The 61,058-nt window shown below is 41.1% G+C and overlaps 1 protein-coding gene across 3 annotated transcripts; it reads right to left on the reverse strand.

The window, feature by feature from the left end:
- Positions 1-2,819: 2,819 nt before the first annotated feature.
- Positions 2,820-55,717, reverse strand: homer1 (homer scaffold protein 1). 3 transcript variants are annotated; one of them, XM_012971377.3, is made up of 10 exons: positions 54,991-55,717; positions 53,135-53,706; positions 30,750-30,906; positions 27,107-27,238; positions 26,336-26,428; positions 23,726-23,868; positions 10,637-10,793; positions 8,979-9,089; positions 8,244-8,324; positions 2,820-7,259 (listed from the first exon to the last, which is right to left on the reverse strand). In XM_012971377.3, exons 2-10 carry the CDS (start codon positions 53,137-53,139, stop codon positions 7,071-7,073), a joined length of 1,068 nt encoding a protein of 355 aa, XP_012826831.1. In that variant the 5' UTR covers positions 53,140-53,706; positions 54,991-55,717; the 3' UTR covers positions 2,820-7,070. The 3 variants fall into 3 exon arrangements, with proteins under 3 accessions (XP_012826831.1, XP_012826856.1, NP_001106603.1); XM_012971402.3 differs by lacking the exons at positions 53,135-53,706; positions 54,991-55,717 and adding an exon at positions 31,128-31,147; NM_001113132.1 differs by lacking the exon at positions 54,991-55,717 and having other exon boundaries at positions 6,874-7,259; positions 53,135-53,526.
- Positions 55,718-61,058: the final 5,341 nt, after the last annotated feature.

A 61,058-nucleotide genomic window follows, 5' to 3' on the forward strand; every position in this document is an offset into this window, starting at 1 on the left:
ATGCACCCTCTCATATTCTGTATTTGTATTATGCTCTTCATTTATGGTTTGTAGATCATTGCTATGGGCTGAGATGTTATGAGGTATCATTGGCAGTGGTACATATGAGCTGGCAAATATTTCCTCAATATATGATGTGTTTCTCTCCCATATAAGTTTCCATAGTAAGTGAGATCGAAAATGGTTTTTATTACACAATGGAAGAAAAATCATTTTAAGTAACTTTTCAATACACTATAATATATTAATTTAAGATTTTCATTCACTTTAAAAATCCATTTCTGATTGCTGTATCTGTCTGTCTATATTCTCTAAACATCTGGTTCTGACTGCTGAAACAATGTGGCTACAGGAGAACCAACCTCTGCTGTATTGTTTCAAGAGTCAGACCCAGGGAAGAAAAGGGGTGAGAAAAACATTGCTTGTACCTGAAAATAATGTAATGACTGTGTATTAGAAATTTGCTAAGAATTCTCTTCTTTGGGTTGAGTTCCCCTTTAAGTGTTGATTTCTTTATGGACACTGGCCTGATGTGTTCTGTGTATGGAGGGAAGGTGACCTCCTGACTGACCGTTCACTTGCTGGGGGGGGGGGGGGGGGGGTAGATTTTACCATTCACTTGCTGGGGGGGGGGGTTTAGATTTTACCATTCACTTGCTGGGGGGGGGGGTTAGATTTTACCATTCACTTGCTGGTGGGGGCGGGGTTAGAATTTACCATTCACTTGCTGGGCGGGGGTTAGATTTTACCATTCACTTGCTCGGGTGTGGGGGTAGATAATACCTTGAAATCACTTACCCTAAAATGTATACGCAAGTATACGCAATTCCCATCCCAACTGTGCTCAGTTACTCGGAAGTATTTATTAAGTGACAAAAGTATAATTTTCTAAGCAAGCCTTTATATATAATTATATATACATATATATATATATACAGATGTATAGCTCTAGCAATACAACAAACCTATTCTAATCTGCCTTCCTGCCTCCTCCCCTGGGGTATTAGCTCCGCCTCTGTTATTGCATCACTTTTATGTTGGTTTTCTGTGTTTTTTTTTTTTACTCTTATGAGCGGAAATACTTTGTACTGAACTCACGTTTCTCATGTAAACCTATGTAACCCCATACTCAGAGTTTTTGGTGCTTGAGTCATTCATTTGGTTTCTTTAATAAAGGTTATTTATTTCCAGCAGTCTCTTTGCTCTCGTGTTTGTCACCTCCCGATGGCGTTTCCGTGCAAATAACAACACGTAATGTGCGCATCTTACATTCCTGCAGGATAAACGCCAGCTCTTTCATCTTTATGGTGCTTTATGGTTTGTAATAAGTGTTCATGAGTCGCATCAGTCACTGCTCCAGTGGAGCCTCCGGTCACGGGACCCGACCAGTCACACACACACGTACTATGGGCACTGTCGCCAAGAGCCTTAGCACCTGTCTGTGTTTTTTGGGCTGTAGGAAGAAATCCAGATAAACACAGGGGGCAGGGATAACCTATGTACAGATACCAGGTCCCTGCTCAGAATGGAACCCAGTTGCTATAGGCAATATCACTGGTGATGTTTGCTTACACACTATAAAAAATATGCCCTTGAGTGTCATACAACAGACTCCCGATTTCCGGCTGCTCATCTTGCCGATAATATTTGTTTATTTGTGCATCATTAGTGCACACGCTTCCTCTTGTGAGCTGAACACTAAGGGGCGTATTTATTAACACTGGGGGCAACCAACAACGGTGATGTTTCCCATAGCAACCAAATAGCAAGTAGGTATGAACAGTCACCTATAAGTTAGAAAACAAAGCAAGGATTTGATTGGTTGCTATGGATAACGGCACCGGTGATGTTTGTCCCCAGTGTTATACAATACACCCCTATGTGCTTCTCTATAGGCACCAACTGACTTGCCCTTGGCCTGCCCTAAACTGAAGGTCTGAAAAAAGCCAATCGTTGATTGGTAGCTCTACTTGTGTGCAAATTTGCCCAGTGTTTATAAATGAACCCCAGTGAGAAGGAGGGGAAACTTTAGCCCCAAATACATTAAATACAATGAAAGGCAACAATTTCTGACCCCTCCAAAAAGAGGGTTTCCTAAAGGCTGGACCAGTTTTTAACATTGTAGAGATCAAATTAATTATGAAATCATTTGCCACCCAAGAAGAAGAAACCTGTTTTGCTATTATGGGACTTGGGTCATATTGACAGTACAGTGAGTAGGAGAAACAATAGGTTAGCTGAAAGCCGTTCCAATGTGTAGCGCTGGCTCCTTCTGAAAGCTCAGACTCAGGCACAATGCACTGAGATGGCGCCTACACACCAATATTACAGCTAAAAGAAATACATTTGTTGGTTCAAGAACAACATTTTATATGGTAGAGTCAGCCAATGGGAGGGGCAGGGTCATTGATTTAGGGGGGTTTTGCTGCCCAGAAAATATGGAGAACCCAAAATTCACTCCATGTTATTAGCTTACAAAAAGGTGTAATTGCAGCTGATGTATTAAGATTAGTGCAATTGTGCTAAAAATTTTCTACTTGATCTCATTGGCTCATTTAGCCAATGTGGATAACCCCCAGATGCAGACAGCCAACTAAATGCCCTGGGTGCTGTAGCATCATGCTGCGGAGGGGGGCATCTTGTTAGAAGGTGCGTACTTCAGTCAGCAACAAATCTCCCTTGTCGCGGGCGACTAATCTCCCGTCTGCCATGGCCCTAATGGTGCCCCTGCTCATCATTTAACCATATTATGGCAGTCTTCTGCAAGAATGTCTTGCTTGCCCTTTAACAATGACAAACCAGAAAACACTTCAACACAGTGGAAAGAAAAACATTTGGGTTTATTTTGTAAAAAGATGGCAAACATGGGTTCTAATTAAAATGCAGCAAATGCCACTAAAATACAGGTTAAAATTGATGTCAGATTCAGATTTGCGCCTGTAGAAAACAAAGCAAGGTGAGATTCAGGTTTCAGAACTTCTAATTGTAAAGCTATATTTATGGAAACGGAATTCAATGTGGATTGGGTTCCACAGAGCAGCAATCTACAACCTTATGCCCTCCAGCGGCTGCTGGGGGATGATGGGAGTTGTAGTTGAATTACAGCCGGGCAGTCATAGGTTGCAGATCCCCGCTAGAGATTCAGCATTAGAGCAATGTGACATTAGCCGGCCTTACGGTCAGTGCTTCCATGGGATGGGTTAGACTTTATAGTCCCAGTGTCATTGGCAAGTATACAAATGGCAGTAGGGCCAAATATACTCACATTTGGCCTTTTTACTTTGCACGCAGTTGACGGTTTCGCCATAAAGATGAAGGGCACGCTGGTGCTCATTTATTAACATGATACAGTCACTTGTTGTGTCTATACTAGTCCCTGTACCAAGCTGTTGTGTATGTGACGGGGCCACATACGCCATCCTGCTATTCTGCACTGGGCTGGTGGTGCTTCTCCGATGGCCTTTATTTGGCTTTGCTCCCTGACTCCCCTTGTTGTATTCGTGCCCAGTTTGCACTACCTGTGCCTGGCCGGTGACACTTTTTTTGCATGGGCTATTGGGCTGCAGATCCTGAGGCTACAAGAGTGCCAAACTGTATCTATAACATGAGATGTGGGCAAAATGTATGGCATCTGGTGAGCAGTGCAAAGCAAGGTATGCTGCCGTGGCGCTTTATTCTAACTGGGAGCCAAGGATTCCTGAAATTCCCACCTATAATGATTCCCTGGTCGTATATAGAGGCGGCTCTGTCTGAAGAAGCAGATTCCGTGATGCTGACCCAGTAGGAGGTGATTTGGAACAACTGGAATTTGAGATTAGCTTGGATATATTTTGCCTTCATTTGGTGTTTTTCTTTTTGGACAGGAGGAACTAAAAACCCTGGAAGAGCAGAACTGTCCGGACCGGTGCTGTCCAACTATGCGGTCCTCCAGCTGTAGCTGAATTCTAGTCCTCAAAACTTTACTTACAGGAGAAATAAAGCTTAACAATGAGAGTACAAACGCTAGAGCTTATGTTTTGTACCTCTGTACCAGCCCAAGGCAACCCCAGCCCTTTAGCAGGGAAGGTCTGTGCCCCCAAAGATGCCCCAGTAGCCCCCCATCTTCTTTTCTGCTGATTCCCTGCACATGCTCTGGGCTGCTGTCACTTACCTGAGCTTAGGGATCGACAATAAACGCTCTACAAATATAAAAAAAGTCATAAAGCTGATGAGTAATTAAATTCACATTACAGAAACCAATACATTCTGCATCAGCATCAGCCTCTATGTCACAAACCCCACTTTCTGCTAATAAGTTGATTTCTGATGACCCCTAAAGCTCAGCTTCCTGACAGCAGCCCAAACCCACTGAGCATGTGTGGTGCCACTGACACTCAACAGATGCCCTAATAAGATCCAAGATGGGGAGCTCCTGTGGATGACTTTGAAGGCCTGGATTATTCCTGTTACTCTGATGGCTAACCTGTAGCCTGGTACAGTAAGTTCAGTATATAAAATACAGCATTACTGGCCATGTTATATTTAAGCCTTTCTTTCTCAGACTCGCAGCAAAGGACCTAAATCCGTTAGTGCTGTGCCACTTGGGTACATAGATTTGTCTCTCCTCCGGTAACTGCACTTGGGAGTGATTCCGACACCCACTCGAGCACTATGTATGATTCCCTTGAACTCAGTTGTTACTTCAAAGAATACTTAAAGGGGGGGGAAATTTATTAAAATTAAAGATTGTATTCTTTTATCATTCAAGAAAATCCTAGGAATAAAAAAAATCAAATTCAATTTTTCCATTCAAGTTTTTTCATAAATATCTTGCATTTAAGATAAAATTCTGCAAAAAAACTCAATCGCAGTTCAGAAAAAACTTGAATTCAATAACTGATCCATCGGCCTCGAAGGGGCCCAGGCAATATCTGTGCAAGTGAGCTCTTCCCTGTAGTGATGTGTGGACCGGCCTGAAACCTGTGGGATCCACGGATTTACCCACGGATTGGGCTGGTTCGGCCTGTCCGTCACACATAACTTGCGGGTCACTGGTTGGATTGGGTTGAGCCCTCCCTTCCATCCTCCCTGACCACAACCTTACTTTGCCCAGCTCTTGGCTCTGGCAGCCTATATTTATAGGCCCCGCCTGTTCCCTGCCCTCCGCCCCTTCATGACATCAGAGACGGGGCAGGGCAAAAGCAAGTCTATAAATACAAGTGCTTTCTGGGTCAGGTTGGGAGCGGGCAGGGTCGGGCTGACTTTTTGTCGACTTGCACATCACTACATCCCACAGAATGGGCAGGACTTTCCCCCCTGGCAAGGAGCGCAGGGGTGTGGCTTAGTTCTGACAGACAGGAAGTATTGCTATCTAAACACAGCAATGCCTTCTGGCATTCACATCTTGGTCAGATGCTTCTTTGAGGCCAAAAATAGAGTTTTACTTTTTAAAACCGGAATCAAAATCCAAGCTTGCCTGCAGGTGCCGGTATCACTTTGATCCAAACAAAAACACAAATGGGATTGCTGGGATAAACTTTCCCCGACTTCAGCGGCCCTACATTCCCCACCCTATTTGTATAAGCAATCTCTCGCGGCATAGAAAAGGTACAAGTCGAACATTACATTAAATCATGGCACAGGATTTCCTAGAGGATGAAGGGGCTCAACATTAAACCGCAGTTCCCCGTTTCCTAGCAACAGCCCCATCAGTCAAGTCCAAGTCAGACCGTTCAGAAAACAGTATCGTCTTTAAATCAAACCGAGGACAAATAGGGCTTCTAATATCTCCCACTACAGACACTGAGATGCATGGGACGTCTGGAAATGAGGTCTCCCCAAAACAGAAGTAAACATTTTGCATTCATTTCAAAACATACTCATATCTCATATGCAGATTAAAGTCCATATAGTAAACGTGTTTTTCTTTTATATATTTATATATATATATATATATACTCTTCAGATATATCTTAAATAACAACCTAAATCTGCCCCCGGACCCAGCTGCCTTTGGAATTGGGTTTACAGTATATTAGTAACTGAGATCCTAGCGTTAAATAAATGGCATTAAAATCATGGAGAAAATAATGGAAACGCCGGGCGCAAGAAGAGCAGGGTGAACTCCATAGAGAAATCTCTTCCGGTAGAAAAAGGAAGAACTTTATACAAGCGGTTGGAGAAGTGGAGGAACGGTGAGCGGCTAAAGATGCAATTTCTCTCCCTCCTGGCAAGGTTAGTAATGCACTTTATTTATTTTGTTTTTTCTTCCAACAGTGCAAAAAGATCCTGAGAAAAATGTTCCGATTGCAACGAAAATACAGAGGGCGCCTCCCGTTTCAGCACAAAACACTGCAAGAATAGATTTTAGTACTAAAAAGAAAAAAAAAATCAAATAAAACCCCTTTTAAAAAATAAATATGACCTTTAAATGGTGCCGGGGCCGAAGAGGGGCCTGGGGCGGTGCAGCAGGACTAGCACTAAGGAAAGACAATTATGGGAATCAGGGAGGGCAGCCTGCACCCCTCCAGCTGGCAGTTACGGCTGGAGGGGTGCAACTTGGACACCCCTGATGTATTTTAAAAACATTTGATAGTTTTACACATCTATTTTGTGTCACATTCCCCCCAACCCATGGTACTGGGGAGCCGGGCAAATGCCCAATCTGCTCTGCCCTAAAACTGACCCAGAATACTGTGTCTAACACAATCCACTAATGGCTACTTTCTATGCTGTCTGCAAACCCAAAAGACGGATTGCTTTATACTACTGTCAACTGCGGAATACGAATAACCAGAAACATTTGGCGCTAGAGCTTATCTGGCACCGAATGTGTTAAAGTTCATTATGGCCAATAATGGAATAGGAGGTAATTTGTATTTCAAGTTTTATTTGTTTTTTTTTTTTTGTTGTTTTTAAATTTCCCCTCTTTTTTTAACTAGTTCAGTCTTAATTTTATACTTCACCCGACTAAAAATTTTGCAACCCATTCTGGTTTTGTGCAACTTGGAGGCAGAGCCCATCTTGGTGCTGTCACGAGAGACAGTGCATCTTTAAGAAGAGGGTAAGCCATTGGCGCTGCTGGTCTCTTTCTAGCTGCACTCTATCAGTTTGGCCAGGTTGTCTCGCAGTTCGGTGAGTTCAAAGATTTTTCCATCCAGGATTTCTAAAAGTGTCTTCAAGTTATTGCGGAAAGCGTCCTGCTCGTTCTGACTTTTCTCCAACCGTTGCTCTAAGTCACTTAACTGTCCTTCCATGTCTTTGTTATGGGTTTCTACCTCCTGTAAAGAAAGAAATATCTGCTCACAACAATCCATTTACAGGGCACATTGATGGCAGAGCGGTGCTCCATAGAAGGGTTGATTGCCCTTGGTGTTCATCCCTGGTTTCTAATCACAGAGCTGGTTTTATTTCCCTGAGAAATTTGACTAAATCATTTGGTTCTGAAAGAGGAGAGTCTGCTTCATTTCTCTTGCCAGCTCCTTGTATAACATGAAAGCTGTGACAACTTTTGCCAGGTTTCCAAGACAACGGATGTTACCCCTCTATAGCAGCAAAGGCAAGAGCTGCCCACCACTATTGGGACTGAAGTAAAAATATAAATGCTGTGGGCATCCTTAGTCTCCTGTGCCTGAAACTCAAGGGACCTGCAGCACAACAGTTTCCCAGTGGGTCCCCATAGCCCAGTGCTACATTTCCCCCTCCATAGCATTCTTTCATACACTGGCCCCAGTTGGCACTATGTGGAAATTGGCATGTTCCAGGCAAAAGCTGACCAACCAGAAACTACTATGCCTTCTTGCCTTTGTCTCTACAAACATTTTCCTACCCAGTGAGTAACTACTCACTACTCATCACTCACTGCTTAGTGATCCCTTGGTGCCTGATTATTACATACCATTGGTGCTTTGTAGTGCACCTGATTCAAATATATGGTGCAATGTTTTTCTCTCAGTGATTACATTTTTCCACCAACTGCAAGTATAACAGTGAAAGTCAAGTTCTGATTGGTTATCGTGGGTTACGAAAATTTGTCCAGTGTATATATCAGCCTGTACACCTGGAATATATGAGTATTTAGCCCTTCCTGTGTATGGCCAGAAACCTAAACCTTTGGCCTATGGGTGAACAGGGGGATTCCATAACGTGTTGGTCACTGTACTTACTGTATATCATTAATGTAACACATATTCCATGTTCCCCTCACGTACTGGCCCCCTGAGCAATAACTGATTAGGAAGACACGAGATACAAAGAGAAAGTACCTGTAATTTTTGGCTCAAAGAATCTTTCTGGTCTTGCAACTCTTTAGCATGTTCAACCTCTTCTTTCAATCTTTCTATCTCCTGGATTTACAAAGAATGAGTAAGAAAATCACACATGGAAACAATAACATACTGACATTTTATGAAAAGTAAAATGGCTACAAGCCCACAACTGGTGCCTGATCTCTGCGTCTGACTGACTGTGAGCCCCATTGGTTCTCGCAATCATTCAAAGATGTACATAAAGCTGAATCTATGCATGAAATACCAATAACCATGATGACTAAGGTGGGTTTAGACTTAAATTATCAGTCCAACAAGCCATGGGGAGGGGTTTGGCGGATGCCTTTTTATGCAAGGGGCTTGGGCAAGTTGGAAAGTGATCATAGTTGTCACTGGCAACAGTGGGAGGTTTAGTCAATTTCTGCACTAGAGGACTATTTTATATTATGGCTATAGAGTCGTGGTCCAGAAAACAAATTCAAGCTGATAGCTGCATGTTATTTTGTGGATCAGATGAGGCTCCATAGCTAACATTAACTAGGCGACTTCCATTATCCCATCCCATCTAAGAATGTTGGAAATTAAAAGGAAAAGAGCAAAGGAAACATCCTATCTATAGCAATAACTTTTGCTTTATTGTTATTGCCTCTAATTATCTCCCATTAAAAGAACCCCTTCCTGCAAAGCCAAGATAAATACATATAATGAAATAAATATGATTAAAAGAATCACCTCTTCTTTCTTCTTCAGCGTGGTTTCTAATTCTTGTATCTTCTGGTTCAGTTCTGTCTTGTGAGACTGCACAGCATTAGCTTGATTGCTCAGACATTCTAATTCGCTCACCTATATGTAAAAATATGTAAAAAAAGATGAAAGGGATTTTTTAATGAGAACATGATATACTAGTAGGCTTGTTAAAGAGAATGGGCAGCGTTAGATGTTTCACTCTGCACTCATTTGGTAAATGATTCAGCACCAGAGATAAAGTGGTTGTTACTAATATATATATATATGCTCAGGAGCAGTAACCCACAGTAACCAATAAAATGTTTGCTTTTAAACAGGTGACCAGTAAATACTACCTGCTAATTGGTTGCTACGTATTTAGCCCCTTAAGAAGTGTGAGAATAGACAGGACTGTAATGTGCATGTTACTGGGCACATGGAGTGGATTTAGGGCCAGGAAATGCAACATGTGCCATCGGCCCAAGGGGCAGTGTAATCAGCGGCAGGATTAGGGCATTACTGGTGTCTGCAGGGGTCATTTACTTTTGGTCCTTCCCCCTGTAGCAGGGGCTTGCTGCACTCTGCACCTTCCACCTCTGTTCTTACACCATAGAGCACCCCTAAGTTGTGGGCAAGTTAGGGGCAGTATGGGGACGCCTACTTGCACACAGGCAGCACTGTGTTCATAGGGCAGGCACAGCTCTTTGTGTTACATTTTGGTACATAGGGTAGGGTGCAAAAGTGCAAAAATATGCTGGTTTGTAAATGGGGCCTTTCATCTTAGATCAACAAAAATAAAAACTGTTCTACAATGTCAAATCCCTTAGAGATTTATAGATATGATCATGTTTCTTTGTTTTTTTTTTCTACTGAATTCAATAAATATCAATATTCAGTACCATTATCAGTTCAGAAATATTTGCTATTTTAAATAATAAATACCAAAATTGCTATAGGTCCATAATGAAATTCATAATTCAGCCCCTAAAATGTTTCTGCTTCATTATGCTTATAACCGGGACACATCAGAGCTTGCAGAATTATAGCCCTGTTTTTTAACCTTGAGTCCTTAGATGTTGCAAAATGTCAACTCCCAGCATGCCCTGGTGCTTGATTATATGTTAATGGATGCTGGGAATTGTATTTCAGCAACATCTGGGCTGTTAAGAAACAGTGTTCTATAGGTTATAAGCCAGCTTTATGGATTCTTACTGCTACTGATATGCCTGGAGTATTCTATTGCTGTCCCCTGCCCTGATGCTATCAGGCCATATTCCTTCTCATTATAACACAGTCGAAGGGCTATGGCAAGAGAGAAGGAAGGCTGATTCTGATAGTATAAGAACAATGGAGGCACAGGCAAGCCTGACACTGCAAGCTAAACAAGAAACAGCTCCACAATCTAGGAAAAACAAAGCAAATGATACCTTTATCTTTAATACACCAGCTAGACAAACATACATAAAAGGATATTGGAAGGTACTATTTAGGGGTTAAAAGAATAAACTATCTTCATTTAGGTCTGTTCATTCAGTTTCTCACTGCCATAGAATGTGATGGAAGAGGTAGATTTTGCGAGTACAACAATAGCGGAGAGCCATCGGCTGGTTAATGGGCAGCCCTCGCTGGGATCCCCCGTCTCCATACAAGATGTCAGTACCAACCCGCTTGTGTAGACGCTCTGCTTCCTCTTGATAGGCCGCAAGCTGTTGCTTCCATTGTTTCACATTGGCAGTAGACTCCAGCAAGGCTGCTGTGAGTTTGGCATTATTTCCTTTAAGTGTAGCCAGTTCTGCTTCCCAATGCTTGTTGATTGCAGAACTGCAAAAAAAACAGAAGGAGCATTTGGTAAAAAAAAGAACTTATTCAGTCCATCTGATATCCCGGAAACAGATATTCTCAGCCCTATGCTTATGGCTGGCAAAATATTTGTTTTTTCAAATATATCAACTAGAAAATATGGGGAAATTTGTTGCCCGCAATAAATCTATGCTACCGCGGGCAACTAAGCTCCCTGAAAAGCCTTTACACCGGCAATAAGTTGATTTACCAGTGGAAAGGCCTATGTATCAGTCACACAAAATTTCTCCCTGCAGGCAAGCGATGTGGGCCTTTCTACCAGCAATTCCCTATATTGACAGTAGAAGGGCTTTTCGGGGAGAGTAGTTGCAGGGATTTATTGCAGGCAACTAGTCTCCCTCTGGGTCGGACTGGGCTACCGGGAAAAACCTGGCGCTGCCCCACCCGCAGGTGTCCCTCCCTGGCACAATTCACTTACGCACGATCAGGGGAGGACATCGGGCAGTGGCCCCTGTTGGCGGGGTTAGGGGGCGCAGAAGGGGATGCAGCCGGCGGGGGAACCTAGAGGGGTGCAGGACCCTGGGGCGGCAGTCCCGTTGGGCCCTTCACCCCCCAGCCCAACCCTTCCTATGGGACATTACCCTAAAAGGTGGCCATACAAACAAAGTGTAGTTTGGCCCCCGGGCAAATGTCCGGCTATCTGTACGATTTGCAGCCAGATATGTATCAGGAAGGGACCATACTAGGGCAGATAAGCTGCCAACTCTGTCTGAAGGGGATAAATTGTCTTAAATCTGCCTGTGTATGACCAGTTCAGCTTTTCGCTCTACTGTGCTTGCAAACCCAGACTGGACTGTAGAGAGGATCCAGGAGAAAGATATGGTGAGCGGTACCCCCAGGTTGGTGCAGTTTTCAGTGAACAAGAGTGCCAGTCTGGGGGTCTCAAATAAGTATATTATTATACAGATCCAATAAATTATGCTTCAAAGAATACATTATAGTTATTATACACGAGCATGGAGTATAAAGACTCAGAGAAAGGAAGAAAAGAAATACATTGTGTGACACAAGCCCTCCATCTGAAAGAGGCTAATGAGCTCTGTATAATGAGCTCCTACTCTGAGCAGCTTACCCATAATGAGCAAGGAGTTTATAAGGCTTCATACACAAAGGGGGTCCACTTTGCCTTTTCCTCCGGTAGAGAAATCCACCTCAGGGGAACATTACATAGTTATATAGTTAAGCTGGGTTGAAAAAAGACCAAAGTCCATCAAGTTCAACCCTTTTAAATGAACCCCAGCACAAGCATAAACCCATACTGACCTATCCACTCACATACAGACCCATACTGACCTATCTATCCACTCACATACAGACCCACACTGACCTATCTATCCACTCACATACAGACCCATACTGACCTATCTATCCACTCACATACAGACCCATACTGACCTATCTATCCACTCACATACAGACCCATACTGACCTATCTATCCACTCACATACAGACCCATACTGACCTATCTATCCACTCACATACAGACCCATACTGACCTATCTATCCACTCACATACAGACCCACACTGACCTATCTATCCACTCACATACAGACCCATACTGACCTATCTATCCACTCACATACAGACCCATACTGACCTATCTATCCACTCACATACAGACCCATACTGACCTATCTATCCACTCACATACAGACCCATACTGACCTATCTATCCACTCACATACAGACCCATACTGACCTATCTATCCACTCACATACAGACCCATACTGACCTATCTATCCACTCACATACAGACCCATACTGACCTATCTATCCACTCACATACAGACCCACACTGACCTATCTATCCACTCACATACAGACCCATACTGACCTATCTATCCACTCACATACAGACCCATACTGACCTATCTATCCACTCACATACAGACCCATACTGACCTATCTATCCACTCACATACAGACCCATACTGACCTATCTATCCCCTCACACACAGACCCACACTGACCTATCTATCCACTCCCATACAGACCCACACTGACCTATCTATCCCCTCACATACAGACCCACACTGACCTATCTATCCCCTCACATACAGACCCATACTGACCTATCTATCCCCTCACATACAGACCCATACTGACCTATCTATCCCCTCACATACAGACCCATACTGACCTATCTATACACTCACATACAGACCCACACTGACCTATCTATCCCCTCACATACAGACCCATACTGACCTATCTATACACTCACATACAGACCCACACTGACCTATCTATCCCCTCACATACAGACCCACACTGACCTATCTATCCCCTCACATACAGACCCATACTGACCTATCTATCCCCTCACATACAGACCCATACTGACCTATCTATCCACTCACATACAGACCCACACTGACCTATCTATACACTCACATACAGACCCACACTGACCTATCTATACACTCACATACAGACCCATACTGACCTATCTATCCACTCACATACAGACCCATACTGACCTATCTATCCACTCACATACAGACCCATACTGACCTATCTATCCACTCACATACAGACCCATACTGACCTATCTATACACTCACATACAGACCCATACTGACCTATCTATCCACTCACATACAGACCCACACTGACCTATCTATATACTCACATACAGACCCATACTGACCTATCTATCCACTCACATACAGACCCATACTGACCTATCTATCCACTCACATACAGACCCATACTGACCTATCTATCCACTCACATACAGACCTATACTGACCTATCTATCCACTCACATACAGACCCACACTGACCTATCTATCCCCTCACATACAGACCCATACTGACCTATCTATACACTCACATACAGACCCACACTGACCTATCTATCCCCTCACATACAGACCCACACTGACCTATCTATCCCCTCACATACAGACCCATACTGACCTATCTATCCACTCACATACAGACCCATACTGACCTATCTATCCACTCACATACAGACCCACACTGACCTATCTATACACTCACATACAGACCCATACTGACCTATCTATCCACTCACATACAGACCCATACTGACCTATCTATACACTCACATACAGACCCATACTGACCTATCTATCCACTCACATACAGACCCATACTGACCTATCTATACACTCACATACAGACCCATACTGACCTATCTATCCACTCACATACAGACCCACACTGACCTATCTATATACTCACATACAGACCCATACTGACCTATCTATCCACTCACATACAGACCCATACTGACCTATCTATCCACTCACATACAGACCTATACTGACCTATCTATCCACTCACATACAGACCCACACTGACCTATCTATACACTCACATACATAGACTGTTTATACTAACATCAATACTAACTGTAGTTATAGTTATAAGTAAATAATTTGCTGTGACCCTACAGTAAAAGTAGCAGCGTAAAAGGGATGGTCACATTGTCCTGGTGTATTATTCACTTCGAAAAGTATCAAAACCACAGATATTTGTGATTTTACTAATAGTTTAGTTACATTAGGTGCTCTGGCATGTTATTAATAAATATTAATAACAAACAAAAAAACTAATTAAAAAATGAACCCCCATATGTAACACCAGACACTACGTTTGCTCAAGTGCAGTAACCCACAGCAACCAATAAAAGGGTTGCTTCTAAAAAGGTGATTAGTGAATTATACCATCTGATTGGTTGCTACTGCGCCTGGGCAACCCTAATGCCTTTGTTACATAACCCTAAATGGTTACAGAATAAAACAGTGGGATTAATGCTCTTACTGAATACAGGTGTATAACCTTCTCCCCCTCCTGACCCCTAAACTGCCTTGTACCCTCTAATGACCTTGTTGGAGAAGCACAAAGGGGAACAGAGACTGAGAGTAATTTACAGATACATGATGACTCTGCAGCACTAAGCCGAGCCCTTTCTCTATCTACATGGCTGCTTTTTTTCTTCTGTGCCAAAATATTCTAAATAATATATGAAGGACAAGTAAGCTAGATAGACAAGAAAGGGCTTGCACTTGTGGCACAATAATCACGGGTATTTTGGCTGTAGGTTTGCATGGGCCGGGGACACTGTGGGATAGGAATAAGCAGACAGGGGAGATACAATAGCTATGGGGCATGGTGCAAGGCAATGGAGATTCCTTTTACATTCAGGCTCATGGTTGAACAGCATTGCAGAGAAGGATTACATTATCAATAAAATTAGGATATAATTAGTATAACAAAATGTACATTTCTATTTAGCCGACATTTAATTGCTAGGAAGAAATATAGTATTAAATCTATTTAACTATGACAAAGAAAGAACGTGTTAGCGCTAGGAAAGGCCTAATGTTTGAAACTGCAACATAATTACCACACAATTAGGCAAAGCACTGCCATGTCTTGCTCTGTCTTTTGCCTTTTTCTCACAGAGAATGTTTTTAGAACTCAGAAATCAGCACTTATATTCATAAATATATATTAGATTGTAAGCTTTTTTTGTATCAGTTATTAGTAATATATCAGTTATTGGTTTACTGTATAAACCCATTTTTTGTACAGTGCTGCAGAATATGTTTGGTGCTTTATAACTCATTGTTAATAATAATATATAATGTATACAGATCTATACAGTGTATAGGTCTTATATTTTGAATTGTGCTAGACATGCGGTTTCTATTGTGCAAACTGGGTTGCAGAGCACTAGCCACAAAGTAATTACTGCCACCTATTTTCAGTATGGGATACCTTAGCCAGAAATAATATATGAATAATATATGGTACTGGTTTCTCTCAAGGCTAAACATTATAATTACCGTATCTATAAAAATGCCCTCTTTATTGAAGCTCCATATAGATCTGCTATGGTCCCTGTCACAAATGAGTGGTAGGTGAGTTCTAATGGTCCCTGCCAGAGGCAAAGGAGTGGAGAGATAGCCAATCACAGCCCTGCAGTCAAACAAGCAAAACAGGCTCCAGTTCCCTATCAGGTCAGCCTAGCTGCTGATTGGTTCCTATCCTACAGTGCAGTGAGCTGAGTGCCGCCGGCCCCCCTGCACAGTCTGTGTATATGGCCTCTCGACTGATACAAGGCCAAAAATTGACCAGATGTTGATCAGATAGGTTTGATTTTTTTTTTTGTGTCATATTTTTATATCCCCTTCATTGCAATGCAATCATCACTATCATCACCTTGCCAAACAAGAATCTTACCGTGTATGGCCACCTTTACGCTGCTTTGAGCTGGGTGCATTAACAGAACAGGAAGCTTTAAAAAAGTACTATACAGTGTATGTTCCTCTACATGGGTGAGTGATTTTAATATACATGCATATATAAAATATTAAGTAAGCCAGCTTCTATAGCTTCCCAATCCCTTTAGTTGAGTTATGGTATAAACACAAGTAAATGGATGTTGCTAAACTTGACCCCTCTCTCGGGTTGCTCTTTCACATGGCTCCTGTTTCATTTTGCTCCTCATGTCAGCTTCCATCGCTGCTGACAATAATCTTTTCAATTAATGTCGTATATTATAGAAGAGGCTTTGCTATCTGAATCTCTGATCACCATTTGCAGCCACAGGCTATGAAAGCAGTTTTATTCTATGGAAAGTAGGTCACTAGTGAAAAATAAACTCCACTAGTTTCGCCATATGGAGTTTTATTTGCCATGGCAGATACATGCAGATCTGTGATCTCACCAAAAATAAAGAACAACAGATTTACAGAAGGGCAGTTAGTATAGATACTAATATTGTGCTCACACCAGCACTCAGGCAATCCTCTTTTCACTCCTGTTCATATGTTACAAAGAGTTTATATCTGAGAATTATTACTGCAAAATAACTAAACAATTCCAACTACCACAGTTACAATGATAAAAAGGGAAAATATTGTGAAGTTTCTTGCATAACTATTAGTGCAATCAGGGGCGCTGCTACCATGACACAGGGGGAGAATCTCGGCTCAGGCAGCAGCAGCACTGTGCAAGAAAGCAGGGGTGGCAAAAAGCCATTCCTGGTGAAGTTAAGAGGCAAAATTTTAGTTATTTGGCACTTCACTTGTGCCCCTCAAGCTGTTCCGGCACTGAATTTCTGAGCACAGCAGTTTGATAGGGGCGGCATTGGGAAGACCGCCTCAGGACAGCCAGGGCCCCAGAAACTACCATCTCTCCAACCTATTCTCTTCCAAGATATACATTAGTTACATAGTTATATAGTTACATAGTTACATAGGGTTGAAAAAAGACCATTGTCCATCAAGTTCAACCCATCCGAGTAAACCCAGCACACAACCTATACTAACCAATCTATACACTCACATACATAAACTATATATATACAACCAGTAATACTAACTGTAGATATTAGTATCACAATAGCCTTGGATATTCTGCTTGTTCAAAAACTCATCCAGGCCCCTCTTAAAGGCATTAACAGAGTCTGCCATTACCACATCTCTAGGAAGGGCATTCCATAACCTCACTGCCCTCACCGTGAAAAACCCCCTACGCTGCTTCAAATGGAAGCTCTGTTCCTCTAATCTAAAGGGGTGACCTCTGGTGCGCTGATTGTTTTTATGGGAAAAAAGAACATCCCCCATCTGCCTATAATCCCCTCTAATGTACTTGTACAGAGTAATCATGTCCCCTCACAAGCACCTCTTTTCCAGAGAAAACAACCCCAACCTCGACAGTCTCACCTCATAGCTTAAATCTTCCATCCCCTTTACCAGTTTAGTTGCAGTCTCTGCACTCTCTCCAGCTCATTAATATCCTTCTTAAGGACTGGACCTTACCAGGGACCTATAAAGGGGCAAAATTATGTTTTCATCCCTTGAGTCAATGCCCTTTTTTATACAAGACAGCACTTTATTTGCTTTAGTAGCCACAGAATGACACTGCCTGGAATTAGACAACTTGTGATCTACAAAAAAACCTAGATCCTTCTCCATTAAGGAAACCCCCAACACACTACCATTCAGTAGATAGTTCGCGTTTATATTATTTCTACCAAAGTGCATAACTTTGCAGTTTTCAACATTGAACCTCATTTTCCAGTTTGCTGCCCAGTTTTCCAATTTTGTCAAATCGCTCTGCAAAGCGGCAGCATCCTGCATGGAACTTATAGTTTTGCACAATTTAGTGTCATCAGCAAAAATAGAAACATTACTCTCTATGCCCACCTCCAGGTCATTAATAAACAAGTTAAAAAGCAAAGGCCCAAGGACTGACCCCTGCGGTACTCCACTAACCACACTGGCCCAATTAGAAAATGTTCCATTTACAACCACTCTTTGTACTCTATCCTTCAGCCAGTTCTCTATCCAATTACAAATATTATGTTCTAGGCCAATATTTCTCAATTTGATCATTAACCTTCTGTGAGGTACTGTATCAAACGCTTTAGCAAAATCTAAGTAGATGACATCAACTGCCATTCCAGCATCAAGGTTCCTGCTCACCTCCTCATAAAAGGCAACTAAATTAGTCTGGCAAGATCTGTTACGCATAAAACCATGCTGGCACAAACTAATAGTATTGTGAACTGCAATGTATTCAACTATCCTATCCCTTATTACCCCTTCCAGAAGCTTTCCTACTACTGATGTCAGACTAACAGGCCTATAGTTTTCAGGCTGAGAACGAGATCCCTTTTTAAATGACGGCACCACATTAGCAATCCGCCAGTCTCTCGGCACCATGCCAAACCTCAACGAATCCTGAAAAATTATGTGAAGAGGCTTGGCAATCACAGCGCTCAGCTCATTTAATACCTTGGGATGAATCCCATCAGGTCCTGGACCATTGTTTACCTTTACATGTTCAAGTCTCTTTTGAATTTCCTCCCGAGTGACCCACGCGTCAGTAGCTAAATTACTAGAACTGAGCATATTAAAAGGAAAGCCTTCATTAGCTGGCTCCTCAGATGTATAGACAGATGAAAAATAAGAGTTCAAAATTTCAGCTTTTTCCCCGTTCTCATCAACCAACGTACCCCCCGTGATAATAAAGTTCCCACCCCTTCTTGCTTCATTTTTTTTTACTATTCACATAATTAAAAAATAATTTTGGATTCTTTTTACTCCTAGCTGCAATATCCCTTTCCATTTCTATTTTAGCTTGCTTGATAGCTATTTTGCATGCTTTATTTGCTCCCTTGTACCTGATGAAAGTTTCCGCGGTCCCAGCTAACTTGAATGCTTTAAAAGCACGTTTTTTATTACCAACCTCGACCCTAACTCTTTTATTCAGCCATAAAGGTTTTGCTTTGCGCTGCCTCTCCTTGCTTACAAGGGGGATATACTGTTGTGTATACCTGCAAAGCAATGTTTTAAAGATGTTCCATTTTCCTTCTGTGTCTAACCCCATGAAAAGCCTTTCCCAGTTGACACATTGCAGAGATGCCCTTATACTGGCAAAGTCTGCACGTCTAAAATTGAGCGTTTTAGTGACTCCCTTATAGAGCTGTCTCTGTAGTGTAGTAATATGTTTGTAATATACTACATCTACACTATACACAACATGTAGCATTATCTCAAAGGAGACCATGTTGTGATCACTGTTCCCCAAAGGCTCACCCACACAAATGTTAGAGATAAGTTCAGTATTATTAGATATTACCAGGTCCAAAATAGAATCAGGGAGATGCTTTGTCACCCTCCTCTCAAAAATTTCTGCTGTAGACAAGACTTCCAAATGCAATATTCAGCAGGAATATCTCCCCAGCTTTGCTATTTATATGGAGTGCAAGGCTCTGTTTCTAAAAGCAGCCACACATGTCACAAACAATTCTCCCATTAACTGCCATTAGTATTAATCGCACATGATGGGAAAACCAATTGGGCCACTGATTGCTGACTTGACCTAAGGTACACACAGTAGCCAGACAGTCTGCCTGGTTGTTAGATTACATACGTAAAGGTTGAAGGAATAACATGTTTATAAATAATACAAGTGTCTGATTAAACTGACCACACATTTCATTTGATACAGCCAAAATTAATATAAATGTACCTATAGGGATGCTAAAGGCAATGTCTGTAAGTCTGGCGATAGGCTGACTAGTCATAAGACATGACATTTACCTTTGTGAAAAAAACACACGTTAAAATAACCCACCTCTTCTATCCGTAGAGCAAAATTCCATCCATCCACTTTGCTCCTCTAAAGCCATAACATGACTTAATCACATTGGCACTGAGCAATTGCTTTTAAGCTACATACAAATTAGAGCTTTTGTGAAGGTTATTAAGGTCCAGTCATTCAGCACTAGGTAAGGCTAAAATTGGATGAGAGTCACAGAAAGAACATTCCTTTCAAAAGGCCAATTGTAAATGTAAAAAGCATCTTCGGCTCTAGAGTTGCCTGTGTAGGACACTGAAGAGCAATTCCCTTTTTAGCTGTCTGTGCCTTTTTGGCTATAAGAAGCCCTTGTACCGAAGTGCATCTGCCAGGGGCTTTGGCATTGGAAAAGTGCTGCCAAGGAGGAACACTGGATGGAAGTGTACACTATAATACTGCCCTAAATAAACACTGACGTCAGGTAACCTTGCAAAGACTTTTTGAATTTAGTAAGCTTCCAAAGAGACATTTTATTTCACACAGTTTAGAACTGTGATTGTCTGTTTTAGTCCTTATTGATAGTCAATTGCAATCGCTTTAAAACTAACTGCTGTTTTATAAGAGCCAGGTCACAATGGCAAAGTATGTTTATGTTTCTCAATGGGCCTTCTCGGGACATTGTTAAAATAGTTCAATATGAAATTTCTGTGTATAGTTCAACCACAACAACTATAAATACAGTCACCTCTGTGCTGCTCAATCCCATACTAAACTCCTCCATTTGCAAGTGTTAGGGTCACTTTATATAACAATTGCTTATAAACAAACATGTGGTTTGATGCCCACTTGCTCTCCCCAAATGATTCCCACCTGACATGCCAATGGGTCTGCTATAGGCAGGGTAAATTCCAGTGCCCACAGCTAGCCAACACGTTTTTATGACAAGACCTGAAAACACTGTATGTGAGAGAAGTCTCAATATAAAGGTCGTTCAAGATAAAAGTACTTTAGTCTACTACAAATTCATTTAAACATTAAATAAACCCAATAGGATTGTTTTGCCTCCAATAAAGATTAATTATGTTTTAGTTGAGAATTATGGGAAGGCCATCTCCCATAGACTCCATTATAAGCAAATAATTCTAATTTTTTAAAATTATTTCCTTTTTCTCTGTAATAATAAAACAGTACCTGTACTTGATCCCAACTAAGATATAATTACCCCTTATTGGGGCAGAACAGCCCTATTGGGTTTATTTAATGGTTAAATGATTCCCTTTTCTCTGTAATAATAAAACAGTACCTGTACTTGATCCCAACTAAGATATAATTACCCCTTATTGGGGCAGAACAGCCCTATTGGGTTTATTTCATGGTTAAATGATCCCCTTTTCTCTGTAATAATAAAACAGTACCTGTACTTGATCCCAACTAAGATATAATTAATCCTTATTGGAGCCAAAACAATCCTATTGGGTTTAATTACAGTTTTCAATAATTTTTTAGTAGACTTAAGGTAGGAGATCCGAATTACAGAAAGACCCCTTATCCGGAAAACCCCAATAAATAATTCGTAAAAATTTGAATTATTTGCTCATAATGGAGTCTATGGGACATGGCCGTCCTCTAATTTGGCGCTTTCTGGGTAATGGGTTTCTGAATAAGGGATCCGATACCTGTATATATACATATATATCACAATATAGAGTAATTTCCTACAAAGAAGTCTATGGAGCCAAGCAAACTAGGAGTCATAAAAAGTCTTGAAGGATCAATCTAATCTATGGGCTTCCAATAGGACATCTTTGTATAGTGGAAAATTGCAAGCACCAAAATAATAAAACCCCTCACGTGTCTGTATGTTTATATGTGCAGGGTAGGACTGGGGGGTGCTCCAGGGGCCCTGCAGGTGCCCATGCCCCCCCCCCTCGCAGGGCCCCCCTCCCGACGTCTTCCCCTGAGCGCATAAATTTAATGCATCAGGGCAGGAGCGGTCGGGCAGGGGGAGTGCCAGCAACGGTCGGGTCTGGGTCGCCGGGGCACACCAGGATTTTTCCCGGTGTCCCGGCGGCCCAGTCCGACCCTGCATATGTGTGTGTATGTCTATAAGTAGTTTGGGTGGAATCAGTAAGTTTCCCTTTCATTTTACTTGGGCATAACATTCTGTCTTGCACTGCCAAACAGGTTATCATCTTACTGCTCATAATGTTTATTCTGTGTTATTTACTGGATTCATGCCGGGTGCAATGCAGTAACTGAGGAGTCTATATCATGAATAAAGAGAAATAATCAGTAAACATGCCTTCTTAGACATCTGGAAAAGCGTTGGTGGTGTCAAGTGTCTGCCGAGACTAGTATGAAATAACAGAATAAATAAAAAAAAAAAAAATAACTATATACCCTGCTGTTTATCAAATCTGAGATAATGTGGATCACATAACATTCTTTATTTCTAAAAGCAGTAAATATGACATTGCAAGACCTAATGATGAACCAAACCCTGTGTAATGGCTGCAGTCAGTGCCTACGTGTAGCTAGGGGACCACAGCAGGATTCACCATGCATGGGAAGGTGCCAGACACAGCCAAACGGGGCAAAAAGAGACATTAAAATGAGGATGGAAAAGAAAAAAGATTTGGGGCGTGAGGGGTCCGGCGTATTTCCTCCTGTGACATCACCGGAAGTGACGTTGTGCATCTGTGTGTGTGACATCATGTTGGGAGCTATGGCCTAAGGCCGTACCGGGCCTAAATACTTCCCTGATTAGTCTGAAATGGCAAATATTTTAGACCACTAAAAAATAAACATTAATGTAGCTTTCAAAAGTGCTCTGAGAAGCACTCTTGGTATGTTTCCATCATTTTGTATTTAATAATTATTTACTGGGGTGTCTAAAATCAACAGGGACATTATCAGAGTCACCTAATAAGACACTTACCCCCATATGTAGTAAAGAGCACAAAGTTTGCCCAAGAGCAGTAACCCATAGCAACCAATAATATGTTTGCTTTTAAAAAGGTGACCAGCAAATTTTACCTGCTGATTGGTTGTTATGGGTTACTGCTCCTGGGAAAACTTAGTGCCTTTAATTACATAACCCCCTTAGTACCCAGTCTCAAACCAGGCTTCCCGATTCCTCTATAGGAATTAAATACCCATCCTTTGCCTGACCCTGTCTCAAGCGCCACCCTGTTACCCTAGTCCTCCACAGTCCTACGTGTTACCATGCTCTACACACAAAGATAATATGGTCAAAATTCCTCTAGTCATTGGCATTTAACAGACACAGAGCAATAATGAGCTCTAATCTCACACTTTAATAAATCTGCCAGTTTGATTGTATAAATGGAGGCCACTGACAGTTGCAATACACCCCTTACACATGTGTATGTGGGGTATATATAACTTTAAATCTGTATTGCTCAGATAGATTGCTATAGAAACAACAGGAGATGAAAGTGTATGAATCATTTTAATGCAGTGAAGTTGTAATGAATGCACAGAAGGGAAGGCCAGCACCGGTAGATGACATTTTTGTGTTATAAGGCAGCTACAGCAGCCCTACGACATTTTACAACATACAGTATGTGCCTCTCAATATTCACTGGGTTAGTGTCCATTAAAGATATCTCAGGAGAAGATTCCCTTTTATGCTAGATGTAGAAAATCTGCCTAAATCACCATATAAGTCACAAAAACAGTAAAATGAAGGTCTACTGAGCAGGCTCTGCTTTACCTCCTGTATCTAACAGGACGTGTATATTATCTGCATGCTTTATATATACACCCTACTGTACAGTGCTGCCAAATAAGTGCCTCAATACCTGTGTGTAAATGGCAATGCGTTCTGCGTAGGTTCAGCCCTTGGTTCGGAGTTTGGCGTCACATCTGGAGTTGTCCTTTCATCGTCCGTTCCATTGATGCTTTCTGGTGTTAACGGTGATTGGAGGTCTCCTCCAGCAGACTCCTGCAACCCAGAATGTGTGTGTAATTGACAAAACTTATTTCTAGCCAAATTTTCTCATGAATTTAGCGATTTGCTGATCCTTTTATGCAAGTAAATATACTAATATACCCTTTATTTTCATTAGGGATAGTATTAGAATGATACAAAGCAAGAAACACCGCAACAAAATACAACAAGATCATACATCTACATACGATTCGATATTGTGCAGAAGCCGTATTTACCCTAAGCTCTGTGTGTGCCATACTCTGCCTGCCCCATGCCCCTGTGTGTGCCATACTCCTGCCTGCCCCATGCCCCTGTGTGTGCCATACCCCACCCTACCAGTAGTTCTGGTTTGGAAATGGTTGCTATTTGCTGCACTATGCAAAAAACATGTTTTATTAAAGGTTATGTAATATGCAGCGTTCACATACGAACGAACCCTGCAATAAGCAAATTAAGGTTCCACAAAGAACATTTGTGTACTTCAGTATATGTTCATTGACTTCTGCTGGCAATCATGACATGGCAATCATGAAATGTCTGGCATTCACATCAACTGGCAGATTTCATCGCTGAACGACAACATTTTTTTTTGGCCAATAATGTTGGCCCGATTAGTGGCCCAACGATCCACCATCAACTATACAATAAGTTAACAATATTATCGGATCGTTCTGGAATCGGTTGTTTTAAAAGTAAAAAATCGGCTTGTGTATGGCCACCATTACTGGTTCATGCAACTCACACAGACAGGTGTTACATGTGAGAGTTGCATAAATGGATGTGGGAAGTCTTTTGAAACCATTGGGGTACAGATGTTAGAACAGCATTGTATGTAGCAGACAGGTGGTGTTGAAGGCCCCCGTCTCTGTTTAGGGATGGTTTCTGCACCTTAACATGAATTGGCTATGAAATGAAAAGGCTATTGAGACTGGGGATGGTCAAAAGGAACTTAAATCGACTGTCAGTACTTGAAAATCATCTTGCTATAGACACTATTCTCTAAGTTACTGGGAACATTTTTATATTTATTCTTCTAGAATTCCATAACTCATGTCCCTTGGATGGGGCATATTCTTAAGCAACAGAATCTGCAGGAATATATAAAGCCTTCTCCACTCTACAAAGGGTGTGTGTGTGTAATAAATGGGCCAGCAGGTTAGAGGCAGCAGGTTTTTAAATTTCTTGTAGCTTGAAGGACTGGCTTTGCTAAGCCAACTGTTATTATTTTCCAGCCAATTTGGACACCTGTGTACTGGGCACTGGACCATAACCAATTTCTTACTATGTAGGAGACAGATGTCACATGCAAATAGACCTCAGTAAAAAGCCCCAAATCATTAGAAGACAAATAGTGGCTAAACTATAGAAATAAAGTACATGCCTCTGCTTTGACTTATTAGCACTGAATATATTGTTGATCAAAATCAGATGTAAAATAGTGGGTGCTATATATATATATATATATATATATATATATATATATATGTACCCAGTCCAGTGAGATGTGTGTATACATTTATTATTCCTTTTTGAATGGGTTTAATTTTTTTGCAAACATAATTGCTATTGTTTTTATATCTTTCTTTTCTTTTCTCGCTGGACTGACTCTCCAAACAATGTAGCAGAAGCAGGGTCAGACTGGGGTGTGGAGGGCCCACCGGGGCCCATAGCCTCCCCCCCGGAGGGCCCCCCTAACCCCCATCGCAGGGCCCCCCACCCGACTTCCTTCCCCGAGTGCGTAAATTTAACGCGTCGGGGCAGGAGCAGTCAGGCAGGGGGAGCGCCGCAAGGGTCAGGTCCAACCCTGAGCAGAAGTCAGGTTTTTTCCAGGTCTGTTAATCAGCTGGCTTTAGGGTTGCCACCTGACTAGTAAAATACCAGCCAGGCAGGTATTGCAAGTTTACTTTAATGTAATTACCGGTAAATTTGTAATATCCATTGGTTCCGCCCCCAGTCTGTCCCAATTCACTCACAATCTAACTCTCCCTGCTCTTCTTTAAACCACCCAACAGCTCTATAAGCCTAGCTAGGCACCTAATATTAACCTGGGCTAAATCTCATCCCTGCCCCATTTTGCTCCACAGCCCCACCCCCTCTATCCAGACCCCTCCCTTTTCATCATTGCCCAGACATTTCTATGTAAAGGCCGGTAGTGCCACCTCCAAAAGATGGCAACTCTAGCTGACTCCTGCCATATCACTTTAGGAGTCAGAACAAACCAAATGCTGCTTTCAAAAGCAATTACTAATAACTTTAAACCTGAATTCATAATTTTGTTGTCACATTACAAGCACAGATTTCATGTTTTCATGCATTTCTAAAGTTTGTTCTGCCTCAGCCCCAGCTCTTATCTCTTTTACTCTCAGAAGTAAATTAGACGAAGGCTAACGTCAGACAAAGGGACGTGTTACACAGACAAGTACATTTCTGATATTTGTACAGGAAGAATGAACATTTCTTGCTGTTTCATAGAAAGTACCTGGGAAGGCGTACTAGTTAATTCCATCTTTTCCTGGGATTTCTCCTTTGCTAATCGAGCTGCTTCTTTAAATTCCTGAAATTTTTCTGCAAACTGAATAAGTAAAATCTGTATTAAAATCAGTAGAGACAAATATAGATTGCAAGCGATAATAATCAGGACCCTCTGTGTTGGTTAGTATTTACGGTAGGATTTATACACCCATCATACTCAAGAGTATGTTGCTGCTTTATACTGAAAAATATACTATATTTATGTTATATAAAACATGTTAATATATGTGGAAATCTAACAGTAGGGGCTTTTCTGAAAATGCTGCTTCAGCAATAACAGAAAAACTGACAAAAAATATATCAGCGACAATATAATTCTTATGTTATGAATCAAGTATTCATTAGTCAGTTACATCAATGAATGCTTGGGACCAGAATGCTTAGGACCTGGAGTTTTCTGGATAAGAGGTCTTTTCATAATTTGGATCACCATACATTGTCTTCTAAAAAATAATTTAAACATTAAATAGACCCAATAAGATTGTTTTGCCTCCAATAAGGATTCATTATATCTTAGTTAGTACAAGGTGCAGCTTTATTATTACAGACAAAAAGAGAATTATTTTTAAAAAATCAAAAAATATTTGATTAAAATGGAGAGAATCTATGGGAGATGGTCTTCCTGTAGTTCGGAGCTTTCTTGATAATGGGTTTTCGGATAAGGGATTGCATATCTGTACTATAAAGAATGTCTAGACAATATAATCAAGTCACTTACTTTAGTGAGATGATGTTCAGAGGAGAATCCCAGGCCATAGACTGTATTAGCCCGGCTGTCTGCCCACTGCCCAAACTTCTGGGATGTCTTTGTGAATGTCATGTTTGGACTGATGGTGCTGTTTATTATTGCCTGGAAACAAAATAAATAGGCATATTAACCTGACTGCTGAGCTAAATAGTTTCAGGACTGAGTGGACAAGCATGTGTCCAGGTACAGAACCTGGTGTTCCAGGATTATATTCACAGAAAATATTTTGCCTCTTGGTGTGCACTTCCCCTCTCAACATAGGTCCAAGGGGTATATTTAGAAATACCGATGGTTGGTTGCTGGTTAGGCTTATGTTCTCTGGTACAAATTATTACTAGTAATACTTGTGTTAAAACCACCAGAATGAAAATATGCATCCTGTGCAAAGTGCAATTTCTGCAAAAAATTGCTATAATTTTGCTCACAATACAAGTTTTTTTCCCGCATAATTTCAGTGTAACTGAAGTTGCCAGGGGGAGTTTTGCCTGACTCAATTGTGACTGAATTGTCAAACTGTATAATTTCCTTGTAAGGAATTCACTGTTCTAAGCAACCATTTCACATTTTTATTCCAAGAGACAAGAGAGGAAGAGACTTCATTCAGGGAAGGGATTCTGTAAATAAAACCAAAGCGCTGGACTCATAGCAAGAAAATCTCCTAATAAGAGCCCAGCTGAGAATTTAGGGGGTAGAGCAATGCCTTCCACTGCGTTCATATCAAAAGGCAAGGCTGATAACACAGCAGCTGCTCAGCTTTATATTCTTCGTTGTTCTGGGTTGATTTGTTACATCTACAGTATATGATCCCTGCCAAGACACAGCTCGAAGTGCTTATAGGGGTCCTACACCCAGAAACATTATATATATTTTTTGTTTGTTTGTTTGTTTGCAAGGTAACAAAAAAATTTAATTTTAGGCAACTTTTCAATATACATTTATGGCAAATTTTCAATGGTTATTCTTTCACTTTACAGAGCGCTGGTAAGGCCCCATCTAGAATATGCCGTGCAGTTTTGGTCTCCAGAGCTCGAACGGGACATTACTGAATTACAGAGGGTCCAAAGAAGCTAGTAAATGGTATGGAAAGTCTCTGTTATGAAGATAGACCAAGTTGGGGTTGTCTATATTGGAGAAGAGGCACTTAAGGTTGGATATAAGGAACATTTATGTCGGCAAGCACAGTGGGCAACTTGCACTTTTCCCCACAGTCAGTTGCACTTCTGCTCAGTCTCTCCTGCCTTCTGTTCTGAATTAGGCATCGCTACACCTACTGACACATGAGAACCCCAGAGCTACTGTTGCCTTCTATCCCAGTGGTATCTCCAGGGTTCCCTCAGGGACCCCGTGTCAATAGGTGCAGCAGGTTGTACTAAAATAATAGTGCCACTGAAATGCCAAACACAGGAAATGATGCCAGTTTGAAAACATCCATTACAAATGCACCTATATAGATGCAATTTTAATGGGTGCAGTGCAATTTTGTGAAAAGAATCACCTGTTTGCATCTGCGATGACACCTGAATTCTGGGAAAAAATGCTGCATTGTATAAAAAAAAAAAAGTAAAGGCCATACATGCTAAGATCCGCTCGCCTGGTGTCGTTGCGTGTGTCGTCACACACTACGCATGACATCAATTCCATCAATTCCATCCATTCCGTCACGGGCACTGTGCCCATGATGTCACACACATGACTTAGGGGTGTATTTCGGTCCATTGCCTTAGGCAGTAAAGTTAATTTGAAGGTGAACCACCCCTTTAAAGGGATACTGTCGTGATTTTTATGGTGTACTTTTTATTTCTAAATTACAATGTTTACATAGCAAACAATTCACTCTGCCATTTATAATTTTTTTCTTGAACCAACAAATTTTTTTTATTTTTAATTATAATATTGGTGTGTAGGGGCCATCTCACTGCATTGTGCCTAAAGGTCCCCATACACGAGCAGATCCGCTCGCTTGGCGATGTCGCCAAGCAAGCGGATCTTCACCCGATATCCCCACCTACGGGTGGGCGATATCGGGGAGCATTTAGGTAAAAAAAAAATAATTCTGTGGGATTATGTGGGCGGCAATGGGGCAGTCGGTTCGGGGACCGCATCAACGAGCCGATGCGGTCCCCAATCCGACTGAATTTTCTAACCTGGCCGATTGATATCTGGCCAATTTCAGACCAGATATAGGTCGGCCAGGCCCCTCGGTTCTGCCCCTACACGGGCCGATAAGCTGCCGACTTGGTCCAAGGGACCAATATCGGCAGCTACTATTGGCCCGTGTATGGGGACCTTTAGTCTGAGCTTTAGGGTGTAGACACACAGAGCTACTAGTAGCAGCTACTTGTCACAGCTACAATAATAGACAATGCTGATCATTTACTGATAACTGTCTCTACGTGTGTTTTAGCAGAGGCAATTCTCAGTATTGTCTATGGCAGGGTATTTTCTGGTGTTTAGTAGCCATGACAAGAAGCTGCTACTAAGTAGCTCCATGTGTCTTCACCCTACAAAGAAGCCAGCGCTACACATTAGAACTGCTTTCAAGTAACCTATTGTTTCTCCTACTCCCATGTAACTGAAGGAGTCCCAAGTCGGACTTGGATTTCTTACTATTGAGTGCTATTCTGATATCTACTGGGTGCTGCTATCTTGCTCCCTTCCCATTGTACTGCTGATTGGCTGCTGGGGGGAAGGGAGGGGAAGATATCACTCCAAGTTGCAGCACAGCAGTAAAGTGTAACTGAAGTTTATCAGAGCACAGGTCACATGGCTGTGGCACCCTGGGAAATGAAGAATATGGCTAGCCCCATGTGAAATTTCAGAATTAAATATTTAGAAAATCTGTTTGTGTTTTTGCAAATCGGATTTCAATGCAGGATTCTGCTGGAGAAGCTCTATTAACTGATGCATTTTGAAAAAAAAACTTGTTTTCCCATGACAGTATTCCTTTAAGGACAGGGTTATGTTTCAAAACAAAGGATCAGCCCGTCAGAGACGAACTCTTTGGTGTTTAAATGGGCACCAGCAAAAGACAATTGTAGTGGATGGAATTCCAAAGTATCCATCTTGCTGCTGAGTATTCCTATGTAATGCACAGGTACAGTAAATACAGTGCACTCATCAATGGATGAGCATATACTATGCAACAAAAATCCAAAATCCATACGCAGATGTATAATTGGCAAGGGGCATCACTGCAAGTGGTTGGTTTGGCTCAGGGGTGGCCCTTATCCCAGTCTGAAATGTGAAGAACACTGAAAAATCAACAGATGCTTGGGAAATATCTCCTAGCTGTAGCCTAAACAATGCCAGTAATGTTACTGGAATATACCAGCAATACCGTGTCTCACATGATACATATCTAAAACATATGGACCAATTATTTTGCATTTCAGTTAAACAATAAAGGTAACTAAAGCACTTTTCACATTGTTTTGAAATTGTGCAACCAGATCCATTCGGATTAACAGACACATGGATGGATATACCCGCTCTCAGCATGCCCAGTAACAGGGAAGTGGGTTGTGCTAGACTTGTATCTGATGCCAGCTGATACTGCTCGGCACTAATTAACTCCATCTTGCCAATGATAACCAATGAAAAAGCACCTTCTTACCTTTGATCCATCCAGACTTATTATCCTGTAGACATTTCTTGTGCTATCATAAAAATAGGACACTGTGACGGCATGCTTGCTGGTTGGAACCCAGTTCTTCTTAGTGTTGGGGTCTATCTGGAAGACATGGGCTCTGGTGCTAAAGATGGGTTGCTCGCTGTAGGGGAGAAAGCAGAAGAACTGAATCTCATTTGGTCTCAGGATAGTTGTCCAAGATGAAGACAGAGGCTCTCCCCAACAGGAAGCTTCAGTCATGTCACTTTCCATGCTTGTCCCCAGCTAGAGAGGCATAATGGCTGCAATATTAAATCATGGCTGTCTGATGGTCCAGCAGGGTGATACACAAAACCTAATTATAGGCCTGTTACGGAGCCTTACCTCCACCCCTATTCCATCTGCCGGCACTAGTAAAACAGCTTGTCACAATCACACCAAACACTGCTCTAACACAGGTCCTGTCTTATTTTGCCAGGAGTTGGAAGCACTTTAAAACTATGCGGTAATCCCGAGCCTTAATAGCTTGCATGTGTTAATTAAATCACAGCTGCTCCACTGAACCGCACAAGGTATGTAACATTTCCAGATGTAATCACACCACATTTACCCTTAAGTGCAGAATGCAGAAGGGGTTATCCCACCGATTCCCCCCATCTCTCTCTCATAGCAGGGAAGGTAAAAAAAGACAGAAAAACACAAGTGTAGCGCACTGGCTGTCAAGGCATTCTGGGAGCTGTAGTTATAGTTGGTAGGCATCATAAATAAGAGTATAATGAAATACCTGTACAGTGGTTTATATATTAAAGGGGTTGTTCACCTCGGAGTTAACTTTGAGAATGATGTAGAGAATAATATTCTGAGACAATTTGCAATTGGTCTTCGTCTTTTATTATTTGTAGTTTTTTAGTTATTTAGTGCAGGAGCTCTCCATTGTGGAGTTTCCCCAGCTATTTGGTTGCTAGGGTCCAAGTTACCTTAGCAACCAGGGAGTGGTTGGGAGCTGCTGGGGTTAGTGACCCCCATTTAAAAACTGCAAAGAGTTCGAAGAAGAAGGCAAATAATTAAAAAACTATAACAAATAAATAATGAAGACCAATTGAAAAGAATAGGACATTCTATAACATACTAAGAGTTAACTTAAAGGAGAACCACCCGTTTAATGCACAAAATTTTAGGGATGCACCGAACCCAGTTTTTTGGGTTCAGCCGAACCTCCAAATCCATCCCCGATGGATTCGGCTGAATACCGAACTGAATCCGAATCCTAATTATCCGGAAGGGGTAAAAATTGCCGCTTCCAAATCCTCATTAGCATATGCTAATTCATGCTAATTAGGATTCAGTTCGACCAGGACCGTGGATTCGGGGGAATCCGAACCCTGCCGAAAAGTGGGGTAAGCACTTACAGTATATTTCATGGGGTCTGGGTAAGATCAGGGGGCTCATTTATAGAAGTGCAGGAGCTTTAAGAGGTCTACAATTGCCCCCCCTTAGTGCTAATGAACAGAGTAGTTGCACTGGGTAATGGCAGCGCTTTGCGCCTTGTGCTAGATATGATGGTCTGCAAAGTGCGACACTGTCGAGCACAAGTCAGTTTTGTATTTAACTATTACTCCCTCACCTGCATGTCTAAACCACATGGACTTTGTGCATCCCATGGTGCAATGTATAAGGAATAAGGTATTTCTTGCCCTTATGATCCCACAGTGGGAGGGGCCAGTTTCAACGTACAGGAAGGAAAATGGGACAATAGCCCAGGACCCATTTTTTTTAAGGGGGGCCCAGCGCCAGGTAAAGGGCAGTGATGGGATGGATTGGGGCAGAGTCAGAATGCAGCCCAGGGCCAAAGGAATAATTAATCATCCCATGAGTAGGACAAGCAGAGCTAGAACATTGTCATGGAGCCTTACATATGGGTCTTTAGAGGGTCATTAACATCAACAACTTCAGTCTTTGTGCCTGAAAACAATACATAACAATACCAAATGGTCAGCAATACAGAGTCGTTTTGGTTTGTTATTAATTATGAAAAAAATCAGAAATCATATCCAAAATCCATCATTTCTATCACAGTAGAGTAACTGATATGCCTTATGCATTGCGGTATGGCTGATGGGATGGCTACACCCATATCCCTAATCCTAATGTGAGGTTATAAGGAGGACTTATATAAATGCATGTTTATTTGTTGCCATTACTGGTTTTTATTTACCCTTTATGTATCAGTAATACAACATGAACTAATTCATAGGTTTTAATCAGTGCAATATTTTTTTAAACTTTTTCTCTGCAACCCTGTAGTTTGACATTTATACTACTCACTATCCCCAACACTGACTCCAGGCAGATGTCAGACAAACCGGAGAAGCTTGAACAGAAAGAGAAACAAGAATGGCAATAATAATAATAACAGAGACCTGGCACCAGGATGAGCCTGTTTTCTGATTTTCAGGGTCACTGACCCTAATAACCATATTCTAGTTTAAAAGACAGGAGGCTATGGGAGATGGCCTTCCCGTAATTCGGAACTTTCTGGATAAAGGGTTTGGGATCAAGTACGAGGTACTGTTATACTATTACACAGAAAAAGAAAATCATTTTTAAAAATTGGAATTATTTGCTGAAAATGTACTTGGCCTTCCTGTAATTCAGATCTTATGGGTTTCCAGAATAAGAGATCATGTATTTGTGTTAATTTTACATTGCCAATGCTTTAACTGTGGGCTCTCAGTGTATAGGTTGTCACCAGGCTAGTATTTTACTGGCCCGGACAGTGAATATGATGCTCAGTGTACAGTCCTACACAAGCAAGTCCTGCAGTCCCAGGCCCACTTAGTCCCACTGATTGGCAACCTGACCTTGCTGTAACTATACAGTACAACTCTATAACATTCAGGGACCTACTAAAGATCCTTGGTGACAGATTCTGGCACAGAGTGCTGTAGTTCCACACAATTCTTTGGAAGAGATGCCTATAAGAACTGTTATTTACACAGGAATATGCCGCTTCAGAGACAGGCACACACATACTCTCATAGCTAGAGGAAACTATAGTTCAGAAGCAGCTCAGAACCAATAAGCAATCACTTATATCACACACAGAAAATGACATTCAAACATGGAGCATATGAATTCTAGGAACTGTATTGTTCTACATCAGTGATCCCCAACCAGTGGCTCAGGGGCAACATGTTGCTCACCAGCCCCTTGGATGTTGCTCTCAGTGGCCTCAAAGCAGGTGCTCATTTTTGAATTTTTGGTAAGGAGGCAGAAGGTTGCATAAAAACCAAGTACAATGCCAAACAGAGTCTCCTGTAAGCTGTCAGTCCACATAGGGGCTATTAAGTAGCAAATTATAGCCATTATTTGCACCCCTAGGAACATTTTTCATGCTTGTGTTGCTCCCCAACACTTTTTCCATTTAAATGTGGCTCACTGGTATAAAAGGTTGGGGATCCCTCTTCTACATACATAACATAACTAACATATACAGGAAAAGCACCTGTTATTCAGAATGCTCGGGACCTTGGGTTTTCCAGATAATGGGTCTTTCTGCAATTTGGATCTCCATACCTTAAGTACACAGAAAAATCATTTTAAAATTAATTAAACCCAATAGAATAGTTTTGCCTCCAGTAGCGATTAATTATATCTTAGTTGGGATCAAGTACAAGGTACTGTTTTATTATTACAGAGAGAGAAAGGAAATCATTTTTTAAAAAAATTATTATTTGCTTATAATGGAGTCTATGGGAGATGGCCTTCCCTTTATTTGGAACTAAATGGATAATGGGTTTCCAGATAATGAAACCCATACCTGTATATGGAATCTGTAATAAAGATGTCTTGGGCACATCTGTCTGATTTGCCCTGACCCAGGCCTGCAAACTGACCTTACAGACAAGGGTAACATTTAATGCAGACCTGAGAACCAGGTAATCCGTATTGGATCAACGAGGCTACAAAGAAGATATTTTTATAGAGGGTGGGCAACCAGGGCTGAATACTAAGAATACATCCTAGCATTCAGGGGTTATATAATTTAAATAATCTTAAATCAGTATATACAGTATTGTATAGTGGTGTATGAGAGCTATTATCCAGAAACCCATTATGCAGAATGTTCTGAAATATGGCAAGTAATCAGGGGGTAAGAATGGGCATAAACATGTACACACTGGCAATTCAATAAACAAACTAAAGTTCATAGTTCTAATTCAAAACCAGTGAGGTAAATCAACTATTCTGGCTGCGTGACTTAGCTGATATATAATATTACGGCTTGGATCTCAGAGCTCTGCAAGCCACATGTCCCTCGCACACATTGTGGCCTATAAAGACGCTTTTAGCTTGGAAAGGTAGAATGTAATGGCAAATAAAGGCCAATCAGCAAATCCCAGATTGTAGGACCTGCTCCCACTAATCACTGACATTATTACAGCAACAACAAAAAAATAACCTTATTTTGAGATATATTGGATTTTTTTTTTTATATTAAAAGGGAAACCAACTACTTATAATTAAAAGCTGCTTTGATTCATATAATTCTAGCTACAATGGTTTGTTATACACATTGTATTATATTAGACTGCACTCAGAGACTTATATGTCTAAATATTTGGTTGTATAAACAGATGGGGGTGCTGCCAAACTGCTTGTATGATGAGATAGAATTAGATAGAGAGATAGATAATTGATAGATATAAATAGATACATTGATAAATCTGCTGTATCTGTCTATTTTGATGATAGTTCTGAGTGCCATTAATCCACCTGACAGTGAAAAAAAATTGTTCTGCTGGAGGCAACTGACTCATACTGCCTGCCTGTCATGGGGGTACCTACATTTAATAAGGAAACAGAACACAAATGCACACTTGCCAAACTGAGAATTTATACAAAATGTAGATTATTGATGAGCAAATCTGTCCTGTTTCGCTGAAAATTGTCGTGCAACAATTCTTTTGACGCGAGAGACAATTCTTTTGATGAGAGACAATTCTTTTTTATGCAAGAGACAATTCTTTTTGACAGCCTTTTAGCGAAAAAATCCACCAATAGCGAAACACGGGAATTTGCCGCAAATCTATGCCTGCCAATTTTTTTTCACCCATCACTAATGTAGATTAGCAACTACTTCTTGCAGCTGGCTGAGAAAACGGGTTTCCAGATAACAGATCCCATACCTGTACAATGTTTTTCTAAGCAAATCACACTACAAGCATACTTTAGATGTCAAGGCCAAAATATGTGCTGCATAACAAAACCTGTCCCCACAAGTTATATTTATATATAACATTACAGAAAAGGCCTTTCTACAAATAATTGCCAGCTTTTTGCAGAATATAGTGGGTTTTTTCACAAACATCCAAAAACTAACACCAAGCCAAATAAAAGGCGCTCTATATCTAATATACCGTTGGGTACTAACACAAAATAAAAGAACATGAGAACCAGACTGGGGTGTTGTGCATTGATACCACAGCCAAACCACATCAAGTGGGCATATAAGGCAAAGTGACGTCACTTTACTGCAGTAAGCAGTTGCTTAGCAACAACAGTCAGCAACAATCAGTTCTTGCAACTGATACTGGCTATATGCTAAAGATGTTATCCCTTGTGCAGATGCATTGCTTAAAGGACAAGGAAAGTCAAAGGAACATATAGTCTTATAAAATAAGCATTACTTTGATACCTTATGTAGGGACCCATGGGGTTAAATGGCCCCTATGGCTTTAAATCCCTACAAGTTCACTTAGTTGTTGGAGCGGAAGGGAATGTATCTAAGTGAGTTCATTAACATATGTGTGCTATTGGTTAGAAGGTATGGTGACCACTTCCTGCCTCACTTTGGTATAGTGCTGGGAAAGGAGTGGCACCTTCCTCTTCGCCTCCACCTGAGTAACAGGGTGGATGTAGCCGTCAGCCTGGGGCATGGGCCCAGTTGAAGTCAGGGAACAGGGCCCCGTGAATAAGGCATTAGATAGGGGCAGGTGTAGCTCCCTTTATAGTACACTCTAGGGGTTTAAGGCAGTTAGGGTTGAGCTAGAAAGAGCAGTTCTGAACTCCCACATAGGGCTTGCAGTTTTGGAGGTATCTCTCCCAGGCCATATTGCCTGTAGTGTAGGGATCCAAGTGATTAGTGAATCAGGATAGAGAATTCCCTGAGGGATCCACTACAGGGTGTGTCACAGAGGTAAAGTGAGATTCCTGCCAGTCTGCCCGCAGGGGAGTGTCAGTCTGTATATACACTCGGTATGTTTTGCCTGTACTACTGCCACTAATTATTTTGTTGTTTGCAAGAACCTCTGGCGCCCTCTGTTTTATTTTTCTGCATAGCAGCAATAGAGGTGTAGTTGCACAACACCCTCCCCTCCCTCTTCCACTTAGCCAAGGCCCATTCTGGGTGAGAGAGTACAGTGTAACCCATGTTCTACTGGTACTAGTCCGGGAAGGCAGCTATTGAGCTGAAGTAGAGTTTACACTTAGTAGCACTGTCTAATTAACGCTAAACTCAGACATTTGTCTGCAGCACTACCTTGAAAAAATGCTGACTTCTCCTTACAAGTCTCCCATAATCCAGCAGTCTCTGAGAAAGACCAAGACCATGTGCATTACCAACTATCAGGGCCGCGGAACATACACAGAAGAGCACCTGGAGAACTTGTTCATTAAAGTGCACGTCACTGTTGACTTCCGGAATCCCCTCCCTGTGTAAATCATCAGCAAATAACAACTTTTTCACATGGTTGCTATAGCAACACCCCAATTACAGAATGTTGCCAATCATTTTCTCCAGCACAGATCTGTGATAGTTCTGCCTTCTCCTGCTTCCCCAGCTGCCTGCACTACCGCGTGCGTGTTATAATGCAGTAAGAGGGACGGAGTTCAGTACTTTTCGTGCATGCGCAGATATAGCTAAGCGGCCATCTTTAATATGTATTGGAAGACAATATGGCGGCTGCAATTTCATAATTAATAATTTAAAACCCAAACAGGGATAAAGTATGTGTTATATTATGTAAAAAAAAAACTAGAGGAAAAAGGAGATAAAAAGAAAGAGGGTTGCTTTGTCCTTTAAATGCTTATTTAAGGTTTACATTGTTTGAGCACCCCTTGAACAGCCTATTATCAAGCAAAGAAGAGCTGATACATACTGATGGTAACAGGAGTGGTTCGAAGTGGAGGAAGTGCTCTCCACGTTGTTAGATATGCCAGAATGATCACCAATATAATAAATGTATATTTTTTGTTAATATTTGTGTATGTTAAATTCCTTAACTCCAAGTGCCAAGCTCAGTTTAGCAATAAGACTGCTGGAAAGCCATTTTTGGTGTCAAACATTTTACAGTCTGTGGCACCTACTAGGGGTACAATCTATTCGCACACTAATAGCCAATTTTTTATCTGTATCCACAAGACACCTCCATTATCTTTTTTAAATATCTGTGGATGAAAGTCAAGTTTTGTTTGTTAGCATGCCTACAGTTCTTTTGCACATTCATATTACCCACATTACTATTTAGGTTACAAACATTTCCAATTGCCCCTGAAAAAACATTTCTTTGAAGAATGTTCAAGCCCTAATTTTCTTGGATACAAGAAACACGTTTGTCTCCTAACTTCCTGCCCTGAGCTAAGCTTAACCATTACAGTGCTTAGTCCAAGCAGGACTTTTTATAAAACTAAGTTCTGCCTTTGTAAGCCTGCATTCTTCATTGCATGAACTTTACAGTGCACATGTGCTTTTGCAGATGTAAATGCCACTGAAAAAGTGTGAGAGGGAAAAAGGCACCAGTTGAAAGCTGCTATTTGTTTTAGATAAATGTGATGGTGCTGGCCAATGGAGGTGTTATATGCAGTACAAATGGTGTGGTTTGGGTGGGGGGAGATGTGTCTAACTTTTATAAATTGTAGGAAAATGTATTGTTTACATATATTTATGACCATTAGGATCCTGGGAATAATTATGTATGTATGTATGTATAACTTTATTTATAAAGCACCACAAGGGTACGCAGTGCTGTACAGTCTTACAGAATACAAAATTACACACAGGGAGGACAAGTGATATAATAAATAAATACAATAAATACATATATGTATATATATATATATATATATATATATATATATATATATAAGTGCCATGTGGTATGAGACACAGTAGGAAGGAGAACAAATAAGTATTTGCCCCATATTTTATACTAATCAACCTTCACACTTCCTTCACCAGTGCAATGCTGTAAAGCCCCACAGCTGGACCAGCCATACATTTTGTAAACCTCTACCATAAATCCATGTTAGACCATTCATGTCTTTAAAGCATAAGGAAAGATGTTTTGGCATTTTACTGCCAATAGATTTGCCACATCAGTGCCACCTGAAACGCTATACTTAATCTGTAGAAAGCTTTACCATACCGCAGTAAACAGCCCCATCAATGATCAGTACAGTAAATGAGACAGCCCAATGTGACACCATGCAGAGAGAGCTTGGGGGAGTTTAAAGTTCATCCCTAGGGTTTCAATATCTCATGTGTTCCAGTTCCCCTACAGCAGACATGGATCAGGGAGACGACTATGCCTTAATCCCTCCTTCAGTACTGCGGTAAGCAGAGCCTAGGGAAAAGCTGCTCTCTTCAATCTCTCCTTGTTGGAGCACCGACTGTTCTTGCTATATAATTCTGTCTCACTTTCCTAGAAAGCGCTGTTACAAAAACCTATTTGTAGCTGACTAAAGTCTTGTTCACAGGGTTCCTGTTCCCCAGCTTCACTGGAAAGATTGTCCCTCTAGGGCAGAGCACTTTACTGGGGCCTTGCTGATTCCAGGCTCAGTGCAATGCCTTTAAGAGGGGCCTAGATGAGTTCTTGAACAATCAGAATATCCAAGGCTATTGTGATACTAATATCTACAGTTAGTACTAGTGGTTGTATTTATAGTTTATGTATGTGAGTGTATAGATTGGTAGGTGTGGGTTAGGTGTGCTGGGTTTACTTGGATGGGTTGAACTTGATGGACACTGGTCTTTTTTCAACCCTATGTAACTATGTAACTATATGGAACATCCACCTGGTTCAACTGATGCAGACCAGGGGAGAGCCACCCCTTGCCAGACACTTTAATAGTGTGGCAGGAAATAGTTATAAGCCTAAACCAATAATAGAAATATGGCGAGAACTTCTATACAGGTCTTGGGACTCTAAGGTGATTTCCAATATCTTACAACAGGGGGAACAGTATTTATTATAATACACAAGTTTCAGTGAGGGAAGTGATACAAATGACATCACTAAGCAGCGTTCATGGCTCTTGTGTATTATATTTAAAACTATATTATATTGTAGCCTCTCTGGGGAACAAAATAAACAAACTGCATTTTAAAGGTAAGAGAAAGACAAATGGTCTGTAGATTTCACTTTCAATTTCTGGTAACCTTATGACGGTAGGTTAAAAATAAATACGTCTATGAATCTGTTCTGATTGTGCTTAAAGAGCCATTTGATGTGATGCTAGTGAAATGCAGTGCAAAGGCTGACGTGGTGGCTATGTGCGCTTATCACAGATTTACCAAATGTCAAGTGATATTTTATCTGCTTATGATAAACTGGTGTTTTAATCCCTGCATTAAAATATATGGATATCCAAAATAGCTTTATGTTTATGGCCAGTGACAAAGTACAGAACTAATGTCTGTAGCACAAGAAGTCAATTACAGGGCTTTTATATCATTCAGTAAGCTCCTCATATCATACATTCATATTGGTGATGTTTTTTCTGAGTATTATATACCTTATAGCAAAATGGGGGAGAGGAAAGATTAAAATGATTTGTATAAGCAGCAGGTTCTGGTGACTCAGTATAAAGGCATGAAACCGACATGGAACTACAGTGTCCAAAGGGACAGTTTCCAATAGCAGGAAAACTTTTTCTACATATAAATATACAAAATCAATTGTAGTTTAGAAAGAAGAGATGAGCGCATGCAAATATACAAAGATATGGAAAAACTGCTGGAAATGGAAGTTAAAGGAACAGTAACACTAAAAAATAAAAATGTTTTAAAATAATTAAAATATAATGTGCTGCTGCCCTGCACTGGTAAAAGTTGTGTGTTTGCTTCAGAAAGTCTACTATAGTTAATAGAAATGGCTGCTGTGTAGCCCCGGGGGCAGCCATTTAAATTGAAAAAAGGAGAAAAGGCACAGGTTACATAAGAAGATAACAGATAACTGTGTAGAATACAATGGGAATCTATGCTACTTATCTGTTATCTGTTTAGTAACCTGTGCCTTTTCTCCTTTTTTTCAATTTAAATGGCTGCCCCCATGGCTACACAGCAGGGTATTTAAATAAACTGTAGTAGTGTTTATGAAGCAAACACACAACTTTTACCAGTGCAGGGTAATAGTACATAATATATTAATTATTTTTATACACTTTCATTTTTTGGTGTTACTGTTCCTTTAAAGGGAAAGTATACACCCTTTTCAACATGAGCTCAATAAAAAAGGCTTGTGCAGAACAGACTTTTTGCCTATTGTTTTAATTAAGAAATATCAATGGTTTCAGTTATTTTTGGCACTAAACAAGAATATAAAGCCAGTTTTATTTTAGCATTTCCTGTCACTTCCTGATTCTGCAGAACTTCAAAAGGAATTGAACAGACTAATTGCCAGTCCACCATGAAGCCCCTGATAATGAGTTGCTCAAAGGCTGCTGCTTAGAGAAGAGAGAGAGGTTTGTTTGTTTGTTTAAAGGTAGATAAGGAGTGCTAAATAAATTGCCCTGTTTATAAAGGGAAGGAGAGAGTTCAATGAAATTAGCTCAACTTTTAGAATAAAAATAGGAAAACATGGAATTTTTAAAAATTAAGATAGCCGAACTATAATTGCAACACAAGTCCTATTTAATGTGCGCATTTTTCAGCAATGGTGTATTTCGGTGTCTTCTGTTCTTTTAAGATCTGACTAGTCTCTAGCCTAGAAATAAATTGGGTCTGAAGAGATTTTTAACAAAACCTTACAAAAACACATTTACCTAAAAATAAAAGCCTACAAATGAATATGACTGGAAATCCGGAATTTTATATAATGAACTTACTTTACTAGCAGAGAGGTTCAGAAATGATCCATGCCATCAAAGTTTAGGATCTCACCATCATGGATCTTGTTAGGCTGAGTCAGTGGCACTGCACATGCTCAGTGTGCCAAATATTAAGAAGCTAAGCTTCAGGCTCACTTGTTTTTTTTAGGGGTAGATGTATTCTAATGGGTTGTGAGCATTTTCCTGCTCTCTTCCAGGATCCTGAAGTAGGGGAATGCAGGCAAAAGAGATGTGCCCAGCACCCCCTAATGCTTGCGCCCTAGGCACGTGCCTCTTCTACCTACCCCTAGTACTGGCCCTGGGGCAGGTGAAAGAGCTGCAGGAAGGGCACTGAAAGTCTCCAGGGCCATTATATTTATGATTTTAATTTGTTCTGTTTTAATAAATAGGGAAAAGGAGAATTGCTGTTTCTGCTTGATACTGCAGAGAAAAAAAAAAAAATGAACACCAGAAATGGCACCAGCAATAAAGCTGTTACACAGATGCATACGATCATGTGACTGATCAAAAGGAAATGCCTGTGACTTAGTTATCAAATAATAATACAATAATAATAACAAAATAATGAGCAAATCTGTCCTGTCTGCAAAATTGTGTGTTTTTCCACTTGACTACACATTCACAGAAAATCGTTCCACAGCTTTATAAGTGTGTGTTATTTTCACAGCATACCAAGGCATTCAAGTGCCAATGTTCTGTGTGTATTCTGTTTAACATACCTTTATAAATATATACTAGTGAGAAGTGATGAGCTAAAGAGTGAACATCACCCATAGACCACAATGTATTATGCACTGTAAAGGTCACTGAGGAAAAAGTCGCTGCAAAAACAAAAATTTGCCACAAACAAGGCCCATAGATTCTAATGGATTTTGCATGAAAAAAGTAGCCCTAAAAAAATAAGTCACTGCAAAAAAAATCCATTGACTTTAATGCGTTTCACAAATTTTTCAGCAAAGTTAAAGGTGGCCATACACGTAGCAATTCCGATTGCCTTTGAGGAATGGTGCTCCATGTGGGTAAGACATGTATGCACAATTAACCAGCCATTTTGCACCTAATGATGTAACCACTTTACATAGAGCATGGAGAGTGCCCTGCATTGCTAAGCATGGATTTATCCATGGCTCCACACTGTGTTTGGTGCATTTCATATAGTAGCTATCTCAGCACCAATAAAGAACCAGAAAACCAGATCTTTCTCCAGACTGGGTTGGTACGACTGTGTTTTCAGTATATTGATCAGTGGTTTTCTTAATCTGATTTTTATCATTTCATGAGTACTAATACTTCCTGGTCATGTAACAAAGAGTTGTGTGAAGATTTTGGTCTACTCCCCCCTAAAGGTGGCCATACACAGGCCGACTATAGCTGCCGATATCGGTCCCTTGGACCGATTCGGCAGCTAATCGGCCCGTGTATGGGGAGAGCAGATCGGCCTGGCCGACCGATATCTGGCCTGAAATTGGCCAGATCTCGATCGGCCAGGTTAGAAAATCTGGTCGGATCGGGGACCGCATCGGCTCGTTGATGCGGTTCCCGATCCGACTGCCCCATTGCCGCCCACATAATCCGATCGTCTGGCCCCAGGGCCAAACGATCGGATTATTATTTTTTTTACCTAAATGGTCCCCGATATCGCCCACCCGTAGGTGGGGATATAGGGGGAAGATCCGCTCGCTTGGCGACATCACCAAGCGAGCGGATCTGCTCGTGTATGGCCAGCTTTAGGGTGAAGACACACAGAGCTACCAGTAGCAGCTACATGTCATGGCTACTAGAATGGACAATGCTGATCCTTTACTGATAATTCTTTCTACATTCTGGGGTATTTTCTCCCCTTTAAAAGAAGGGATGATCATTTTATAATATCAGAACTACAAGGTACAGTATGTAAGTAGCCCTGCTGCTAGCCCATAGGAACCTGTCCTTGGATATCTCCTTTACTCAGTCCACAATAATAACTCACTGGGAATATTAATTCACTCTGGTAGCCTACAACATTGCCTTTATGCCAATGACATACTAATTTTTATATTTGTGCTTCTCTTTGATCATATCTAACATCACTGTCTCCCATTTATATTGTTATGGATGCCTTCCAATTATTTTTTTACCATTCCAATCAGAACACCAAAACTGTAACCCTTATACCTCAGTGTCTGCTGCCTTGCTGTGATCCTTGAATGGCAAAATCAAAACATTCCCAAGTAAATCTTGTAGCTAATGGCAGAAAAGAACATCAGGCCAAAACGCTGTACATAAAGGATGGCATAAAATTCTTTCAAAGGGTGAGAAAAGATATAAACACTTAGGGGGAGATTTATTAAGACCCGAACGGGTCCGAACGCGCCGAGCGGATTCGCGCCCGATTTTTTCGAGCGGCCGCGGCGTCTTCGTGCGTGCGCCGGAAAATTCGGAAAGACTGCCGCTGTTTGCAATGGTTTGGTACGAAAATTACGTGACTTTCGGATCGCCAATACGATTTTTCCGTGACTAATACGATTTTTCCGTGACTAATACGATTTTTTCGTGACTAATACGATTTTTTCGTGACTAATACGATTTTTTCGTGACTAATACGATTTTTTCGTGACTAATACGATTTTTTCGTAAGCATTTTCGGGATATTTGCGATCTTCAGAAATTTTAGTTTCCAATCTGAATTTTTCCCATTCGGGATTCGAACTCGGGTTTTGATAAATCTGCCCCATACAGTATACAATATTTAAGGCACCCCTTGCCCCAAACTGCTCAGCTCAAATAAAAAATTTTATTTGTTGCACAAAATGTGGCCCACCATATTAGTCATTTTGTGCAGAAAAATATAACTGATCTTATGAGTTAGGTGCTGTGGCGCTTTACTGACTTAATGTTACTTGCACCCAGGCAAGTTTGTAAGGGGGTGGAAAAAGGTTAATTGTATATAATGAGTTATGATTGCATGTGTTTTCTTTAAATGGCCACTAGGTGAAATTTTGTTAAAACCTATTAAAAATGTATATGAGTGTAGAGCAGTGTGGGGCAGAATGTATACCAAGAATTAGTGGTCTTTATGGGAGAATACAGGAAGGGACCTTCTGGAAGCAAAGGAAAATAGTCTACAGGGTAAGGAGAGGTCAAAACAGGGCAGCTGATAGTTGAGCAGGCACTAGGTGTCAGGGTTAGGTAGTAAGGGCCACCTATTGCCCCACCCAGGAGTGTAGAGGGAAACAGTTTTCCCAGTGAATCATTCACAGAATAAGGACCCGAGCAGATAGGGGCAGGCTAGAAGGAAGGCTTGAGCTTCGGGCTAGAGTCTGCCAGTAGAAAGGCCTGGTGGAATAGCAAAGGGGCACCACAGGGAGTGCCGGATTGCTGAGCCAGGTGGGGACAGGAGATCCCATGGAGACTGGAGACAAATGTGACAGCCCAAAGTTAGCTACCCTTGGTAAGAATAACGTCCTCTGGACACTGGCATTGTACATGTTTTGTGGAGAAAGCCCTGTGTGAACATTGTGACTCTTTACCTGTATGCTGTGACTCCATTGTGATGTGTGATTAAAGTGATTTTGCATTACTATTTGGAAGTGCTTTCCTTGGTACGAAGAGTGACATACGGGGTGACCTCCTTACAAGTTGTTGTAGGGGTGCACCTTTATGATGCTATAGAAGGATGCTATTGTATGTTATAGAAGGTGCAATTCTAGGCAACTTTTCAGCTGGTCATCATTATTTATTTTTTAATTATTTACCTTCTTATAACTCTTTCCAACTATCAAATGGGGGTCACTGACCCCTGCAACCAAAAAACTATTGCTCTGTGAGGCTATAATTGTGCTGTTATTGTTACATTTTATTACTTATTGTTCTGCTCGGGTTCTCTCCTATACATATATCAGTCTCTCATTCAAACCAATTTCTGGTTGCTAAGGTAATGTGAACCCTAGCAAAAAGTGATTAAAAAAACACAGATAATCAAAAATCAGGACCAAGTGCAAACTGTCAACTGCAAATTAAATCATGCTAATTAACTCAAAGGTCAACAACCCCTTTAATGCAATGGGCACTAAAAGCAACAATTGTTTATCCCTTCCTGTTCTATCAAATCTCATCCAGGTCTGTTAGTTGGCTTCTGCTACATGGTTTTAGCAGTGTGAGCCAGTAGTGCAAATAATATCAGCCAGACAGATGTTGTATTTCATAGCAAATACATTTGCAAATAACCTTAAAACCATCAAAATATTTTAATAAATGTATAATGGCACGTTGCTTACAATTACATTCTCTGTCATTGAAGAGAAAACTGTTTTTGGACGGAGCCCTAATATTCTGTTGAACTCTTGCAAGGGGCGTAAAGACTGATCCTAGCCGCCCTAGAGTACAGAACAAATGCTGAGTACTTAAGGAAAGTTTGGATAAAATACAATACCTTTAACTATGTATTTTTATCATGTAATGTCTCAAATAACTGCTGTTTTTCTACTGATAACAGTTCTCCATTTACAAAGTAACAGACAAGCAATTTGTGCATCTAGTTGGAGACAAGCAAGCCTGCACAAGACAAATGCTGAGCAATTTTGACTGCAGGACACCACTTAGATGGAAGGAAGTAGAAAAGTATATACCTGGCACCGCTAAAGGTGCCCCACACAGCCGATGCTCTATATAATACAGGTACGTGGGATGGAAATGGGCAGCTTTGTTTTGCAGAAGCGTGTTCCAAGTGCTTCATTCATCGCACAGCCTCACTTCTACCCTTTAGAGAAACGTCCCACTGATTGCACCCGTATGGTTACACTAGCTGCGGCATAAAAGCCATTGCATTGTTTCTTCCCATCAGAGAGTGCAGATTGCTGCTAACATTCACACTCCTACATAAAAAGGGACAGGAAACATTGCCCGCTTGCTTTTTATTCTCTACTATACCCATGCTGCGCTTGGGACAGACAATTAGATTTAAGTTGCTTATTATCACTGAATTACAGCACTACGTGCCAGACATATCTCTAAAAAAACACCCAAAGTCTCAGTTGATCCCAAACTTTTTTTCCATAAACCCATGTCAACTTGAATTAAGCTAGAGCTCCATGGTATGTGATCAGCAAATATTCCAAATTCTAAATTCTGGGCTTCCTGGAGTCTGTTATTGCCAGAAAGGTGCATATTATAGGCAAAAATATGGGGCGCTCATGGCAAACTGCCAGATTTATTACCATTCATATTTTTACCAATCAATCTTTTTACTCTGAAACTTGTGTATTTAGATAATTACTCTAAAACACAAATTTTTCATTATTCATTTGAATGCAAAGCTTTGCCTTCTCAAAGATGAATTACAAAAAAATTGTGTTTTAGAGTAAATATCTAAATACAGTTTTTTGTGCTAAAAAGTTTGACTTGGGAAAACAAAAAATACAAACGCTAATAAATCTGCCCCATTCTATCTTTGGCAAGGATTTTAGATATATTCTCAGGACTTATGTGTGTTTGCCCTGCAAGGCAAAGGAGTTAGTTACCCTTTAGCGGATTTGACATTGAAAAATAAATTTAGGCCAAGTAAACATATGTATTAAATTTATTAATAACAGGAATACATGAAACCTGATACTTAAATGTGTTATAGAGTATCCATTTAAAGGATAACTAAAGACAGAGAAGTATTAATTTGTATAGATTAGTAATGTGGCACATGGTTAATGTACTGCTTCCCAATAGTAGCAGCCATAGGCATTGCATGGTATGGTAGAGTCCCTCCTCCGAATCTACATGCACAGGCAGCAGTGTAACAATATGCAGCCAGGCCCACCTGCAAAGAATCTTTGGAAGGGCCCAGCGCACACCAAAACCTATCCAACCCTGCTGTGAGCAGATGTGTCTGCAATTAAGTGCTTGCATATAGAGCAGTGCTGTCCAACTTCTGCGGTGCCGAGGGCCGGAATTTCTCTCGCATACATGGTGGAGGGCCACTAATGGAAGTCAGTTTTGGCCACTCCCCCATTTTTAAACCACACCCACTTCAAACCACACCAATTTTATCACAATGGTCGCTGCAGGGATCAACCATCATTCATATGTTAAAGAATTATATTATGTCAGACACACCCTTAAATCCATATGCCTCCTCCTCCCCTGTGGATAGCACAGCAACCCCCAGCATATAATTACACACCTTAGGGACCATTTAATGGCTATTTCCAACTGCTAACAAACTCCCAGAACAAACCCCTGCCAGGTTCACCTCCCACAGGCAGCATAGGGCAGGCAGAGTATGGCACACACAGGCAGCACTCTGCCTGTCCTATGCTGCCTGTGTGTGCCATATTCTGCCTGTCCTCTGCTGCCTGTGGGTGCCATATTCTGCCTGCCCTATGCTGCCTACACAGGCAGCATAGTCCAGGCAGTACATACAATGTCTGAGGTGTGAACAGGGGAACAATGTGGGTGATTACAGCCTGAGCCTGAGGTGTGAACACTGCAGGGGTTGAACAATGCAGAGATTAAAAGGTGTGAACAACACAGGGGATTACATTTTTAAACAATAAAGAGGGATTACAGCCTGAATCAGAGGTGATAACCATGCAGGGGGCCAGTTAATCTCAGTATTGATACCATTTAAACCTAACACAAAGTTAAGCCATCAAAGCAGCCAGACAGGTGGGGGGCCACACAGAGGGGGGTCAAGGGCCGCATGCGGCCCGCGGGCCGCCAGTTGGACAGCACTGATATAGAGGAAGCAAACCCCGCGGTCCAGGCCCCCCAGATCCCTCAAAACTGAGGGATCTGCTTCCTCTATAGTTATGCCTCTCTGCACAGGGCACTACCCCATGATGGAGGATGAAGAAAAATAAGGAGGGGATGTCTGTACAACTCCAAAACTGACATCTGAAAGCAGGGTCGGACTGGGCTGGCAGGACACTGGGAATAAACCTGGTGGGCGCCCTGCCCTACAATCATTGTGGCCACATGAAGGAAGGTAGACGGTGCATCCCTGTGCGTTGGGGGTGGTGGCGGCGGCATTGGGCTCAGCATGGAGAAAGTTGTAACTGGAGTTGGGGTCCATGAAGTGGAAGATACCCCAGTCCGACACGGTCTAAAAAGCAACAATTACTACCTTGACTGTAACTTAAAAGGATAGCTAGTATCTGATAGCCTGTACTGTCTGGGATTTGGCCAAGATTGAATAAAGGTCTTTTATTACTAAAGAAATTCTCCTGACTGGTGCTATTCACTACGGACTTGGTAAATATTGTAACACACAATTACTGCTGAAATTTGCACTGGATGATTGAAGATATCGGTGTGTAATAAGTGTGCCGTTTCCTTTTCTAAGCTAGTATCTGACTCACACAGCATGAAATAAACAGTTTTTTAAATGGAAAAAAAACAAAGGCCCATGAATCTCAGGAAACTCTGCATTCTTCCAACAAGCCCCAGTTTCCTGGTGCCCTGCCAGTCCAGTCTGTCCCTGCTTGTGATTAAAGGGACCCCCACCTAAAAAAATGTTTGCCTAATGAAAGAAAATAATTCTAAGCAAACTTTCCAACACACATTTTCAGGGCTATTAAAGTTATTAGCTATTGAAAGGTGTACTTGTCTGGTTGTTTATATTCTCTGCAGATCTGCCTTCTGAAACAATGTTGCAAGCCAGCTGATTAAAGTTTATTAGCACGTATGGAGGAGACTCCTGATACACTTTTTTAACAGTCAGAACCAGAGGACAGAAAGGCATAATACAGGTATGGGATCCATTATCTGGAAAGCTCCACATTACAAGATGTCATCTCCCACAGACTTCATTTTAAACAAATAATTCAAATTTTAAAATATTATTCCCTTTTTCTTCAAAATAATAAAACAGTACCTTGTACTTGATCCCAACAAAGATATAATTAATCCTTATTAAAGGCAAAACAATTCTATTGGGTTTATTTCATGTTTAAATTATATTTTAGTAGACTTAAGGTATGGAGATTCAAATTATTTAAAGTCCCCTTATCCAGAAAACCCCAGGTCTCAAGCATTCTTGATCACAGCTCCTTGAAACCTACAGGGCCGTCCTGATGTGAGAAAAAGTAAAGAGCTGCTCTGTACCAGACTTTAAAAAAAAAAAAAAGCAGGGACTGTCCTATTCAAGACTTGAAAAAAAAGCACAGCAGTTTGTTAACTAGATTGTCATTGGCCAGTGGCTGATAAGAGCAAGTCAGACGCAGATAAGGAAGTTAAACATAAGGCTAATGTCACACAGGGGCATATTCTCGGCAAGCCAAAAAATGCTTGGCGTGAATACGTCCCGCTACTGTAAGGCCTACCTTGTGCCTGCACCCAAATGAATGCAATACGCTCGGGTGCAGGCACATGTAGCCAATGTCCACCATTTTCAACGGATGCCGGCTACATGTGCCTGCACCCGAGCGTATTCAGTTCAATCAGGTGCAGGCACAGGTAGGGGCATTTTTGAGTGTATGAAGCGTATTGTCGGCAAGCATTTTTTGGCTTGTCGAAAATACACTCCATACGCCCTGTGTGGCATTAGGCCAAGCAGAGAGTGAAACATGCCCACTCCTCATTCGGCTGCAGACACTGAGGAATATAGAGCTCCAGTTAGCTGTGTTGAACCTTGTTTTAACTGCTTTGCCATCTGATTTTTTTTAGAATAAAATCTCTTATATAGAGTTTCCCTATCTTAGGGCTCTATATAAACACTGAGTTAAGATTTTGACTTTACAGCTCCTTCAAAATATAGGGAATAAGTATTTTTTTCCCCAAAGTATAGTGCAGACAGAAGGAACACTGGGAAATAAGTTGTAGGTAAAAAAATCATTTTCTAAGATTCACTGTAAGACTGTCTGTAAACTTAAGGATGTTATTGAAAGCAAAGAAAGCATAGGGAAATTGAAAGGGTACTTATCCCCTCCCCTGAGCACTTTTGCAATTTACAGGTTTTTTTACATTTCAGTTTATACACTGCTAATATCATGAACATATTACAGGAGCGCCCCTTGATGTTCTCTCCAGGTGTGGGCTGGACAGATCTTAAGAAGCTTCTGTACTAATGCAGGAAGCAACTCCTGTTTCTTTTCTGCTCAATTCTAATGCTCAGTGTGATAGAAGTGATAAAACTGAGCACATCCATGAAAAATGCTGCATATTTCCACTAGGTCTGGCAGCTGCCTTTGTGTATACATAGGAATAGCTTGCTGTGCAAATACTGGCGTATTTCGGCATAGTGTGGTTTGCTTCGAATCTTTTCAAGTTATTTCTATGGATGATGATATTGTGTGTTTTTCAGCCACCGAGAGAATTAGAAAATACGCAGCGTAAAAATGCCACATGTGGCATCAGCCTAAATTGCAAAAGGTCTCAAAAAGAGCACTCTTATGAATGAGGGTAAGTAATAACAAATGCCATGTCTGCTAGTAGCCCATAATAATCACTTTTTTTCTATTTAACAGTAGATTACTACCTGCTGCTGCCATAGGATTCTATACTTAAAGTGAATGGCAAATCCCTTATTTCATGGCCCCATCCATTTTTCATGTGCTGTCTGGGGATGCTGTAAACATGTCTTTCAACAACAGCTGAAGTTGGACATCCCAAATTGTAAGCACCTGTTGTACATGTTGTGTGAAAGATGTGGCGTATTTGTGGCTATATATACACAGCGCCATTCCCCTCTAAACAGGGAAGTATGCATGGTGCCTAAAGTGGCAGATTTCAGCAGAAAACCACACAGGCCTCCCTTAAAGGAAAGGTTGGCCTGTGTCTATCTGATGTTACTGTACATGAATATGGGGATTGCACGGAGACAAAATAACAAGCAGACAGAGAAGAAAATCCTGAATTTACCCTATGCTAAAATCAAAATTCATTTGCCTATGATCCAATGGCTGAGCTGGAATGTGTGCATATTCTGGTTACATAATAAATAGACTGGGTGTATTTCTGCACAGAGTCAGCAGTGCAACCTGAGAAATGGCTGCTCTTGCTGCTTCTTAGATTTCGGCGTGTCAGCCTTTAACCCCCTTAAGATTTTAAAGATTTTTCTGCCACAGTAACATTGTGCTTAATTAATCATTTGGAGCAGAGACACTCCATTGCAGAACGACAACTCTCAGAGGCGGCTGGGGGCAGAGAGGGGTTATTCTGGGAGCTGCAGTTCTGCTGGAGTGCCCAAAATTAGTCATGGACTTTGCATTGCTTCAATGGATATTGTCCAAATTTCTCATTTTATATGACATTCTATTAAATATATAGAGCTTTCATGAAATAATCTCTAATGTGACTGTTATGGAATGCTTTCTTTGCCTTACTAATGCTTTTTTATGTTAATCCTGAGAGAGGTTTAAAATCCTAAAATGTTGTAAACAATGTGTTTTGACTATGATCTTATGTCATTGTTGTCTGAATGTCTCCTTAAAAAGATAGCCAGACCCTCAACCGTAAAGTAGGACAGAACTGCTGCATTGTGTAAAAAAGAGGAGCCATTGCCATTTGATTACATCTCCATACCCATTGTTGTTAACATTATAGATTGTTTTCAGGCACAAATACAAACTTTCTTTTTGGACGGACACTTCAGATACTTTTTCACTAATCCCTTTTTAGAACACCGCTGATTTAATGGGAAGCTGCGGTTATAGGGGATTAGAAGCCACTGTGTGCAATTACTATGAATGAACAACAGACCTGAATGGCTCACAGGTGACCTGTCTATTAACACATTTATGGTGCCCACCATTCCTGCCCAAACTGAAAAGAATAGACCGGCTCTTGTATAAGTGCAGCAGGACAATTCATTTTCCATCCTAACTATAGCAATGACAAATTTGTCAATCCTTCACAAACATGCTGTATTTGGCAACCGCAATCAATATGATTTATTGCATCCATTTGCTGCCATTAAATATGCCTTTGTCTACTAATTCACAACATGTGCCTTTTAAAAGGTCAGACATATTTATGGAGCATTATAATTACTCTAGACTGGACTGTAAACACTGCTTAGGGAGAACGGATGTTTTGCCAATGGATGTCATTCAGACTTATTTTATAATGACTGTCTAGCAGACCTGTAATGTCATCTATTCTTATTTATAATTCAGGTATTAAAATGCAAAGCTTGTACAGTCATGTGTTCTGTCATATAGAACTGGGGCTGGGCACTCTGCCCTGAACTATGAATCCCAACACCCTTAAACTGTCAGGGTGGATGTGGGAGTTGTAGTTTAAAAAGAATGTGCCAACTACCAATAGGGCTAGCGTTCAAGGAGCCCTGACCAGCACAACTAACATCCACTTACCCCATTTTGCCCAGACAGGGATCGCTTCTGAAGCTGACTTTCTGTGAATAACTATTAGAGGTGATTTTCTTCTTGCACCATTAGCTCAGGGGCCCACTTTTCCCTTGAACAGAAGACTTCCCAGTGTTATCAGACCTCTTTTGTCACTCAACTCCTCTGGGGAACATGAATAAATGGAGCGTCTGGCTTTTAAATCCAAAGATGTTTCCAAAGAGTTAAAAAAAAAAACTGGCCACAAAATGGAAAGGTCTGTAAATCTTAATGTAATACAAAACACCAGAAGTATATCAAAAGAAGTATATCCAACAAAAGACGTGTGTCTTCATGAGACTGCCTCTCCCAGTGTCTTGTAGCGTGGGGGATTACTAGGAAGCCAGCCCGATGCTTATTCCAACCATGTCCTTCTCGACAGTAATCTGCTTCCCACGCTGCTCTTCCCACACACACAGACATATATACAGTTTGCACTTGTGTGACCAGGAGCTGCAGACCTTCCCCTACTTCTTCCTGTGCTAGAATCAAGCCTCCTTCTTCTCCTCCTCTTGGGACGTCTCCACGGGCAGGATCCAGTACTACATCATAAATAACATAATTAAGAGAAATCAAAGGGTAAATCAGGCTAATTATCATTCAAATAGCCACTCTAACTAACACACTAACTAACCTGGTGGGGGGGGGGGGCGGGTTATATGTAATAAAGCACCAGATTTCCAAGCAGTTTATTGGGCTGATTTGGGCCAAACAGCTTGAAAGTCAAACCAGTTTGTTAGTTTGAGCTGAGGCTGAATGTAGAAATCCACTGCAGCACTGCACAGATCACAAGGACTGATATAACAGCGCTGGAAATGAATATGTTAGTTTGGCGTAGAAAAGGGTTAAAGACTGCAATTTATTAAAAATCGTGAAAATGATAAAATCATTCTAACAAAACGGAAATATAACCCATTTTTTAACCTGCCAATGACTTGCAATAAAACACAATGCCAGCCCTTCTGTCAGGGGAAGGCAATGAGTTAAAATAGTGATATCTAAACTGCACTCCCCCCTGCTACAACCCCCATTTCTCCCTAGATACCCTTTGTGGGGGGCATTACAACTGTGCTCACAGCTCATACTCAGATAAGATGGAGGAAGTGGAACTGTCTCAAACCAACCACAGATCTTGAACCTGCAACTCTGCAGCTGCTGCTGCTGAACCACAATTTTCAATATCACAAAAAGCTGCAGGGAGCTTTACTTCTATATCAGCTTTAAGGCCACAGAACCTTGCTAACATGCTGTTGTTCACTACACACCCAGCATTCCTAGCTAGGAGTAATTAAGAGCTAGCCAGAGAGTTGCAGGTTAAAGATGCCTGCATTGCAAGCCTTGTGCTTCCTAAGGATATGCATGCCTTAAGACTAGAGTGTTTGCCAAGTGGTTACACTGGCACCTAATGCTACTGCAGGCGCTGCAGAGATGGCATGGTGCAAAACCCAGCAGCTCTACAGTCACAGTTATAGTGGAAATACCCAGGGCTGTTTTAACCATTGCCAGCCTGCTACTATTCTGTCCACAAAGGCAAATCTACACAATTACCATTGCACATCCATAGCTCCATGTTATCACTGCAGGGTGCCTGTATCTTACATATCTGGGTTCAGTTCCACCACATGTCCATTACAGGACGAGCCCACAGTCGGGACAAAAAGGTACCGATAGCACTGACTTGAAACGGAGAATGGGGGTTATATTTCCAGCTCATAGCTTGCAATGAAACCCCACTATAGTAATGTATGCACTGTGCAGTAAAATGAGATTATACGGGCAGGCAATACATGATGGTACCGACGTGCATTGATCGTTTTAATACAAACCCCAGTATCCCGGTTCTCGTCTTCCGCGGAGCAGCCCTGACCGGCGGAGGGACACAGGCGCGACTTCAGCACCACGGAGAGCGGCAGCCCGATAATGAGTCAGTGCTGAGCGGAGGCAGCCTCTCCCCGGCCATCAGCAGGACACAGGCAGCAGCAGCAATAGCGGCAGTAACAGCCGTCCCTCAGCCAGCCATCCCTCAGCCAGCCATCGCTCAGCCAGCCGCTCGCAGCATCGCTCAGAAACGCGCACACAGTGACGCAAGGAGCCCGGAGAGGAGGGGGCGCTGATGCACGGTATGCTAACCCCAGATCGCAAGGACAGCGCCGCCCTCAGCCACTGATCCGGGCCTGTCAGTGACATTCCCAGTGGGGATTGGGGACGAGAAGGCGAAGTGCAACAAAGACAATGAAATCAATCAGAAGGCAGGCGGGCTGGGGTGTAGAGAAGGGGCCGGTAAGGGGCTCATTGTGGCAATGGTCTGCCGCACACGGCTGTTCTGTAGCTGCAGCAGTAGGATTACATGCGATAAATCCTCTGTGTTCCCATCACTACCGTGCCCTTTGCCTGGAGAAATGCTGTGTCCCCGATCCCTTGCGCTAAAATACCGATCTATTCATTGAGTTGCTTGATTGGAGCATCGTTCCTCCCTAGTGTCCTTCATCTGCGCTAAACTGGCATCATCTATGCAGAAGCAAGGGCAATGGCAAACATCCTAGCCTACCTTAAAGGGTAAAGTGAGAGAGATGGGAGGAGGGGAGGAGCTAGCAGAGAAATGGGTGAGTGGAAGGAAGGTGGCGTTATGGGTAGGGGGAAGAGTGGGATGGGGGGAGAAGCGCAAAGGTGGGTGGTAGGTGGGGAGAAATGCTGGAAAAACATGGGGAAGCAATAACTAGGGCTATACAGTCTTGTTCTGGAAAAAATATAGGGTGGGTAATAAATACAGGGGGCAGATTTGATCAGATTTTCTCACAATATTGCTTTTTTCTCTACTTCTTGGACATCTTGATTGGAAAGTATTGCACCATTACAGGGAGTAAGGAAATCCTATCCTAATGTATATGAAAAGCAGTAGGAATCCTAGGAGAAAACCCTACTAGGGGTATTCCATTGTAAGTGCAGGAAAAGTTGATGTACCATGCTAGCCAGTCAGAATGTTACAGGGCAACCCTTTTGAAATAAGTGGTATAGAGGTGATAGCTTTACTGGCTAACTAACATAACCATAGCAAAACATAGCATAACCAAATATTTTAGTTCCATTTTCAAGCTGATTACTTTCCATTACCTTCCATTCACATTTTAGGAGCAAAGTGGGGTTTCCTTTCCAGGCTTCCTTTGCATAAAGCTTTATGGCTAAAATGGCATAACAAGCAATAACCAGAACGTTTCCAGGACAGAAAATCCCCTGCGATGCCATGTCTTGACTCCTTAGGCCTCTTTTCTATGAAGATCCAAGTAGACTCCAAACCAAATTAGAGGTAGGGGCAGTAAAAACAACTTTGAAATGATTTTTCATTCTATCTACCTTTTTCTATATATATAAAATACTCTCTGGTTGCTGGAGTCACTATCCCTCCAAACCACAAAGTAGATTATTGGTAAAGCTAGATGTGCTTTCAATTTAAAGAGATCTTGTGTTTTTGGAGATATTATATACGGAAGGAGCCATGCTCCCTGAGTGGCTATACTTTGCAAACCCCTTAAAGTCACTATGAGAGTTGAAAATGAACACAATGCTATAGCACTTTTATATAAAAATAGTCATGTTAAATTAATTTCAAGTTAAATTGTCAAATGAATGTAGAGAATCCAATACAGATAAATTAGTCACATCAACCAATCAGTAAAGTTGAGGAGGAAAAGAAGAAGAGTATAATTATGCCCCCCCTTAATAGTTGCTAATTTCTTGCCTATTTAATCAGGGCCCAAATAGTTTGCAGTATTTACGCTATGCTGTATTGCTGGTGACTGAATCAAATACCCATGGATATACACATATTAATAGGTTTATTCAGTTCAATGTCTCATTTATGATCAGATTTATTTGAGATGCCACAAAGTAGAATTAATAGAATAAATATAGGGTTAGATTTTACACATGCAAATTAATGGATCTTCCCTTAGCCAACTATCTCCCTGATATTGAAATCAAGGATAATAATAACAAAATACATGTGGCCATTAAGTGGATAAATTACCTTGGCAGATAATATTTTTTGTTGTATTTGAGTCTGTACCTTGATTAACATCTTGTATATATAAATAAGAAGGGGTTGTTTTCATGGTATCCCTAAAATCATCTTCATTCTTCACCTCTGGATACAGACTTAATGGTAAACTGTTTGACTTCACACCCAAGAGTTTGGGGGTTCTAAGGTAAAAAAAATACATTTACCATATTACATTAGAAAAAATAGTGGCCAAATACACAGTATCAAAAACAAGCCAGTGCTGCATACATAAGTAGCACTTTATAAATAAAGATATACATACATAAATAATATGGATGTTCTTTTTATAAGAGAAATTAAACCCCACAAAATGGGGTTGATTTACTGAAGGTCAGATTATGGATATTTAGCAGTTAGCAGTTTTTCGCATCATAAATCTTCTAACATTTTTTAACATTGTACCCACCATCAAATTGTAAAAAGCAAATGTGAGAAACTGGTAAACTGAAAATGGTTCATCATATACACTGATAAACCTGAGATTACCCCCTTTTACTGTACCTGTTCTTGGCAGTGCCGAATTATAATCTAGAGGACGAGACATATACTAGTGCCTATATTTATGTTCTTAAACCCAACAAGTGAAAAAGAAGGCCCACAGGTTTCCACTAGTGCATTTAGGGGTCCGAGGAACCATTGTGCCATTTTATTGCTGTTATTGAAGGGATGACGTTTATCACTTTACAAATCACTAATTAAAGCTGTCAGGGCCATTGGCTGTCAGGACCAAGTAATACACACCAAGGAGGAAGAAGACACTGGGGAGCAGAAAAAGATATCAGGGCTCATTTATATCTACAAGTACAGCAAGCAAGTGCAACTTTAAATGCAGTTCCCATGGTTTTTCACACAGGTAACTTTTTCTTGCAGAATTCCAGTGTCACTGGGGTTGCAACAGGGCGTTGTGCCTGATGCAATACACTGTGTCTAATACATTGCATCCAAGTCGCTAAATTTTATGCAGCTGCAAGCACATTTCACCACAAATCAGATGCAATTGTGCAGAAGTAATTTCCGGTGTTCAGCATGCAAGTGAGCTTTGTGCCCAATTCCTTATTACCAAGGGCTCTGGCTCTATTGACACTGGGCGCAAAGGGAAGGTTCCCATTTTGTCAATAGCTGCAGCAGCGCTTGATTCGGACCATAAAGACGAGAGGGTTGAGCATAGGTAAGTGCAAATACAGTATACGAAAGTGCAAAGAGCACATTTTGATGCAAGTACCTTTACACTCAGGAACATAGAAACTAGGACTTCCAATTAGGTGATGCATTGGTGTCAGTGTAGGCTTTAAATAAGGAATTTTGGGGCCATGCTTGATACTGTCATCACCTTGTTATCAGGGCTGAGGTCCCGCTTGGTAGGTCCAGTGCCTCTTTACACTGCTAACATTAAAGATTCTTTTAAAGGTGTCAAGCATAAACCAAAATGTTAGCCTTACTCCCACTTATTGGCAATATACAGCTATCCAGCTTTCCTCTGAGTCAGGAAGAATTAGCTCTGCATCTATAGACAGCTAATCAATAATATATTGGAAGGTATGCATGTATGGAAGACATGCAATTCTAAGTACCTTTCAACAAAAATGAATTAAAAATGTTTAATAGTTTAAGGTTATTTGTAAATGTAATCAGAGTTGAAATCAGTATTTGGTTATCCCTTTCTGTTCTCTGTAGAGGAAGTCTGTTCTCTTTCAGGTTTGTTAATTGGTTGGCTTTTGCTGCATAGTTTTAGGAGTCAGAACCAGGAGTGCAGGTAAAATAAACAGTCAGATAGTTTTAAATAAACTGCTTTTTGCATTATTTATTATTGATGAGCTGCTGAGGAAGAGCCCCTGTCCTACATATTGGGGTCAAAGCTGAACGGCTCAGTTATTTCATAATATAGGCAAAAATTATGCAGGTATATACAGGGGTGTTTCTGGCCCCTAAGCAGCCCCAGGCGGTTCCTCTGATGCCACTCCCCTTGGCCCCCCCGTGTTTACCTTTACAGCGCCAGAGGGGGTTTAGAGGGGCCCCATCACTAGTGTAGAGAGCGCAAAAGCACTCTTTGCACTAGCAGAGCCGAATTTCCATTTTAGAAACCGGAAATCTGGCTCTTAACATTACCAGGAGTGTCTTTTGCCTGAGGCAAGTGTCTCAACCAGCGCCGGATTTCAAATCCGGGCACCCCCAAGCCGCCCCCTCTCTCCTCCAACACCACCCCCCGCACCACCACAAGTGCACATTTAAACTCCCACATGGAGCAGCGGGGAGAAGGGAGAATTTGTGCCGCCCTAGGCCCGGGCCTTTGTGGCCTAGCCACAAATCTGGGCTGGTCTCAACTCGCCTCATGGCAGCAGCGCCCCTGGATAAATATATAAATGACTGAAGTGATAAAATAAGGCTCTGGGCAATTGTGTAACTAGAAGTTACTGATCCCAGCAAATAATTATGGGGGGGGGTTAATAAACTGTATATTTCCTTGCAATGTAATGTTGAAATGGTAGACCGCAATATATTCACTAAAAGATACAGTAAAGTTTGTACCTTCTAGCAAAAATGTTTGGTTACTCTGTGTTACAATAGAATGGCAATTTTTAAATCATGACCTAAAACCTGTTGCCATAAACTTAGTGATAGTCAGTCAATTGCTTATATTTACATTTACCAGTCAAAATACTTATTTGTTCAGTTCCTATTACCTGACTCTCAAACAGTGAGGTGGATTACAATAGTCCAATGGTTCCCAAATTGTGGGAGTGGCGTGGAGCAATGGTAAGGAGGGCTCAGCCCAAAGGTCAGTTAGGGTAAGATTTGGAGAGAATATTTGCTCTTCTAGATACACCTAAAATCTTAGGGTAAGATTTTGGCTGAGCACCTATGAGTTGTTCTAGATATTCTTAGAACTATGGCTGAATCATAAACACCAATGTTTTTCTTAACTGTAACCATGTTGTAAACTACTGGCTCATGTGGGAATAAAGAACTTTTAAGGTTCTGTTCTTCTTTAAATATCAAATCACAGTTGAAAATGTAAATATAAAATGCAAAATGTGTATTTTCCAAGAAACGTTTAAACATAAATTTGTTCTGTTAGATCGCCAGTGATCAGAACTATATACAGAAATGTGGAAAATTGAAAAGTAAGTAAATGTATAAATCACCATGAAAAATACTCATTTTTCACACACAATGGGACAGCTGTTGGCAACTATGGAAAAATGAAAGGCATGAGCAGCTGTCAGCTATTTCCATGCAATGTTTATCCATTCATCCTGCAAAATCGGAACAAAACACAAGCAACAAATTAATCATGAATGCCTCATGGGGCTCCATAAGATAGGATTTCTTGCACCAGCCTTTGATAATTGGCTACATGTGCTACTGACAAACAAGTTCAATTAGTGTATAGCCTTCTCCTGTCTGTCATTATGATAAAGGCATCATTCTGAGACTCTGAAATGGAACCCTTACATCCATTTCATTTTTCAGATTGCCAATTGCAAATCTTAATTATAGGATCCTTTGTCTCGTACACTATCAGATAAATGTAAAAATGCATGTGTGCCTTAGCAAGCCTTAAATAAAATGCACCCAGCAAATTTGTTTTGCATGACCTCAAAAACATTGAGCAAACATGTACCTAAAACCATATGATGGAGCGCTGGGAAATGATTAAATTGAAATAAATAGTACTAGCAGTTACATAGGGTTGAAAAAAGACCAAAGTCCATCAAGTTCAACCCCTCCAAGCAAACCCCAGTGCACATATATAGACTAATACCAACCTATCTGTACACTTACAGTATATATATAAATTATATATACCAAGATTTATACTAACTGTAGATTTTAGTA

The sequence above is a fragment of the Xenopus tropicalis genome, chromosome 1 (genome assembly GCF_000004195.4).
Source record: "Xenopus tropicalis strain Nigerian chromosome 1, UCB_Xtro_10.0, whole genome shotgun sequence".
Classification (NCBI taxonomy): domain Eukaryota; kingdom Metazoa; phylum Chordata; class Amphibia; order Anura; family Pipidae; genus Xenopus; species Xenopus tropicalis.

Bases quoted from the DNA above. Each gene is read 5' to 3' on its own strand.
- homer1 (XM_012971377.3), bottom strand. The intron at 27,239-30,749 runs GTAAGAAGGTGC...TTTTGTTTCCAG, and splicing joins TAAGTCTGGATGGATCAAAG to GCAATAATAAACAGCACCAT. The intron at 9,090-10,636 runs GTTGGTACTGAC...TTTTACATATAG, and splicing joins CAGAGCGTCTACACAAGCGG to GTGAGCGAATTAGAATGTCT.